The following is a 51,985-nucleotide window of genomic DNA, read 5'->3' on the forward strand; positions in this document are numbered from 1 at the left end:
TTTCTTAAAAGCCTTATTTGATAGATATCATCTCTTATCATTTTTATTCCAATTAAGTTTGTTATCATTAAAACAACATGTGTTGCCTTTGACTTTCTCTACTCATTTCAGTTAAAAATAATTCCAATTTCCAAGAAATATTGTAAACAAACATGAATAATGCACCATTTGCTATGTCATTAGTTAGTTTTGAATTGATAAAGTTTGATGATGTCCTATAAACAAAAGTCTCTTAGTTAAGGGCAGTACAGCGGGGGTGAGTATTAGTTTTGTTCACACCATCTACAGCCTACAGGACACATATCTCAGACCTAAGTTTCACTGGGGTCATAAGAAAAATATGAGCCTAAATCTCACATTTGCAACCATGGGATGACACTGTCATTCCTGTCAACTACCTTAAATAAATTAATATCATATCATATGAATCTAATCCAATGGCAATGGCAAGGCCAATTACAAAATGCATTGTAATGATATCAGACCATCTGGCTTTTAAGTTTATCATAAGAAAATCTTGGACTCAAATGCAATAAATAGGAAGTCCAGTACAATTAGACTATACACACACTGATAAGCATCTTTTTCTTTCAACTAATGGCATTTGTTTGATATATATCATCTGGAGCAAATTACAATGATCCTATCTATGCATATACATTTTCTAGTAACTTTTTAAGAACTTTAAGGTTTTTATTGTCATGTAAAATTAAAAACTTCGGTCGAAGTTTTGCCACAAGTTTAAAAAAATAACGGTTAGTTCATGAAAAAGAAGAAGTGAAATTTAGCAAAACGCGACGAGGTTTATTTGCCCGTAAGAGAGCTCTATTGTTCCGCTATTGTATCCGCTATTGTATCCACTATTGTATTCTATTCATAAAAGCTACTGCAAGAATCGCGGCAATCCCTGATATTGCTGATGTCTACCGCCAGCGTTTCGCATTTATTAACAATCAAAATTATCCCATACTCTTACATTTATAGTCTTATTCTCACCTTTTATATAATATTCAGAAATTGCAATTCGGAAAACTATTAACTTTTTAAGTGAAAATATATATTCCATCGAAAATATATCAGACTTAATTGTATACATAGAAATCTATTATACCCAACCCATATGACTTGTTCACAAGTTGATGCTTTACAAATTATCCTCACTTGACCAAACACGCATAATACATGATCGAAACACCCAGCAGAGTTTTACATAAGATTACGTGGCTTGTCTTAACGATTCAAAAACTTTCTTACCCACTGACACTAGCTAATTTGCATGGCAGAAATCTATAGTGCGGACACTCTTCAGTCGCAAACCAACAGAATTCGTGCTATTTTGGCGTTCTTGCAAAAGAAATCTCGTGAATCGAGTGCCCTCTCAACAATATCCCTAGATGTTTGCCAATAATGACACACTCTAGAAACGCCAACATAAATCACCCAACAGCTTCATTTTAAGAATTATTTCAGTATCCAAATCAATAGGAACAGAAAGAGTATGGTCTACACATTCCAGGAAAATGTTTTATTTGTTTCTTCCGCCATTCTATATTTCCCTAAAATTATCACCTTTTTTCTTCAAAATCCTATGTAAATGATTCTCCACGCCACGCAGAAATTATGTGCGATAAATCATACAAATTTGCCACAATTTTACATCAGTTTAGACAGTATTGCAATATCTTGATGATTTTCAGGCATTTTGAACGGCAACTTGAGTATTTTCAGAAATCAAATATCGCGCCAAGGGGATGACACTCTTATTCACGCATTCATTTACAACGCAAACTTGTACCGAATACCGGTGGGTTTAGACCCATGAAATACCCCCACCCCTGGATTTATTAATCCCTGGTATGAATTATGTATTAGATTTGTCAAGGCAATAACCACGATCCGTTTTGTAATAATATAAAAGCACTTGCAATAGAATCCCGCTGAGTTCAATGAACTGCGCCCTGAAACCGATGGAGAAGTGGCCCATAAAGAAGCTATCCCATTGACCTCTACAATGTTCAACACAAAGTGAACGATGTTATAACTTGGAGGGCTAACAAACCAACACCGCCAAATTCGACTGACGTGTGTACAACGTGGGATGCTATGAGGAAATTGAATACTCGTTGTCTGATCATGCATGTGTGTTTATGGTTCGGATAGCGGTTACTTAGCAACTCTCATTCCGCCTTGGGTTTATTGAATACCCTCTATATAAAGTCATCAATATGTCGTTTCCAGTCCTTGGCTGAACTATTGAGTTCAGCTATTAATTTTTTTAAATAATTCTGTTACCCCATAGCATTAAAAAACTAGTATTTTGATAATTAAAATAGCTGGATGCGGTATGCAGCTGACTGGTGTGTTTACGGGTCGTTAAAACCACTAGAACCACAAACCCATGAAATATGGATATCCAACTAGTTTTGCCCGCAGGGTTACAAAGAACCGCTAACCATGAAATATGGATATCCAACTAGTTTACCGCAGGGTTACAAAGAACCGCTAACCGCTGAAATATTGATATCCAACTAGTTTGCCCTCGGAGCTTCAAAAACCACTCACCCGAAATATGGATATCCAACTAGTTTGCCCGAGGGCAGGGCTACAAAGCACCATTAACCGCGAAATATGGATATCCAACTAGTTCACCTCGCATGGCTACAAAGAACCACTTAGCGCGCAATATTTTTTTACCTCAAAAAAGAATTAATATCTACCAAAAAGCGTTTCAAAAGCGTAAAAGCGCCAAAGTTTAAAAATCTTTCCTGTGTGGCTTTTCACCCTTTTTTAAACTTGGTCCCATTTATGAAAGTTTTAAAGACCCATACTGAAGTCATCTATAGGCTACTTGTTGGTTTTCTTAGTTGTCAATGTTTATTTTGTAGAGCAAATGAATTAATGTTCGTATGCGTAATTGAATTTTTTTTCCGTATAGACGTTATAATGTATTTTGTAGCAAATACTCACTTTGTTAAATTCTTCATCGTCATGTGCGATTCTGCGCCTTATGTACAGATGTAGGGCCTATATGTAGCAGGTTGACACACAGTCAATTTGCATAAGTATATATAATACTCTACTACTCTTTATGATCACGCAATATAATAAAACATAAACCTTGAAATGTTTTTGATAATACATGGTAGCCTACGTCATATTGCACCGCTTTCGAACAGTCTTAAACCTATAAGAGTACATTGTTGCATGTAAAAATTAGGACTCATTCTTCATGTTAATACTACTTTACTAAATGGGACCAAGTTTAAAAAGGGTGAAAAGCCACACAGGAAAGATTTTTAAACTTTGGCGCTTTTTACGCTTTTGAAACGTTTTTTGGTAGATAAGATTAGTTAAGTATTTGAAAATAACAAAACAAGCATGACAAGGCGATTCTTGAACCACTAGTCTCACCTGTTTTCGCGACTGCCTGCTTTCACAATTACTTTTGGTAACTGAAGTAAAAGAAAGATAGGGACTGCTGTCCCAAATAGGTCGGCCAAAGATATGGGTGAACACTGCATTGTAAATATTCATTTTTTTTTCATTTTCAGCCTATTTTACAAGTTGATCTCAAATGACCTTTGACCTCAATGTGTGACCTTGAACATCACTGTTACATGAAAGTTTTCAGTGCAGCTATGGCTTAAGTTTGGTTGCCATTGGATTTGAACTGTTCACAGAAGACCGTATTTTTAATTTTCAGCCTATTTTACAAGTTGACCTCAAATGACCTTTGACCTCTGTGTGCAACCTTAAACAACACCATTACACTAGTTCCCATAGTGCAGTTAAGAGCCAAGTTTGGATGCAATTGGTTTTTAACTGTTCATATGAGACCAGAGTTTTCATTATCAGCCTATTTTACAAGTTGACCTCAGATGACCTTTACCCTCTTATCAGGTGACAAAAATGTGAATTCCACTTAAATAATGCTGGAATTGTCTATTTTATTGAGCCTATTATTTATTTATTCTTTCTTTATTGAGGGTTATACTGCTTCAGTGACAAGCACTGCTTTTCTTATATATTCCTGATATATTACTTCTGCTATATTGACTTACAATGAATGGATTCATCACTGTTAGGTTCACCCAAAATTGATTCTATCAAAGAGATGGAGAATACATCATGTATTAATTCACTTGGGCCTAATTGTGTAGGTATACGAGAGTGAAGGCAGGATGAGAGTTTAATAGTTGCTATGTAAGCCATGTCTCCTGTGAATCAAAGGCAATTTCCATTCTTATTATCGCAGAGGCGTATTCTGTCAGAATTGCAGAATTATCATTAAGTCCTGCTGATGAACCCAAGAGTGATGTACCCAGTCTTATTATTGCCAGTTTGCAAGTTTAACATGCTACTGGAAACTCATTTAAACTGGTTGTGGCTGAAAACCAATATCATATCATAAAATCAATTTGATTGTCATCTGATACATTTTACATAGTAAAAGTTACATACCGTATTTCATCGAATAAACGCCCCCGGGGGCGTTACATTTTCCCAAGGGGGGGGGGGGGCGTTTATTAGAGGTCATTTTAGCACGAAAATTCCCGTTAAAATCATTAGGTAAGTAAAAGTCACGCTAAAATGACGAACTATGACCTTTTGACACTGACTTTTGGTTCACTTCCGGGTTCGGATGCAGATTTTCGCCATTTATTGCTGCTATTATTGACCATGTGAGCAACTTGGTAAGCTTACTACACAAGATAGCATGGAAATATCGGAATTTTTGAAACATCTTGGTTGAAAAAAGTGGTGGGGGCGTTTAAGGGGGGGGCGTTTATTTGAGGGGGGGGGCGACTATTTGACAAAATACGGTAGTAATAAATATGCACAACAATTGGTTTATATGTAAAATAATCACAATGTACAATCACTGTATGAATTTATTTAATGATTTTGGGACCGTCCTTGTAATTGATAATTGAAAGTGATAATAACACCAGGCATTCCCACATGATAACCTGATGACAATCTAAAAACATCATAATACCTATTGTCACTGGGGAGAAAAACCTCATGTGTTTAGTTCACTGAGTCACTGTTTTTGTGGCCCCCGCAAATTGACAATATTGTAAAATTGAAAGATATGTCACTCTAATGCGGCCCATGTATACACATTCAATTTTTTTTTATCAATATAAAAGAGTGTATTCAAAATCTACCATTGTACATCGCACAATAGTAGATTTTGTATCCACTCCTATTTTTGAGGTCCGCAATATTGATCAATAACATTGATCGTGTATGGACCGCATTACCTATTTGCCAAATAGGTAACAGTGACAATGCACATGAGGATTTTCCCGCTCAGCGACATCACGCTCAGGTTTAACTTTTCTACTACTTGAAACACAAAGAATGATCTGTCAGTTTTAAGTTCAGTTGCTCTCCCCCGGTTCAAAACAACAGGACAAAAATGATGTTTATCTTCCATTTGGCCTATTTTAGACCATAATTACCCAATTACCCTCATTTTGGCCCAGTTTAGCATTAAAAGTGCAATTTCTCACATGTTTTGGGCACAAATTGGTCCTGGTAAAATCATTTTTGTAGTAGTGGGTCATTTGTCCCCCACCTGGTTATTTTATCCAGTACAACACTTTTATCTTTCAAATGCTCAATGCCCACTGAATATTCTATATCAAGAGTGAACAGGCTTTTAAAATTTCCCATATTTTAACATTTCCATAACAATAGATTAGTATTTCAAATGTTCTAAATGTTACAATATGGCTTTAAAACCAATGCATTCATGGAAAATTGTAGGCACAGTGATTACAAAAGCTTACACAAATGAAGGCTATCAAAATAGTACAAAAAATGATGGAAAACAACATTGTGCTCAACTTTAGCATATTAAATATGAATTGTGTAGAAAAAAAATTAGTAGAAAAGGACACATTTAGCAACACCTCACAAAACCTGCTGTGGACATTATTGGGCCTTGTTAAACTTGATGACAGTACGACAGTCATTAGCTGAGCTAAGAAATACAGTTATTTGAATAATGTTAGACCATGATTACATGCTGAAACCTTATGCTGAGCTCATGATATTTTCTACCAAAACTGGTAAGAAGGAAGACAAGTATTGCTGGTCTTACCAGCTTACAACACAATTAATGTGACCAGATCAAACAAAATGAGAACAAATCAGAAAATTTTGGCACTGTGAGAATGAGAATGAAAATTTTATCTCAGTAACTTCGCTCGAGATTCCGTGAGATCCCGTTTTGCGCACGCGTGGTCAGAACGTTTGTGCAACGTGTGTGTGTGAAGCACATTTCGTTGTTGATACAAGATAATTTCTTGCAAGGAATTACCTAAATTCATAATTATCTTCGTCTAAGTTTGAGGATTATCATTTTTATATATATTTGGAATAAAGATATATAAGTATCCGAGACTCACTCTCTATAAATGGAGAAAACTCGGTCTGAAGATTCCACGCCGAGCGCTGGAAACGGCGACCATAAGGATACACACAATTCGGCAGCCAAGACAAAGCCGAAAATGACAATGGCAGCTAAGGCAAAGCCGAACAGCGCTAAGGTGCCGAAGAAAATTCCAACCTCTAAGGCTGTAAGCCGCCCCAGTACGGACATAACTAATATAAAAAATGAACTTGGGAAGCTAGCCCAAGCGATGGAGACACAGCAAAAGCAGCAAACTGCTTTTCAGAACATGATTATGCAGATGTTGGCTCCTGTTGGGGACATGGACGATAACAGTTCAGTTACCAGTGATGGCATGCCTGGTGATATACTGATATAACCACTGAGGGCACGGTGGCTCAGTGGTTAAGGCCTTGGACTCATAATCTGAAAGCTTGCTCGACGTGCGTGGGTTCGATTCCCCGTCCCAAGTTGTGCCCTTGGGCAAGGCGCTTTGCCTCGCTTGCCTCACCCCACCCAGGTGCAATGGGAAGCTGTTAGGGGTAGTCACAGTCGTTGTACTGATTGTGGGAGCACGTGTGGCCGAGTGGATAAGGCGCCCGACCCATAATCCATAGGTTGTGAGTTCGAGCCCTGCTCGTGCCAGCGTGTTGTGTCCTTGGGCAAGGCACTTTATCCTCATTGCCTACTGGGGGATGTGGTTGGGTTGGATTGGATGTTTGTATAGTTGTTTGTTTCAATGTTGCAATATTGGCGCTGATTAAGCTGCTGCCTGCAAATTGCATTGTGTCTGTTTAGGTGTGTTTAAGGGTAGATGCGGTATTGTTGGTCGAAGCAGCCACAAAAATCGATTTTTATTGTCTAAATCAATATATTATTAAAAAATAACATTTTGCAAAAGTTCATTCTACACATCATATACTTTGAAAACGTGCTTAATTTATTGTTGTTAATGAGTTATGTACATTTTACAAAAGTGTTGTTGTTTTAGCCCTCTTCACAACATAACTCAAGAACCACAGGACCTACAAAAATATTTCTGTGACATTTGAATTCTTCTACACGCTTGCTATGAATTGAGCAATGCAATTTTTGCCAAAGCTCACTACCATTCGCAAGATGTTGTGAACTACCAAATCGCAACACTTTAAAATAGTGTATTACCTTAATGTACAATTCTAGTAATTTGACCTGCGGGTCACCATTAGAGTTTGAAATAAAACCTTCCTTTTTATGAACCCTGCGCCACTTGTATGCTGCAATCGTGGTTCCGGCATATCTAATGACGGCGGAATAAATGTAAAGTGCTTTGAGGCTGTTTACGGCATAAAGCGCTATATAAATATCTACATTTATTTATTTATTACTTCCCGAAAAGTCGGGGATGTATAGATTCATAGACATTAATGAACATGCTATCTCGGATAGTGAATATAATGATGAAGATGGAGCAAGTGGAAGCACTGTTGGGTTAGCCGAGAATCAAACAAGGGCGAGGTGAATGATATTGATAAGTCAAATACCACTGCCAGTGGCTCTCGCTCTCAGGTGGATACTGAGGGGATGGACATTGGGTTTGCCCAACGTTTTGCTATTCCTTTGGAGGAAGGTGAACCTATCAGACAAAAAAACGGCAAATGCTTTGAGTTGTCTGATGGTGTCAGACATGGATGAAGAGGCAAAAACTAAGGCGTATGATAGCTACCAAAAACCGAAGAACTGTCCTACTTTACGGGTGCCCAAGGTAAACCCCCTATTTGGGACCATCTCTCTCCGGCCACACGCTCCAAGGATGTTAAGATCCAAAATGCAATGAAGCCTATGGTTAAAGGGCTTATTGCCATGGCCAAGACGCCAAAACCGTCACCAGAACAACCATGCATACTTTGAAATGAATAATCTCAGGAAAGAACTCATCAAGCCCGAATTAAATAAGAGATACGTTCATTTGTGCAAACCAACTGTAAAGCCAACTGAGTGGCTTTTTGGGGATCAGCTGTCAAAAACAGTAAAAGATCTTGATGAAGAACAAAAAGCAGCTGGTGTGATGCATGGTTATGCTTATGGCGGTCGCACATTTACTAGTAATTATGCTGGTCGCCCATTTAGGAAGAAATTCTACAACCACAACAGCGCCCCCTACCATGTTGCTGGATGGCAATCTGGCAAGAGAGGTGGCAAATCAGCTGCAAGCACATTTGCCAACCCTTTTTTAGGGAAGAATGTCTATCAGCAGTTGCTGAAAGCAGCTCAAATGACTCAAGGCCAATATCAACAGAGACCAAAGTTCCAGAACCAAGCCAGGTTCCCACCGAATCAGGCGACACAGTCACAGCCCAAGAAACAGTAAAGACTGCAGACAAAGCAAAGCAGGTACGATTGCCTGAAATTAAACAACTTTCTGTAGGTCAATTGAGGCTAAACAAATGGAGAGAAATTACAAATGATAACCATTTTAGAAGCCATTTAGGGGTATAAATTAGAATTTGAGGGCTCGCCACCTTTTCAGTCCTGCATGCCCCGGCCATATAGATTAAAAACACAAGTTGAGGCCGTTGATGCAGAATTGATCAGATTGAGAGAGAAAAATGTCATCTAAAGACAACATTTGAATATGGCCAATTCATATCTAACATATTTACTAGGCCTAAGAAATCAGGTGGCTACCGTATGATCTTGCATTTATCGGATCTCAATAGTATCTAAAGTATAACCATTTTAAAATGGATACATTTGAAACAGCTGTGACCGTACAGCATATAGTCAACTTTTGTTATTATACCAGGAGGTGCACCAGTAGGTCAGCACCCTCTTATTTGTAGATTTATTAAAGGCATATATAACTTGCACCCACCGAAACCCAGATATTTAGAAATGTGGGACGCCTCTGTAGTTTTAAATTATTTGAGAAAAATATCACCAGCAGAAAAAATCTCACTTTAGGAGCTTACGCTGAAACTGTGTATGCTTTTAGCTCTAGTTTCAGCACAAAGACAGCAAACTATCCACCTTTTGAGGGTTGACAAAATGAAACAAAAATCAACCTCAATTATATTTTATGTACATGACATACTTAAGCAGTCTAAACCGGGAAACACCGGAATCAAGCTGGACTTAACAGCTTATGTAGTTGACTGCAGACTATGTGTGGTTAAGTATCTCAAGGAGTATCTAAAATGACAAATGTGTTTCGATAAGGGAGAGAAAAACTTTTGTTAAGTTTCAAAAACCACATAATAAAGTATCAAAGGACACAATTGGAAGGTGGTTAAAGCTGGTAATGGCTGCAGCAGGAGTGGATACAGATAGGTTTAAGCCACACTCAACTCGTGCAGCGGCAGTGTCGAAAGCGGATAAAGCAGATGTGCCCATCACTGAAATTATGGCCAAAGCGGGGTGGGCCAATGAACGCACTTTTCAGAAGTACTACAATAAGCCACTGATCAAGAGTCAGAAATATGATCAAGCAGTTTTGGGATCCCAATAATTTTCAAACCTTAATAGGATCCCAAATAGCAAACTTTAACTGATCTAGATATATTGTCAGCAGTCACAGCAAGCAGGAAAGGTGTCGAGTGTTTCTGTACTGTTTTCCAAAGCGTTTTAAGTCTAAGGTGTTCTGGTTCATAATATTGAGCCTTACTAAGTGATAGAGAAAAAAGGTTATCAAGTTGATAATGTTGCTATATAAAGTGTTCTGAACTATATATATATGACAGTTGGCTTCTCTGATTTCTTGGTATGTTTGTTGGTACCCCTTTTTGCTTTTCCTTCTTTTATGAGACCAGATAGCGTTAAAGTCTCACGGAATCTCGAACGAAGTTACGAGATAAAATAGAAAGATTAAACGAGAACTTACCTTGTTTGAAGTTTAATCTTGATTTTATGAAGTAAAGGTGAGTGAGAGATTACGTGCCCATCCTCTTGCTTCATATGGTAAGGTATTAGTTCTGTTATTCTTTCTAGTTTTTTACGGACTGGGTAAAAAAAACTCTATAGTGTCAGTTTTTTCAAGACTGACCACACGTGCGCAAATGGGATCTCACGTAATCTCTCACTCACCTTTACTTCATAAAATCAAGATTAAACTTCAAACAAGGTAAGTTCTTGTTTAATCTTTCTATTTCATTTGCTACAGACTGATCTAAGTCCATCAAAAAATGTTTAGTACAACAGCCAAATTACAGTGCCACACCACATACAATGAAATACATTTTTTGACAACTGACAGTCCATGGTGCCTTTGGGTTCAAATAAAGATCATGGGGATTCCAGCAAGAGTTTCCGTACAGTAAATCAAAGAAAATAAAGGGGTCCTTTAATATCTCTTATCTGTGGCATTATTGAACACAGGTCAGATTCACATTTTAGTCAATATCATGCAAATCTCTGTACTTTTTAGTGCTGATTTTAACCTGGCCTATCTTTTTACCTCAGATATGAAACACAATTGACTTTTTTTGATAAATCCCATAAGCCATTGCCGCGCCAGTAGACCCAGGATGTTGTCATTTCACATCATGCCAATGTGTGCATCGTTTAGCAAACATAGTTACTGTGCATTGTAAGTCAGTGTGATTTCAAATGACAACATCTCAGGTCCAGCTGCAAAAATTATGGGATTTACCGAAAAGGTCAATTGCCACAGAAGGTATTACTAGATTCTATATATTTAGTGGTGTTAGTTAGATCTGCCTATAATATAAAAAAAAACAGCATTATTGGCCTTATTTTGCATGATAAGGTCATATATGTCTGAAAATTTTGTTTTGAGACCTGAAGTCTGTAGTATAAAAACATAAAGCTTAAAATAAAGTAATGATCTGACCATCAAGGAGAGTCTGCTTCTGACTGTGAGTACCCAAACCAGAAGCAATTAATGTGAATTGATAAACAGACTTGGAATTGGTTTCGGTAATGTTACACATCTTCTTGCTACCTATATCCATACCTATTTCATACTCTAAGAGTACTTTTATCATTGGTTTCAGTCTTTCTTAAAGTAAATCCTTTACGTATATCTCCCAATAGTGCACCTCTTCCTTCTGGTACTACTGCCAGCGGAGGAGGTTGAAAACCAACAGCCATAGGAGGGGGAGGAGGAGGAGCTGGTGCACTAGGTGGGGGAGGGGGTGGTGTTGACTGTGCTGACTGTTTGGAGGAAGGCTCCATTGGAACAGGAGATGGATTACTTCTAGACCTTTGCCTCTCTTCCTTGGATCCTCTTCTGGACGATGACCTGGATGGTGAATCACAACACATAATGAATGAGATTGGTTGACTAAGTTAAATATATTGAAAAAACATACTGATTGCTCACTGATACATACACTTTCAGAATGCAAGTTCCCTATTTAGGATAATCAGTAGGTTATCAATAACATGTTTTATTATACAAAACAAAATGACTTTTTGGCCTTGGGAGTAACATGCATCAGATAGTGTTTAGTTACAAATGTTGCACAATCTACCACCTGACTTCAATTTTCAAGTGGCACATGATATGAGTAAAAGATGAATTATAGTTCTATTACTGACAAACTCTCCTCATCTGGACTATTTGATGAAGAAGAACAAAAAATGCTATGCATTGGATGTGGTTTTCTATATTATGTGTGGAACTGTACTGGATGATTACTTGTATAAATAACAACAGTATTTGCAAATGTTACTCGAAGCAGAGGAGAAATCCATACCATTCCACAGGGCACTACCATTTATAATTGGCCAATAATTGTGACTGCAAATTTTTATCAAACCCTGTTTGTGATAAGTTTGAAGGTTTTAGTGGTTAATTGCCTCGCTCCTACAAAATTTGCATAATCTGTCAATCTGATAAGGTTTTAAGAAATTGAGGAACACTTAATTTGAAAAGTTCTATTAGGATCAATTATTTTAAATTATGTCACACAACCAATAAAAGCTGCAGCTGACTTTGAACCATTTGCAAACAGTATACATCTCAGGGAAAAATCCCAACTCTGCTCTAAGCAATTTATGAAATTGACAATTGGTATCACTTACTTTGCAGCAGATTTTCCAGCAGACAATTTTCTTGATGACTGGGATCTATATCAAAACAAAACAAGTATGATTTAATAACTAACATAAACTATTACCAAGTATAAAGCAACTTGTCTTTGTTTGCAGGCATCAGATATTTCCATGAATTATAATACCCGTAAGCAATGCTACAGACCACTGTATCTATCTTTAAGAATATGGAAATTAATTGGATATGCTATTTTAATATTTCTGCTCAAGTATCATGTGTTGAATTGCTGCAGGAACCCTGGGCTTAACTGTGTCCCACACACTACACTGATATCACAGTACAGAGTAAACCATGGTATCATGAATGTACTTCTTCATGCATTGGTTAAAGGCTTAATGTATGATTTCCTTCAAATTTTAAATTTGTCATTATATACTCAAAATGCTGAAATAATACTAGTAATAATGATCGGGAATGGTTTCTGTCCATTTTGAGCTGAAATAACGAGGTAACGTGAAAGAAACACTGCTTGTTATTTTGGCCGTTTAACACGCAGTTCTATGGGCGGACATAAAGTCATAATTTCTTGAATTATGACTTTATGTCGAACTTTGCTCTGTTTACCTACAAACACAACAAATTTGGCTGATTCCATTTAGGTGCAAGTTGTGACATGTGTAAACATTACAAATATGCCAAAAAAATCAGGTTTGAAAAAAATTAACCAAATTCATATTATAAGATCGTACATTATGACTTTAAAAAGGTTATGACAAAACATGACACCATGCATACTTAATAACAAATTATTTATATTACATTAATATAATGTGGATGTACAAATAAGTTACAGTATCACTCTGAAGTCATACCTGCCATATAAACTATAAAACAATTTAGTATTTTGACAAACAAGCACTCTTCATTGTAAATAAATAATAAATATATAATACATGTTGGATTTATATAGTGACTTTTCCTGATCTCAGAGGACTCAAAGTGCTGTAATTTTGCTGTTATGGTGAATCATCACAACAAGATCACATCAACCTATCTGCACTTAGATTGTAATATCCACCAATTAACTGTGCAGCTCACCAAATTTCATTGGGTGAGGGAAGTTTTTGATACTAAATAACTAATCACCAATTTTTGAAAGCAGGAGGAAACCAGAGATCCTGGAGAAAGCCTGCAAGAGCGAGCATGGATCGGCATAATCAAAGTGCACATACAGTCCTTGGGCATGGCCGGGGCTTGAGTGAAGGAACAACCGCTGCACCAATTTGCTCTCCCATATCATGTCAGTAAGTGTGAGTTGTGGATGCAGGTGAAGATTGACCTTTCTATCAAACGCTGAATTCATAAATTTTATTCAATCAGGACACAGGTGTAATGGGGAGACAAGACTAGGGTGTAATGGGAGCCGTTGGGGATGATTACATGCTGAATTCATTCATTTTTATGATAATTTAGTCAAGGCTCAGGTGTAATGGAAAAATTTGGCGCTGAATTCATTCATTTTTATTCAATCAGGACACAGGTGTAATGGGAAAACAAGACTCAGATGTAATGGGGAACTGTTGGGGATGATTACATGCTAATTTCATTCATTTTTATATGCCAAATTCATTCATTTTTATTCAATCAGGACACAGGTGTAATGGGGAGACAAGACTCAAGTGCAATGGGGAGCCATTAGGGGTGATTACCTGCTGAATTCATTCATTTTTATGATAATTTAGTCAAGATTCAGGTGTAATGGCGATCTGTTTGAAATAATTACATTCATTCATTTTTATTCAATCAGGACACAGGTGTAATGGGGAGACAAGACTAGGGTGTAACGGGAACTGTTATGGAATAATTACATGCTGATTTCATTCATTTTTATGATAATTTAGTCAAGACTCATGTGTAATGGAATAATTAACCACTGAATTCATTAATTTGTATTCAATCAAGGAGTCAGGTGTAATGGGGAGACAAGAGTCAGGTGTTCCTGTTAGGGAATAATTACAATGCAAGTGCTGCACTGCACCCTTGTTGAACAAATTATTCTGATGTATCTCAGTGGCAGTCCAATAAATTGTTGGTAACTTACTTACAATGAAGTTCAGCATTATTTTAACATCACATTGACAGCAGTTCAATATCTTGATAGTATTGATGGATAGTAGTAAAATTGATACTTTTAGGAATGTGCCACATTAAAGTGACAAATACAACTTTTTAATATAATATTTCCTCTAATTTTTTCTCGATTTATAAATCATTAGTTTACTCTTTCCAAAACTCTAAAAAACCACATGACTCAAGACAGCTAAAGCAAATTAGCGGGACAATGTGTGTCCAGAATGCATAAATCACGAAATATTATGATTACGGGGATGCCAAATATTGTGGTTACGCATTCAACAGTACAGTCACATGGCTTTTATGATTATCATTAACTTGTAACTATTTGCGATTGAAATCAATGAATCTAAACCTAAACATGTTTCATGAAAATTTTAAAAACAAATACATGCTTTTTTGTCCCGATGTTCCCAATTCATCAAATTCTGAAATAAACAATCCTATATCTGTTCAGCAATTAAATGTATGAGTTAAGAATGCATTCACATTAACGTTGTGGTGATTGTTTTATAATGACACATATCTTATTTTATTTACAAGATAGCTCATTTTTGAACGAAAAATACTTCTCTTACGTCTGTCTCGTCTCAAATTGAAAGTAACACCATGATGGATTTTGCAGTGGCAGATTCAAATCTTGTATGCTAACCTAATTCCGCAGGGCGTATGCACACACAGAAGCGTGATTTAGCCAATGCAAAATCCAACATGGCCTTACTCTCAACTTGAGACAAGCCACACTATAGAAGTGTTAATTGCCAATGATTACTCATACTGTTACTTACTTGAGAGATTTTCCTTTCTTGATTGTCTTCAACATTAATTTCATGCTGCTAGTTAAAGTGATCTGAGAAAAGCAATCAAATATAATTATCAAATATAATGATTAATCATGTGATAATAAGTACATCTCCCATCTCCCTCTGCTATTCTTTACCCACTGTTGGCTTATCTAAATAGCGCCATCGTGTGTTCATTTTGGTTTGTTCTATAAAATGCTTAATGAATATTGATGAGCTCTTTTCTGAATTATTTCAGATAACCTCTACAGCAGTGGCTGATTGTTATTACACTTCTTGCTCATTATTATTCGTATTCAGAATCGGTTATTGTTTTCAATGAACAATGATCGAAGATATATTTCATTCTTGTGTTGGACTTTATGACAGGAAGTCCTGTTTTGTACTGACTATTATTACTACGATGTGGTGTGAAAAGACTAATATATATATACGATATTAAATTATTGTTAAGGATCATATCCAGTGTGTGTGACAATAACCTTGTGTAATATGTGTTCATTAAATCACAGTGACATTCACCAGGAGCAGGAGAATGTCTTCGAAGTGTTTATCATTAAGTAGACATTAATTTAACGCCATCTTAATTTAAGAGTTCGTCTCAAAGCTCTAGCCCTGAATCTAGACTCACCTCTCCAGGAGGATTCTTCATCATCTCTGGAAGCTTGACATCATGGAAGAAATCATGATCAGCAACTTCTTGAAGGGTTGGGTAACTTCCATTGGCATCAAATATAAATTCTAAAACCTGCAACAGAAGAACAATTAATATGGATCGATTACTATCAAAACAGAGAAGTTGAAAATAATTTCACTACATGTACTCTCCACCTGTTTTCAAAATGTTGCAATATTATTCAATTAGCAAACAGGAGTACATATGGTTTCTATAATCAGAGACTGAATTTGATTAGTTTGCATCTGACAATCAACTCCCCGCAGCCTGTGATTGGTTAATAGCGCGTAAAAGCCTGTTTACACAAGGAGACTTGAGTCGCTTACGAATAAACATCTGGGTTTTCAAGATTTATGTGACAATCAACAGTTGAGTTTAGACGAGGAGACTACCAAAAAGTGATTACCAGTTCAGCACAACGTGGGTGAAGGGACAGTCCCCAAAAAGTCAAGTTTTTCAACGTTTCACAACCAAACAACCTGTTAGTTCCTGAGGTCTGGGTTAAATAGACCTTTGAGAACACTAGTGGATAAGTATTTAGCCAGCATATTTGTGTTTTATGAGAAAATATCTGAACAAAATATATCAGGTGGGTCAATTGTTACTGGTCAAATCTGTCTAGGCCTACAGTTTCTTTGTAGCTGCACATACTGTTTATTAAACTATCTCAATTTCATCATCTGCAAATGGTGCTGTATCCCTATACCTGGTCTCATGTACCCATACCTAGTGTATGGGTACATGGTATAACCAGGCATTCAAACAGGCACGGAGAGAGCTGTCAAAGAGTGTATATTTCAAAACATGATAACTGCACCAGTTATAAAAATTCACACAAACCCATCATTTTCAAAATACACTGAAACCCTGTAATCCATTTTTGAAAAATATGATCCCTAATGTTTACTTACTTTTGTTCAGCAAAATCCCATTTCCAGTAAGTCAAATTCTGTAATTGTACATGTCTCCATGTTTACATTTTGTGGACTAAAAAAAAATAAATACCTGTTTCCAAATATTCCACCCAAAGTGTTAAGTGCCAGACACATGTGTTGGGGCAAATAATATTAGAAGTCATGAAGTATACTCTTTTGACCACATACAGCTGTACATAATAGATTGTTATTCTTTAATCCACCATAATGTGGTGGATTTTAAGCATGAGTGGCAACCCTTTCTCATGCCAAGGTTAAATTGATGACATGTCTTGACCTAATTGGCCAATTTACCAAACATGTCATAACAAGATAGACTTTAACCAAGCCTGAATGTGCTCCTATCTGTAACCATGCTGTATACACATGCCTGTAACAGCTTCTATAAGCAGAGATGAGGTTACATGCTATGTGTAAAGGGCTACATGCTGGAGATAGCACATTCTAATGGTGGGAATTTTGATCACAAGAATTTATGTGGTGGAATAAACACATTTAAACACAGTTTTTGGCAACAAATTTCAACCAAATTGATATTTTAAGTGGACTATAATGCAGTAGGACTTTAAATTTCAAGTTTGGCCACAGAAGACATTGGTGAGTAAGTCCTTTGTTGTGAAAAAAAAACAGCTGTACATTGAAAGTATGCTTTCCTAGTTTGTATGTGGATTGTAAGTATGTACCATTTCTCGTGATACTGTATCCCATGCTTGACCCTATTACTTCAGATACAAAACTGAGTGAATTTGTCTCATGGTAATGCTTGGGCCTACTATATTGTGTTTCACAATGTTATTTATTATTAATACTGACCAGATTGTCCCTTTGCCCTAGTCACTGCACCCCAGTTTTGAGGCATTCCATTGGTTGTGAAACTGATATGCCCACTTGGGACCCTTCCGAGTTACTTCAGAATAGAACTGCAGATGGACCAAGTTGTACAACGCCCAAGATCGCAGCTGTTGGAGGAAACTTGTGCTTGCCTACTTCAGAGTTGACCGGTGATTATAAAAATGATGAAAGGGTAGATGTTGGTGGTCTCAACTCTTCATAAATAGACATAACTTTCTTTACAAACAAAAATGAGAGAAGCAAACATACCTGTACAATTTCAAGATTCTTTAATTTAGTTAAATGCGTTCTGTCTGGAAAAGCTTCATTGAGTTCATACCCTGATGTCATTTCATATATAATATGACCTAAATAAAGAAAAGAAAAACAACATTTTACAAAACAAGTCCACAATGAAAGCTACAAATCATATTCTTAGAGGAATTTTGACAGATAAAAGAAAGGTAAAGATTGCAATCACAGTCAATGTCTCTGATGTGGCTTTCATATAGCAGTCCTTCTCACATATTCATAAGAGCTAATAATTGTTTTATTGTACTAGCTACGTATACACACATTATTCACTGCACTGTGAACCCTGCATCTCCATAAAGACATTAAGATGGGGCTTTGGAAGCAATGACAGGTGCAGAGTGACCATACCTATGAATTTAGAACCCCAGGGAACCGAACCTGCTGAACAAGCAGACATTACAACATACAGTGCCCTGGTGGTGATCAGGAAAAGGCAATGTGAAATTGTAAAGAATATACTGTTGCATGATTGGAGATTGTGATGATACAAATGATGTTGAAACATGATGTCAAGTTTTATTTATTTATTATAAAATCATGAATTTGGAGGTAACAATTAGGAAAAGTGCATGGCACATCATGGTTGTCCCCAAGACTTTAGGACAAGCAGACAAGAGGACAAGTGCTTATTTTGAACAGTGATAAGTATATCCATTACCTACCGAATGCCAAGACATCAATAGCGTTTGGATTATCTTTGAGTTTGCGTCTTATTGTTGGATACAGTTTGGATGTGTAGCCAAGGAACACATTCTCAATACCACTCAACCTGATAAATAACAAGTACAAAACCATGTTATTTTAACAGCAAATATCAAAATATACTATACCACAATATTGAAACTCAAAATTGATAACTCCTATAGTTTCAAACACTTAATGGGCAAATCAGATAAACTTAGCTATGAGCAAGAGTAAGAATTACGTGTGGATGATACAAAGTTATGCGTACTATTTTCCCCATGCGATATGTGCTGTCACTTGCGCTGTGGATATGTGTACACACTTTACTTTTGTGTGAACAACTTGAAATATTTCAACAGAATGTATTTTAGATGTTTCAAATTAGCATCTTAGCATATTAGCATGTTTCAAAATGTATGTGGATATAAACGCAGTTTACACTAAATTTGCTTCTATAAACAGGATTTTCATCCATGTCTGCAAGAGCATAGATTGGCTATCTCAATCTATTTTATTTTTCACTATTTTGAATTGAACAAGTTAATTGGGTGGTTACACCAATCATAGTAACTACAGTGACTGATCACTGGTAATTCCAACTTAGGACAATAATTTTATACAACCTTTTTACCACATTTACTCAGCTTATAAAAGTGAATAAAGTGTCAATTTGTTGAGTGATTCAATTTCAAACACAAGAAACAAGCAACACTAAACATGTCTTCCCATTTTCTACTAGCTACCATGTTTTGTGATAAGAGCTTCATCCAATCGAATGACATAATGTCATGTATCACTTACTTGCAGCAGTTCCTGTCCACTATTACATTTCCTGAATGTACATGACCGTGATTGGGGAAACCACTGGCCTGGAGATGTAGTAATCCCTGAAATTATACAAAGAAAATGACATAAAATACCATAATAACATAAACTTGTAAGGTAAGACAAATCGAATATACAATTATACATTATACTAATATTTAAAACAAGCGCATACAAATATACTATAATATTTTGCAGTAATCATTTGATGAGACTAACAACGCGTACAGTGCAAAGTTCATTCATAAATTTCCACTAGGCAACAGCAGATCGACTCAGCAGCCAATCAGAGACAAGTGCGTTTCAACGCAGTAAATATGTGATGTACACTTAAAATATGCTCTCGTCAAAGATTTACTGCAAAATATTATATATGGGTTCAAATGTGTCACTTGCCCATTTGCAATTGGGAGATGTAAATGTAGCAGGCAATGTGTAACATTGTTGTTACTTGGCTGGATGTATGCTTGTAAACAAAACTTGAATTGTCATCCATTATGGCAATTCCAAGCAAACAGGGACATGACCTAAAACATAAAATCAGAATTTTAAAAACTACAACTGATACAGTAGCAAAAATGTCTACAATGAATTTTCTTTGAAAAGCCTGATTTTGGCCAATTTTGTTACTTTTTTGTTTTTTTGTTATTTAATTGCTCAAGGAATATTAAAATGTGCATATTCTATGATGTTTTCATGTTATTTTATTTTGTTAACATATATATATATATTACTTGATTTGTTTCCATCTTTTGGGCAGACAAACTGTAGCATGAGTTACCGTAGCATGAGTTACCATGTTTTTCACAAGCAAATGTAAACTATGAAGGGCAAATCTTTTTAAGGTATAACATTCAAGATAAACCTTAACATAGTAGTTACTTCATAATCAATTAGGTTTTATTGTGCTTTTTGTTTTAGGACACCATCGAAATCAAAATGAGTGATTTTTTAGCATGCCCTCTGCTCGTAGCACAAGTTACTACTTTTCTCAGCTGTCCCTTATGTACAAAAGTTGATATTTTCATTTAGCAATACTATGAGGATCTAGCTTTGAATGTTTGGTAATAAAATTTAAAAAAAATAAAGATTCAACTCAAATGAGTTCAAAAGCTTTTAAAAGTTTGTAAAAGCATACCCAAAAGTGTAGCACAAGTTACCATTGCCCATTAGCAAAAATATATTACAAATTCAACTGGACAAGTTGAAATGCTGGTGGGGCAATAAAGGTAAAGGTAATATGTTGAACTGGATGAAATCATTAGTTGTTAGTTACAGTTATGGTTTCAAATGCTCATTAAATGTGAGTTCATAGATAAAATCTGATATAGCCATTGCTTACACCAAGAAGGAACAAGGAAGTTTAAACTATAAAATACAAAGTTTATGAACTTGTTAGTAATGGGTTTCATATAGATGAGGTGACATAAGTAAGTTATCTACTGATACTTTTTAGTATGAGGGAATAGCATTATGACCACTCCAATGTTCAATAGTCTACAGCCTGTTGTCCGATCTGAGCAAGTTGTAAAAGCACAGGTCCTTAAAAAATGTGCGATATTGAGGCCGGGCATAGAATAACTGCTAACCAAAATGTTTGGTACAATGTCACATATCACCTCATCTATAGCTTTGTAGGTTGCATATCTTTGAGAGAAAGATACCTTAAAATGTTGGAAAGTTTGCAGATTAGAGAACTCTTTCTTGACTATTTGATAAAATTCATCAGCAGGTTTTAAAGTAAAGAAATAAAAAGTACTATTTTTGTCTGTAAAATAATTCTTGAGCTCAATGACAGCAATACTAGTTGTGATTACATAATAATGAAAGTGATCCGACGCGGTTACAAGGCAAAGTAACCTTGATTCAATCACACAAATACATGCCCTTTTTACACTAACATAAAACTTCCATCATTTAATGTAATCTTTCCTCAAACTTTTGGTCCATCTACAGGGTGTCCCAATAAAAAGAGGCCCCTCATTGCGCCCACTTTTTCTCCTATTTCTGAAAAGTTGATCAAATATAGTTTGGTATGTAAAGAAACTTTGAGTCGTTAGCTTTGATAAACCAAAACAATTATATCAATCGGCTCACAAGTTTTGAAGATATGCTCTTTTAAAGAAATGTACCTTTTTCACTCTGTCCACGGAGAAGGTTTGGCTACTTCAAAGATTGAAAAGGAGTGCACATACCATGCATGAATATCAAACATTCCTCAATGATAACTTGAGGCTTTACCGGTGGGTTTATGGGCAATGGATTTTGTTAATAGTGTCATTAATTTGTGGGTAAAATGGATGCGAATGGGACTTCTTTTTGCTTTACTTGCAATTACTTATTTTTTCTTGGTTATTTATGCCTTTTTGTTTTATTATGTTTCTTACATTCTTACTTTGTTGTTTCTTGTTTCTTGTTTTCTTTTTTTATTTACAATATAAGTCATTTCTCTTTTTAGGATAAAAGGTAGCCCTAAAAGGCTGTTTGGTTTGTCTTTGGTTCTTCTGAAGTGAGTTTACTGTGCTGCTCTGCCCTCTAACTGGTTGCCTCCTTGGCGAATACAGGTTTCAGTCCTGGTCCTCGTTGCATCAATTGCGCTATGCACCATCCTTGTGCGCCGGATACTTATGTAATGCAGTCAGTAATACATTTACGAAGATCTTGGATTTTGCCACAAAGGAAAAAGATCAAGTGGAGTGAGGTCTGGTGATCGTGCAGTCTACTCCACAGCATGAGCCATCCCAACCACTCAGTTTGCTATCCGTGGACAGAGTGAAAAACGGGTACTTTTATTCAAAAGGGCATATCTTTAAAAGTTGTGAGCCGATTGAAATAATTGTTTTGGTTTATTAAAGCTAACGATTAAAGGTTTCTTTACATACCAAAATATATTTAATCAACTTTTCAGAAATATGAGAAAAAGAGGCCGCAATGAGAGGCCTCTTTTTTTTGGGACACCCTGTATATAACATATTCTACCTACATTACCACCCCTCTCCTAATAAGCACCTGAACAGAATATTTCAAAAGGCAAGCGTATAAGCACCCTCTTTTCAATGCACCTGTACAACTAAATTTGTCACAAATGTCTATATTAAACTACCATTCAAACCTTTCAGCTTAGGGCTATGATGATTTTGACTTATAGTAAAGATACACTGTATTTATTTGTGCAAATATCTAATTTGGACTTTCATTTAATCTTTTTGATAAACACCTCCCGGAAGAGACTGCTGTAAGTACACAAGGCACTAATCGCGTTGAATATGGTAATCAAAAAGAACTATGAGTTAGATGCAGCACCAGGCTAATGTGAGTTATTGCCCATTATGTTCATTGTCAACTAATAATACTTCTAACTGTTTGGGGATCACAGGGCTGGTAAAAGTGCAGACTCCTCATAGTTCCAAGAAATGTTTCATCTTTGTGGTCAGGTTACTTACTGTCCACATTAACTAAAAACATTCAAGGCATGGGGCTTCATTGAAACTTTATTCTGAGTCTATGATGTTGTTGTTATTTAGAAAGATAACACTTACTTTATTTTGTTTGGCTTATAATTGGTCAAAATTATTGAGTTTTTGTTCCTGCATGCATCAATAATGTTCCAACTTACCGCCCACATAAATTCACCCAAGTGCATGCCAGACTTGCAATATGCAATTAGACTGTTTTAGACTAAGACTGTTTTTAAGACACTTAATACATTGCTGAATCGCTCTGTCTCATCTTTACCCTCATGTGACTCTATGGAACTGCTAAGCAATCGCTTCAATAACTTCTTCAAAGAGAAGGTTGTCACTATCAGACAGAATATCAGATCTTCTGTCTCCACAAATGATGGCACTAAGGAAACTAACCATAGCACAAATGGTGCCAATGTCAAGCCTCCTATTCTGATTCAATTCTCACTTCTCAGTGAGGATGAGGTTGCCAAACTTGTTGGGAAATCGCCCAATAAAACATGTGGGTTAGACCCAATGCCTACTTGGCTTGTCAAAGAGAATATTGACATCATGTTGCCTGTGTTGGTTTCCATTGTGAATACATCTTTGTCTAGTGGATCTTTTCCTTCTTCTTTGAAAGAAGCTATTGTCACCCCTGTCCTTAAGAAACAAGGCATGGATTGTAACAATCTTAAGAACTTTAGGCCTGTCTCAAATACAGCCTTTCTATCTAAACTTATAGAAAAATCTGCTTTGTGTAGTGTTAATAATCATGTTTGTAACAATAACCTTGCCCAAATGTATCAGTCCGCCTACAGGCCGGGCCACAGCACGGAGACAGCCTTGCTGAGAGTCAAGAGCGACATCATGAGTTATATTGACAACCAACAGGCTGTCTTCCTGGTGTTGCTCGACCTGTCGGCGGCTTTTGACACCATTGATCATGATGTTCTGTTAAACAGGTTGACTAGTGTTTTTGGTATTTGTGGTAATGTTTGTGACTGGTTTAAGTCATACCTGAGTAATCGCACAAACAGAGTGAAGGTTGCCGTGTACTATCTGATTTGCAAACTTTGAACTTCGCCTGCCACAAGGCTCTGTAATCGCCCACAGTCATTCTCGTTCTACACTCATCCCATTGCCAACATCATCAGCGTTCATAAGGATGTAAAATACCACTTCTATGCCGACGACATACAACTGTACATTCCATTCAGTCCACATAATAAATCTGAACTGGACAATGCACTGAGCACTCTCACTAATTGCATCATGGATATCAAACTTTGGATGGACCGCAACATGCTTCAATTAAATGAAACAAAAACTGAGTTCTTTGTCATATCCAGCCCACGATTCGAGCACTCTATATCAGAGGTGAGGCTGAATATTGGACCTGATGTTATTGTTCCATCTACTACCATAAAGAACCTTGGTGTTGTGTTTGACAAAACGTTATCAATGTCAAACCAGGTCTCTTCGATATGCAGTTCAATAAGCTTCCACCTTCGCAACTTAAGCAGATCCGAATGTTTCTAGACCAAGCTGCCTGTCAAGATGCAGTTCGAGCCATTATAACATCTAGGTTTGATTATGCCAGCTCCCTGCTTTATGGTATTACATCGAAAGACTCAAACAGACTCCAACGTCTACAGAACCGTGCTGCCAAGCTCATCTTCAAGGCAAAAAGTATGATCATGCCACACCTCTCCTTCGCGAACTCCACTGGTTACCAATACCTAGTCGCATCCATTTCAAACTGTTAACCATTGTCTACAAATGTTTCATGGACTCAACAACATCTCCATCATACATCACTGAACTAATTCAGCTTTACATTCCCAGTAGAAGTGGTTTACGCTCTGCGAGGACACCAGGCTTCTCATTGTTCCACATACACGCACTCTAACTGGCGATAAAGCCTTCTTTGTTGCAGGACCTTTTCTTTGGAACAAACTCCCTCGCCATATCCGCCACTCTCCAACGCTGGCAAGCTTCCGGTCTAATCTAAAGACTCATTTATTTGATATTTGATTTGTTGTTTGTTCTTGTATGTTTTTTTCTTCTTTATTTTCTCTTGTAAAGCGCTGTGATACATGGTTTTCTTTGTAAGAGCGCTATATAAATGCTTGCATAGTATAGTATAGTATAGTAAGTGCTGTCCCCAATTACGTGTACGCCATTATATCAATTCAAAATGTGTTGAGTCTCATTTTTCAAAATTTTAAGGCAAACAATCTATAGCAGTAACCTTCCAGCAATATACAATTATGCAACATCTACAAGTAAGTATTTTACATAATATAGGAACATCCCTTCACACATGATTGCTTTAATGATTATGACAGCTGATGTTTCCAATAGTGCATGTGATATATGTAACATACCTTTACTGATCTTGGTATTACCAATACTAATGACAGCGTGTGACACTTTGACTCAAGAGTTCACTGTTAAAAATATAACTTTGAAGTGGTGTGTCTTCTATAGCCATAAATATCAATATTTAACTTTGGAAAAATACCTTTGTGTGTTTATCATTCCCATAATTCTTGAACTTAATGTAGTCAAAGGAAAATCTACACTATAACAAATGAAAAACACTCAGAACTTTAAAAACTACAAGTGCTACAGTAGCAAATTTGGTATCAAATTAAAGAGGTTAACATGATCACACTTGTTCTACATTTTGCTTACGTACCTCTAGTATTTGTCTGCCAAACACCTGTATTTGCTTATTGCCTATGGCTTTACTTGATGAGCTGACTTTACTCTCCCATTTACTGTTAGGTTTAACCTGTATAGACAAGATAATAATTTATAGGTTAGGGATTACCCACTCAGTGTAGATTTCTTCATCTTCACACATACAAAATGGGTTTTATTTCCTTTCACTAGATTAATCTCCTGTGTTTATTATCGTCATCTTGGCACATTTACTTTATTCCCTGCCCTCCATGTACTAAGCTTTACACTGATTCTTCATTTTCTATTGATGAAAGGCAAATTGAATATTAGATGGCTTAACCCTAACCCAACTAGGACTCACTAAAGCTCACTATTAAAACCACTCTGCGTGCATGCATTCCACGGGACTTGATGACACAATCAGACCAAGTCATATAGACCCAGGCAGTGTTCGTTTTAAGTGGTAATCCGGGCGCCCTGACGGCCAAAATTGCCGCCGGATTACCAGAAATTCACTGCCGGTTATCCGGCGGACGCCCACATATTTTTCACCATTACAGTGTCTGAAACGATGTCCTACGATTCCTCATCAAAATTAATTTAAAACGTAATTATATCTCAGTTTTCCCAATCAGTTTTCCATGATTTTAAAGCTAAAATCGCCAACTAATTGAAATAGTAATTGTTCGATAAAGTCAATTTAAAATCATTAAGCTTACGCACGGTCGTGTAGGGAACATGATAACATCCAGCCCGGTAGGCCTTCGTATTTCGCATAAATCACACCGCCGCATCCCCACATACCTAGTTTGGGCTGGATTATAATTAGTGTGCACTGTGCAGATTTCTTTTACTCCGCACTCAGTACTGTGTCTTTGTGATTGTGTTATTATTTTGTTGACCTTTGGCCTGTTAGAAGGAATCTGTAAATGATACACTACACTGAACATCGCTTCCACGCAATTATGCTTGTTTGGAACTGTGCCTTTGAGGTCGTGACAGTTTGACAGCAAAAACGTTGTTTCAACGTCGCCGCACGCGTGCGTTGAGAATTTTTTTTGAGAAATCCCGACTTTGGGGGATAATATACGGATGACCAAAAATTTTGGCGGATGACCAGATTTCATGGCATGGTCATCCGGCGGATGACCAGATTTTTTTCCTTAAAACGGACACTGGACCCAGGGAATCGTTGGCCGGGCCAACGTCACCTGTGTAGCTACACGCTGGGGATCTTCTGTGTGGCATGCGAGGGGTCCGAGGTTTGAATCCCGGGGGTGCCAAGTGACTTTCTTCTTCATCTTCTCTCCTTTTTCGTTCCTTCTTCCCTTCCGATAGCACAAAAACCACGGGTAGGGTTAGGGTTAAAGAATAAGGCCATCTGCATTTTTCAAGCATGACTCATGACAATAGTGTTTGTATACATGATTCGTACCTACGAGCTCCTCATTCTTGATATGATTGACCTCTATACACGAATCCGACTTGACACATTCCTACACCCCACTGGCGGCCATAGCTGGGGGCCTTCCATCCATTTTACGTGACGCCAGTATCACAGGCGTGCATCGTTTACCGCTCCTGTGACGCTGCACAAGTGCTACACGCTCCGATGCACCCGATATTGGGCGTCTTGGATCCCAATTCAAACGAACTAAGCTAGTTTGGGGCGGATGGCCCCAGCTATGGCCGACTTAATCCTGACCATCACTTGGCTCGTCGGATTCGTCTATAGATTGACTGACTGCTAGCATTGCTCTATACCTAATTCACCTGTTGTTCATGCCCTGAAACTTTGAAAAGTTTACCAGTACCCACAAGATGGCCACTGTGACATCACACTGACTGCCTCTATACTGGGATAGAATTCAAGTGTTAACCAAACTGAACACATTAAATGGCTTTATGAAATCAAACACACACATCTTGACTCAAAGAGTGCACACTACTAAATAATCACCCCATTGATATACACATAAAAGAATGAAATTTCACTAATAATAACAGAGATATTGTCAAATTTCTTACATTAAATATATAATCTTTAAGTGAGCCCCTACTGCTGTATGCTTGTAGCACCACCACCAAATCCTGTTCTTCCAGGAACTCAATATCTTGAACTGGCCATATATATGGATGCTGAAAACAAAAAATACAGGTACATTGTGGAATTTGATTATTGCTAATTCTCCTTATCAACTGTTTTCACAATTTGTGAATATAGTTCAACGAAGTGACGATGTTCGCATAGATTGCAAAGGATTTTGTGAATTCACAAAAAGGTCCCTTAATACTTTGGGCAGTTTTAAGCTGTTATTTGCCTGAAAATCCTAGAATATTTACTAATTTGACATCAGGGACTGAATCCATCAATATTGAGCTTAAGTTTTCTTTGCACAGTTGAAGTGGATATGGTCGATTTCTAGAAGATGCAAACCATGTTTGGCAACCACATCCATTTCCACAGCATACAGAAAACTCAACCTCGATAATGACTGAGCTGATTTTGTTCATAAGCAAACATTTCTTGCTTCGCCATAAATTACTTTTCAGGTATATATAACATTCTGCAACATTGCACACTCCCTAAAATATCACACATTTCTGTATGCAATGACTAAAAAGCAATTTACTGCTCTATACCTTGACAGCCTTGAATAGATCTCGTACAGTTTTCTGAGAAGATGCGTTGAAAGGTACAGGACATCTGGTACTCTTACTGCATATAGATAACAACAAATCTTTCTTCTGTCTGGGATACTGCACTAGAAACCAATGCTTCTCTAGGCGTAGTACCTATTGAGAAAATAGGGTAGAAAAGAAAATGCAATATTGTGACGTAAATCAAATTTCAATTTGTACACCTAAAGATAGTGTTTGCTGAAGTGTTTGCTTAGAGTCCAGTTAGCTCAATATAGTTGTAGCAAGCTATCACTCTGAGTTTTTTAGTGATGAAGTGTGTATTTCTTTGGTCCCAGTGTCACATCCTGGATGTTAACCTAACCCTAGCAGAGCATATGCAAACAAGTACAAGGGCAGTTTGTTGGCATGCTTGTGGCGCAAACAAGTGTTCGGAACCACTTGTCCAAAAATCACTGGGTCAACCATGATGAGATATGCACTTGTCCGACAGACCACCACTATATTTTACCTACAAAATCATGATTTATATTAATAAAACTTGATATAAATTTTTGACTTGGTAATTAGTATTATAAGACACATACCCATATCAGGGAGCTGCTCACTGTAGGAATATTTCCCTGATCTTGATCTAAGATAAAACTGGCAATTTAACAAGGCACCCTCTATAAGACAAAGAAAAGAAAGACAACTAATAATTACACAGAAATATCATGCATACAAAATAAGTATCAAGGCCCATGACAAATACATCACATTGAGTCATGCTGCTACTTGTAAGTCTCACCATGATGAATTTGTACAAGGGTTATATACTTGAAAGTTACACATTACCATGATTACTGGCACTTTCGTATTACCTTACTGATGCAAAAAATACAAGTAAAGACAAAGTTTTACAAATATCTCATTTGCTCTTTCCCATTAAATGGCTTGGCAAAGTATTGTTTACACAAGTTTTATGCTTTTAGCAGTTACACATATTAAAAAACCTGCAAAATATTTTACCCATAAAGCTTCAATATGTTGCTTTTTCAAATTGCGAATAAAACAAACCACAAAATGGTTTAGAATTTAGTTAAAGTCATGTAAACTTATAACCCTGTCTTTGTTATTCATGCAAGAACTGACTATTCCTTGACTACAGTTCATGTATGTCAGTGATAATGTAATTACAAAAACTCAAGGAAAAAATGGTTACAGCCACGAACAAGGGATCAAACTGGAACATGGTTTCAGTGAACACCCTATACATTCAAGTTAATGATTTGGTTTTGGTTGGATACACACTTTTTTATCACTTTTGATGTTTATCATTCATGTATAAGTGTGACTGTGTGTTGATGAACCTACCTCTGACAGCATCCCTCTCCATCTGTCTTTCCATGTGCAGCTTATCAGGCAAGGCAAGATCTTCTAATAATGGCGTATAATCATAACGAGAATATTTTCTGTAAAAACGGATCACATACAAAGAAATTGTTAAAAAAATGCTGTAAGGTCTTTTCCTTCGGACCTAAAAACGATGGAAACAGCAGTATTAAAGAAATTGAAGCCCCATTCAAATACATGTAGCTAATTCATATACTGTCAGTATATAAATTACAGATTCATGTAAATGTCTTACACACATTAAAGTTAGGACATCTATGACAGCGACATAGGTACCAAAATCTGAATTTTGATGATTTTTATGATCGTCCTGATGAGCAAATCAATGAATGGGCCTTTAAGTCATTTGTGTATTTTTACGAATACTACATAATTTATAAGTATTGTTTGAAAGGCTTTTATGATGGGTATTAATTCATAATACAAATTGAGGGAATCAATGGGTAGCCAGGTATAAAACCATCAAGATTACATCAGGATTTTCACCACCAACTTCTTCAGGACAAAACTATTGGAAATTTTGGGTGCCCTTTTCCTACTTGAAGATCAGTGGCCCCTTGTCCACTAAAAGGACTCCTAACCACTCTCTTCAGATTCACCAACCTTTCAGTGAACAACAGCCAATCTGCTTGAACAGCTCTCAGAGCCATTGAATCTTCATCCTATTGAATGTACACATTTTCCAAAAGTCTTTAAACAAGAACTCTTATAATGCATGAAACCAGAAATGTTTTTTCTGAGCAATTTCCATACTCACCTATACAAATAAAGTGCAACAATGCCAATAAAAACTATGAGAACTACTGAGCCAACCCCAATCAACATGGGTATCTGAAATAAAAGAAACATTTGAAATTATTGGTTTTGTACATCAATTAGAGAAAGACAAATAATGCAAATGATATCCAATTGCCTCCATATTCCCCACTCTACTTTTAAATTTTAAATACAAAAGATTTTAAGAAGTACTTAACTTCTCTTACTTGTTTTTAATTTTCAGAATCCCTATAAGAAAACTATTTTTGTGGGACATTAGCGCACATCAGACACATCAACTTGCATTCTGAATACAAAGGAATGTCCTGACGATATGATATTGATTTTTGAAATTTGCGATACAATACAAATTTTATGGCAAATTATTAAACAAAATTTTTTTTAAATATTTAGCAATCTTCGAAGTAAACTTTATAAATCTAATGATATGTACTTAAAGTGTATGTAGCTGGGAGGAAAAGATTTACATTTTTTCCAAAAAAGACCTAAAAATTGTAGGTCTTTAAAAAAAAAAAATGTATATATATCTTCAATATGAATGGTCAATATTTTCAAATGATGAAGGCCTTTCCTTCCAGCTACATACAATTTACGTACATATCATTAGATTTACAACTTTAATTTAGGTCAAGTAAAATTATTTTTAAAGTTATTTTTCTTCTTTGCTCTGTTACTTTGTTTCTAAAATTATTGTAATAAAAAGACATGTTAAGAAGTTCTTTGTTATCATAACACATTGCAAACACTATCTTCAAGCTTGGGGTAGGGTAGGGGTTTGGGGAACTTAATAACAAAAATATTAGGGGCCTCCCCCTTTGTATTCATTGACAAACACTTTGCAATTGCAATTTTACACAGAAATGAATGGTAAAAAAATAACATAATTATATAACAAATAATAAGGACCTCCCTCACAAATTTTTGAAAAACTCCGAACTACTAGTATACATGTTATGTTTTTTACTTGGTCTTACTTCCGAGCACTAATGGCATGCATGCACTAATTTGTGAAAATAAACTTTAAAAAAATGACATATCGCTCTTTCTACAAAATCCACTGTAAAAATCGAAAAAATAAAAGTTGTTCAAAAAGACCTGCTTTTTGTGTTTTTTAAGAGTAAATGTATCACTACTTTCAGATGTAAAAGATTGCCAACACCACTTGCATATTTTTCTTTCAGGAAGTCATTATGTTTTTTAACACTAAAACTCAATGTAATGTGAGCTATGTTACCGGCTACAAAATGGGCTGGTTTTACTTAATCCAAGGTCATAAAAAGCAAACGAAAGATCACTTGAGTGAAATGTAAAACAAATTTCACCATTTCATAGAAGTTTTAAAGATGCGTAAATGAGTGCGTAACGTAGCTTACAGTAACGTAGTTCACAGGTTTTTAATGTTTTTGATGTGATTTGCGAATGTTAGAACGTTATGTCGGTTAATTCTAATATAAATGGGGTTCGATCACTGGTACCTATCACATATTATTAGGAAGTACATGTTATACAAGTGCATACTATAGAATCCTGGTAACGTAGCTCACCAGTCTTAACATGGTTGGTCCAAATTTCAATGTTTACAACATTTCTACGCCAAAAATGCTACAGTATCACAATTTTTACTGTGATTTTTAAAAACCTATGAGTGTTTCCTTTAAAAAACCGCAAACTACATTGATACCTCTGTTTTACTTCTTTCCAATAACATGTGTTAAAAAGGGGTAACGAACGTAGCTCACAGCGTTTTGGTGGAAAGTGCAATTTATTTTAGAATTACACAAACACGTTTTAATCACTAAAAAATAATGTTGATAAACAATATGATGACGCGTTATCTAATTAAAAAACAACAAATATGGAAAGAAATCGCATTTATTCAAAGAAAATATTAAAGGGTCAGGTTTAACACTTGAGCAGTGGAAACATATTTTTAGCGATTTTTGAGCCTTTGCAAGAGTTAATCAGGCTGAAGAAAGCATTTAAAGTATGGAAAACTATATGTCCGTGTAGATCTCGTTGAGTTCTACCAGAAAAACAACATATTTGATGCCCTAAATGCTCGACAAAGTTTTTGTGGACCAAAGAACGGGAAAAAGGCTATTGGCACCCGATTTTGTAGAATGAGCGATATACGGTTTTTTTGGTGACAACTGCAGTATTACAAGTCATCCCAGACACCTTTTAATAACACATATAGAAATTCTCACTGTCTATCCATACTTACCCATACATGGGTTTTCAAGTAAAATGCTGTGTCTCCCATGTTGATGGTGCTGATACTGGTATTACTGAATCATCTGTTTTACTAGTGTTAGCTTTTCCTCACTGAAAGAAGAAATTGAATATATGAATACACAAGCCACCTAAGTCCATACTTTGGCCAAATTGAGTTAAGCATGGGAAATTGTTGCTATACATAGGCCTGTCATATGTATGAAAGAACAACTCAAATTCATTCTCTGTGTCTATTAAACATGTGAAAAATAGCATGTATGAAAGAATCACCCAATTCCATGATTTGAGTCTTGTAACACATTGATTGAAATCCATTATGTATAAAAGTCCACTTGTAACACATTCATTGCTAGAGAGTGACTTTTGAACAAAAAATGGGTTTAATAAAGGAAAGTGTGTGGTTTATATTACATGGCAGAATGCTTATCAACATTATACATACCTGTGTGCTTTATTTTGTATTATCTTACTAGTGGTAATCTCAAAATTTAAAATGAACCCCACAAAGTCCCTGAAATGCTAATCGTCATACCTAATACAGGTTAATCCACTCATTTGCACGTAAAACTTACCATATTGACCAGGTAAATCTAACTGAAGGAATTAAAATGATACACAGGTTTTTCTCTCAAAATCACTTCCTATGGACTTAGGTGGCTTTTGTATTCATGTATTCAATTACAGCAAGAACTTGTTAATTTAGTAATTTCAAGCTGCAAAGTTTTTTTATTTCAACAAGTGGCAAATATTATGGTCCAAAAATGGTCTCATAAGTATGTTTACTTTCTTCACAGGTGGCGCTAGATGAGAAGTAGGCGCATAACCTTTTCATGATAAGATCCTCCACTTTCTTGAGTTTTTTCACTGTGGCGCATCATCCGTAAGTGATGGACGCCCACTTCTTGGCTCATCTGTGAGGGACATGTGGCCAGTTTGGAAATTCCTTTTTCAAAAAGCAATAGTGCCATATGATGGGCAATCATCACCATTTTTGGACCATAATGTACATAAGGACCAGTGATTACATTGACAAAATGTTATCGGTATAGCAGTGTATGCGCGTGTATCTATTAGCATAATTTAATCGCGGAGTAACAAGCGCAGTTGAATGTTCCACGATGTACACAGATTTATTAATTTTTCTATAGTAAGTATGTATTAGATAGTTAGTACAGGGAATTTAAAGCTATGGTACATGTACCCATATACAGGTTAATGTCAGCAAGTGAATTTTGTATTGGGGACTGATTATTCGGTCTACATGTACCCTAGCCCGAAACATCATGGCCCTAGTTGTTCCTGAGATTCTCAGCAGTGAGAAGGACAGTGGAAATCGTAGTGACGGCAGACTTGTAGTACTCGAGTACAATACTCGTACTCGAGTACGAGTACTTTTTTGGTACTCGTACTCATGCATCAATACTCGTACTCATACTCGTACTCATGACCAAGTACTCGTACTCGTACGGAAGTTTTCGTACTCATGGTTTGGAATTTTGCTGTACTCGTACTCGTACTCATGCCAATCTACTCGTACTCATGAAAAAATACTTGTACTCGTAGAAAATACTCATGATAGTTTTCTTGTAAGTTGTTACTATCAAACTATCACATAAGATCTGACTGTTTTGTCTTGCCCATTCAGGCCCTACTCGGGCCCTACTGCAGGTACATGTATTGCACTTGTAAGTCACACAGTGTCATCACCCCGATATCTTCATGGAAGAAATCGCCATGGTAGGTTAAATCCACCGCCAAAATTGGCCATTTTGTATCGACCTGTTTACTAGTTTTGAGTTGCATAATAGGCCGAAGGACATCTGACTAAGGCTACTGACAATAGCCCCGATTAGCTCGGTGACTGACCTCGCTGTGTGTCAGTCGAGCATAGTACACCATTATAGGTCATATTCTTTTAGACTACTTCCACGATTGGCCTATACACTGCGCTATATAATTCGGCACATATAAATCAGAAATATTGTCAGTTTTTGACTCAAGACGCAAGCTACTGTCTCAAGACGCAAGCCAACGACTATCATATCTGTTCAAAATATATATTCATGTAAAAGGAACCACATCTGGTTTCTTTATACGAAATCATTTACGGGAGATATTCATCATTTTCTACACCGGTATACAAAGATTTTCTTCTCATATCAAACTCATGCATAGCAAATTCATGTGTATCGATCCCGGGTATTTATTTTAGTATCTCTGCTGACAAAGTAATTATTAGCCAGGCGATGTCGGTGTGAGTCATGATGTGCACAAAGTTATATTTACAGGTCTACACATAGGCCTACGTGTACAATGTGTATGTATAATGTTGAGCACAGAATATTTTCATGGATTCTGAGAGTAAGACATTTTTTGTTTGTATTTTCTAAATCTATTGTCTCAAATTGTTGGGTCATCAGTCATCAGCAAAATAAATAAATGAGATTATTACTATGTTAACTGTCTTATTGAGATAATACTGATTATATGATAAATAATAATACTATTATTTAATGTTGTTGATTGTTATTTGTTACCCCATTGTTACCAAGCAATTGTACTAGTATTAGTAAATGTCTAATATGTCATTATCAAAATTTTATTATTATCAAAATTTTGGATATGTTGTTTTTGTTTTAAAAAACGTAAAATTATTTCTTTCTTTAATCCCCCTTGAGCATATAAGTAAAATAAAATACATAAATGGTTCTCCTACCCACCCACCTCCTTTTTGGACAATTCTTGACAATTTTTTTTGTTTATGTTTTTTTCTATTTTTGCTTAATAACTCCGTTGCACAAATAATTTTCATTGTAAAAAGTGTTCTGAAGTATACTGGTTGTCACTTTCAAACCCATTTTGCACTACTGCCTACTTGACTCCCCAGACTATAACAGAAATGGGAATTAATAAATTCAAGGCCCCCTCCTCTTTTACAAGATCAGTAATATATCTGGTATTGGAAATTCAACATAAATAGTAAATCCCTCTCTCATCCTTTCTGAAAAAAGGCCTGGACAAGAAACATTTATATATACGCCTACCGTATTTCGTCAAATAAACGCCCCCGGGTGCGTTACATTTTCCCAAGGGGGGGGGGCGTTTATTCAAGGTCAATTTTAGAACGATAATTCCTGTTAAAATCATTAGGTAAACTAAAAACACACACTAAAATGACGAACTATGAACTAGAAACACTGACTTCTGGCTGATTTTCGCCAATTATTGACGCTCTTATGGACCATGTGCGCAACTTGGTAAGCTTACTACACAAGATAGCATGGAAATATCGGCATTTTTAAAACATCTTGGTTGAAAAAAGTGGTGGGGGGCGTTTATTTGAGGGGGGGGCGACTATTTGACGAAATACGGTATTTTTACTTGGTCTTATAATTTATGTTACACTACTTTTTAAAAATCTCCCTGATGTCTTAAATTGCAACTTGTCATTTTAGATGTACATGTACTTATACTTACTTAACGCGGCTGTGTACTATAGACATTGTTTCTTTCGCGAAATTGAGTTTTTTTGATATGTTTATACTTTGTTATGTTTTTTATAAATACAAGGAATGAAAATCCAGATTTGTAAACTCCAACTGCAATATTTTAAGGATTTTATTTCACTATTCCACTCGTGTTTGAAATTGAAAAAGAAAGAAAATCTTTGTTGTACCAGCCAGGGTACACGCTGCAAGAACAACGCATCGCGTCGCAGATCGCGCAATTTGTTAACGCACAAATACGCTTACGATGACACGTGACGCTTATCTGCATGCTTGGGCGCATCAATATGGAAACACCACGGAAGCACTGGTTTCACAAAACCTAGTGGTCAAATGGCTCCGTTTTAGCTGATAAAATGTGGGTTTTTTCAAGTTCTTTCCCCAATTTAAATATCAAGTTATGAATGGATTTTGCTCAAACTTCTCAAGGGGCCGTGTATTTACCCGATGTTCATGTAATGTAAGGTAGAAAAACGAGAAATGCCGCATTCTCCTGTGAGCTCCGATCCAAGTGCAAAATGTGACCACTTTAAACTTCAACGGCCATTATTTCAATGTTCATTTTCTCGGTAAAATGACGATTTAGGTACACGATAACTCAGTAAATACAGCATCTATAGGTAAGCAAATATGATCATCGTATGAAGCATGATCGACTCAAGAAACGGTTTTCCCATTTTTTTATATTTTGGTCTATTTCCGATTTTAGACATCATTTTGTGCAAATAGGCGTTTGTGAATTTTAAAAAGTTCATTTTGATGCCTTATATGGTCAATATCTCCAAAAATAAGGCCAATATCAAAAAACTAAAAAAAACGTTTTTGGAATGGAGCCTCAAGATGGAGATAAAAACAAAATAAAATATTTTGGAAAGAGTGTTTTTTTGTTATGATGTACCGAACAAATATTGCCAAAAACTCACTTTTTTTGGATTTTCTTCAAAACTGTTGTTTTTACACCAAATCTATATTTATATTAAGATTCATTGCCTTTATAAAAATGTATACTTTTATATGTCTTGCGCGAATAATTACAAAGTTATTGTACTTTTACTACATGCATGTCTGAGAGTACACAGCTGCCTTAAGGGGGTACTACACCCCTGGCCAATTTCGTGCCTATTTTTGCATTTTCTCAAAAATTATAGCGCATTGGTGTCAAGTAAGATATGTATATTATAGGGGCAAGGACTACAACTACTGCACTGAAAATTCAGCAACTCACGGCAAGTAGTTATTGATTTATTGATCAAATATTGATTTTCCCTCATTTTTGACTGTAACTCCAGAACTGTTGTCTGCGTTGAAATAAAATTTCCAGTGCAGTAGTTGTAGTCCTTGCCCCTGTAATATACATATCTTATTTGTCACCAATGCGCTATCATTTTTGAGAAAAATGCAACAATAGGCACAAAATTTGGCAGGGGTGTAGTACCCCCTTAAGGGCAGTGTAATAATTAAATGTTCTGGGGGTGGAGAAATTGTGGAAAGCAAGGATTTTTAAGCAAATCCAAGGGAGGACAAGCAATGCCAATTTGTTACTTAAGGGGGTACTACACCCCTGGCCAATTTTGTGCCTATTTTTGCATTTTCCTCAAAAATTATAGCGCATTGGTTACAAGTAAGATATATGTATATTATAGGGGCAAGGACTACAACTACTGCACTGAAAATTCAGCAATTGACGGCAGGTAGTTATTGATTTATTGATCAAATATTGGTTTTCCCTTATTTTTGACTGTAACTCCACAACTGTTGTCTGTGTTGAAATAAAATTTCCAGTGCAGTAGTTGTGGTCCTTGCCCCTATAACATACATATCTTACTTGTCACCGATGCGCTATAATTTTTGAGAAAAATGCAAAACTATGACGAACTATGAACTAGAAACACTGACTTCTGGCTCACTTCCGGGTTTCTGATCCAGATTTTCGCCAATTATTGACGCTATTATGGACCATGTGCGCAACTTGGTAAGCCAAAACTGAAAACATTTTTGTCATAGCACTTTCCGTAACAAAGTTACATCTTGTCAAAGATTGACTTTCATCAAAAAGATTCTGCTAGCAAAATTCCCCAAAACAGCATTTAGGGGTGTTTCTAGATCTTAGTCTCATGGCGATAGCAGCTTTTTTAATGGAACTGCTATCAAAATCCTCTAAAATTCCATGTGCGAGTGGCTCATCATCATAAAAAATCATATATTTGGGTCAAGTGAAGTATAGAAAACATATTTATGTAGGTTTCCTTCACCGACCTGTTCTCGAAAAAAATTCAAATATGCATTGTGTTTGGGCCACGGTCTAGGCGAATTTCGCTGACTAGCAAATGTGTTAACTAAGGTTTGCCTGGGATACCTACTCATTGTGTTCCGCTTGTAAATTGTACTCGTGCTCCTACTCATACCTAAGTATTCATACTCATGCATCAATACTCGTGACTCGTACTTGTACTCATGCCTAAGTACTCGTACTCATGCGTTATAATTTTGCTGTACTCGTACTCATGGCCAAGTACTCGTACTCATGGCCAAGGTACTCGTACTCAGAAAAAGTACTCACACTATAAGTAGGTATGCCAGGTGAATTCAAATTTGCCATCAAACTGCATCATTTTATATATCAAATTAAAGCCCTTGAGTAAAGAAAGCCAACACTGAAAACCTTTTTGTCATAGCACTTTCCGTAGCAAAGTTACATCTAGTCAAAGATTGACTTTCATCAAAAAGATTCAGCTTACGCAAAATTCCCTAAAAAAGCATCTCGGGGGTGTTTCTAGATCTTAGTCTCATGACGATGGGGACGATAGCAGCTTTTTTAAATGGAACTGCTATCAAAATCTTTTAAATTCAATGTAAATTTGTATTGCCGGTTTAGGCCATTTTGGCTGACTAGCAAATGTGTTAATGTTAACTAACAAATGTTGTGCCTATTTTTGCCTTTTTCTCAAAAATTATAGCACATTGGTGACAAGTAAGATATGTATATTATAGGGGCAAGGACTACAACTACTGTACTGAAAATTCAGCAACTCAAAGCAAGTAGTTATTGATTTATTGATCAAATATTGGTGTTCCCTCATTTTTGACTGTAACTCCACAACTGTTGTCTGTGCTGAAATAAAAATTTCCAGTGCAGTAGTTGCAGTCCTTGCCCCTATAATATACTTGTCCCCAATGCGCTATAATTTTTCAGACAAATGCAAAAATAGGTACAAAATTGGGCAGGGGTGTATAGTTCACCACGTAAACTTATGGCTCAAAATTCGGACCGCTCGCCAATAAGTTTACTGCTTTCTGTGTTTTGAAATTTGTTGACATTTTAACGATCCCTGATTCCCGGTCGCTTATTTTCGCTGTGTCACGTCACATGCATGACGCTGGTGGGTACCAACCAAACTTCAGAAGAAAAAAAAACCTTGATCGCCGATAACGATGTGATATGGGACTTACATAGGATTACACAGAGAGATATTTTGCCAAAATTTGACCATTTCCATTTAGCTTGGCCCTACTTTGTCTGCGCTATATGAAAAAGGACAGTCTTAAGTAAGTAAATGTACAATGATTTTGATGTTTTGATGTTTTGGGAGACTGTGAGGGTTCAGAACCAAAAGATGATGGAGCCTATTCTTGACTCTGTAATATTCCTTCACCACATTATCGTACGGTAAGAGGCTTATACGATGGACAGATAGTATCAGTTTGTGAATGAGGACATCGTATAAGTTCCTTGTACTATTGGGGGTGTAGTACCCCCTTAACTGACGTTTCCCTCTCATACCTACTAGTACTATAACTTCTGAGTGACGGAGGTGCGAGCTCGGGCTACATGCATGCACGTACCCGGGCTATGGTATAAATAAAATCACACTTACGCTGTAGCTCTGCAAATCACGGAAACGAAACGATCAATCTGAAACCAAAAATAATATAGTAGAAATTCTTTTAATTCAACTGCGGAAGTTCAGAACCTATTTTACCTTTTGCCTACCTTGTCAATCACGGTACTTTCACAACCTGGGCTGGCCACAAGCTTCTAGATCACACAGACAGTCACATGACATTGTTTGTTGATATGCAAGGACACCCTCATTGGTACATGTCATACATTGTGTACATGGATCGTGTAGGAGTCGGCATCTGATTCTGACGGCATATACGCATATAAAATCCTATACAACTCAAACTTGAAAATGCAGTGGAAATTCATGTATATGCTGATTATGAAAATAAATTCTTTACCAAAATTGCTATAGTGCTTTCAGTCAGTCTAAGACCTCCGAAATCTATGATACTTCACCAAGTTTTCTAGCAGCTTGAAGTGAACGTGAAAATGAACTCAATCAAAATTTTGCGAACTGCATAAAAACTAGCTTTATATGGCTATGATCCCAGTCCCGTTGTATAGCTTTGTATTGCCACTTTGGAGGGAAAAGTGTTCTATGAAGACAAAAATACATAAATTCAGACCAAATTTCGGGGTTTCAAAAATCCAAATCTCGATATTTTAGATGATTTGTGACCATGAAGATAGAAGTGTTTTGATCATGTACATCACAAGAAGATGGCAGGCTAGGCGTACGTGTACATGGTGATGGGTCATTTTATATTTTAGTAAGCTTGTGTATGCTCTTGAGTTAAAAAAAACAAAAACTTAAAAACTTTTGAAAAACTCTTTGCGGAACCATAAAACCATCCGGGAAACCATTCGCAATAGGCCTACTAAAAATCTGTCGGGAATAGTTTACACCTGAGACGGAAAATATTCGTCTCAGGTTTACACAAATGAAAAATTCAACAATAAAAAATTGGCGTCTACTTCCTTTTTAGTCCAATCCGAGTCCCAATGTACGACAGACAATAAATTATTATGCCACTATTATTAAACCCATGAAAATATTGCAATTACTAGATGAAATATGACCAATTATTTTGTGCTCACCCCACTTCGAAGATTTGCTGCATATAGTCCGTACATGATATAGAGAAAAACATGACATGACAAGAACATGAATGCTGCGCAAACGTGCACATTCTTTTGTGTACTCGCTTGTGTTGATTCGCCAAGGGCTTGGAGAGTTATGCATATTTTGTGCTTGTGAACATCTTTTTCAAGTCGATATTTCCCCTTATTTTTTTAACCTATTAAAATCTAACATCGTGATTTATATACCTGAAAACATTATTATTTATATATGATAAATCAAATATTTTATTGCGGCACGATTCGTGTAGTTTGTAAGCCAAATAAAAGCTACCAGCGTGAGTTTTTCTTGGTTCAATGCGATTATTTTCATATTTTCTGCAAAACACGAATTGCAATGCCAGATAATCTTACATATTTTGAAAATATTTGAGTTGATTATACGATTTGTAGCTTAATTTGATTTGGAATGCTTTGAAATTATGAAAAACAAGCGATGCTTTTTGCAACATCAAACACAAATTCCAAGTTTTTCGTGGCATCCATCTTGGAAATATCGAGCTTGGCGGGCAGTAAGTCAGATGATTACAATCGCGTCCGCAATACGAGCATATAGGCAGCCACGCGCAGCATAAATTTCATTGATCAATCTCTGTAGTTCACTTCACAGCATCAATTCGCAACTCTTCACCAAAGCTACCGGTAATACTACTATGGCCGACACAGAAGCACCCCCTGCGGCACCCGCAGCAAAAGCAAAGAAGACCGCAAAACCAAAGAAGAAATCATCACCAGCAACTCATCCACCATGCAGTGAAATGATCGTTGCGGCCATTACCAATCTGAAAGATCGCAATGGAAGTTCACTCCAAGCTATCAAGAAGTACATCGGTGCCAACTACAAGTGCGACGTGGACAAGCTGTCTTCTCATATTCGCAAAGCTTTGAAGTCTGGTGTAAGCAACGGCAAACTGGTCCAAACAAAAGGCAAAGGAGCCAGTGGATCCTTCAAGGTGAGCACTGCAGCCAAGCCAGCAAAGAAGGCCGCCAAGAAGAAGCCCGCAGCCAAAAAGCCAGCGAAGAAGGCAGCAAAACCAAAGAAGGCAGCAAAGAAACCCGCAGCCAAGAAGGCAAAGAAGACAAAGAAGTCAGCAGAGAAGAAAGCGAAGAAGGCCAAGAAACCAGCAGCTAAGAAACCGGCAGCAAAGAAACCAGCCAAGAAGGCAAAGAAACCCGCAGCCAAGAAGGCCAAGAAAGCAGCCAAGAAGTAAATACTTCGCTTCCTATAAACCCAACGGCTCTTTTAAGGGCCACCCTATCTTCCAAAAAGAGAAATGACTTTCTGTTATGCTTTGCTTGTGTTATCTGTACTGACAAGAATGAATAAGTTCCTGTAATACGATATAAACATTTTTAGGGAAATTACAATATTTAAAGCTTTAACATGTAAAATACTAGTTAGGATGGATAAAATAATGTGAACGCTAAATTTAATAGTAGGTAATAAAACCAGTCTAAAATTTGTGGCAGGGGTGGGATCTAGTGCAAGTTGGGATGGATAATTAGATAAACTGAACAGAAAGAGTTTTCAACATGTTCAAAAGAACCGCAAACATTTGTAGTCCTGAAGCCAGGTTCTATTCACTTGGTGGCAGGGGTGGGATCTAGTTCCAGTTCAGAGGGATCGAGATCCTAGCATCCTCTTAAAACATTTTTCAGTAGATATATACGAAAAAAGCTTATTCCCAAAATTTCAATTGATTTTGCGTTTGTGAGTTACGCATGAATTTTACCACTGCTCCATAGACAATGTGTTGTAATTTCGTTCTGGTGGTATACCAGAACGAAATTCAAATTTCACGATATCTTTAGCTAAACGAATTAATCTGCAAGAAATATTTTGCACATAAACATGATGTAGCCAGAGGTTTCCACTAGTGGTATAATAAATCTCAACTTTTTTTGAGAAAAGTGGGGGATTGAGGCCGTGGATCACGAAATGACCTTTAAAAAAGAGTTTTACAATGAACCGCAAACACGTCTATATTTTTAAAGCCAGGTTTCAAAGAAATTGGTGACAGGGGTGGGATCTAGTTCCAGTTGGGGTTCTGAAAAAATTGGTGGCAGGGGTGGGATCTAGTTCCACAGTTGGGTTTTTACAAAGAACCGCAAACATTTGTAGTTTGAAGCATTGAAGCCAGGTTCTAAAATTGGTGACAGGGGTGGGATCTATATATAGTTCCATTTTGGGAGGGATTAATCTTCTTAAATACAGTTTTTAATACAAGGGACCGCAAAATTTGTAGTTTTAAAGCCCGGTTCTAAAATTGGTGGCAAAGCCGGGGTCACTTCAACTCATTGGAGGTGGCGCGTATAATGTAGGGTAGGCCTAAGTGACGCACCATTAGACTTCAAGGGGGTGGAGGAAGTTGGGGTCGGGCAAAGTTTTTTTTTAATTTTCATGCATTTAGGCTATATAGTTTGGTGGGGAATGGTTTTTTTTAGTGTTGGTGGGGAAAGGTTTTTTTTTAGTGTTGTTGGTGGGGAAAGTTTCTATTAAATGTAGGGCTGTTAAGACCCCTTTTTCACAGGCATGAGAATTTTCAGTTTAAAAACTGAATTCAGTTTTTTTATAGTTAAAATTCTGCAACTTTATTTAAAGGGCATTTCGTGATCCACAGCCTCATCCCCCACTTTTCTCAAAAAAAAGTTGAGATTTTTATATCACTGAAACCTCTGGCTACATAATGTTTATGTACAAAATATTTCTTGCAGATTAATTCGTTTTGCAAAGATATCGTGAAATTTGAATTTCGTTCTGGTGCACCAGAACGAAATTACAACGCATTGTCTATGGAGCAGTGTAATACACATATCATGCATAACTCGCAAACGCAAAATCGGGATCAACTGAAATTTTGGGAATAGGCTTTTTTCGTGGATATATACTGAAAAATGTCATAAAAAGAAGATGCTTGGATCACGAAACACTCCTTTAATTTCAGCCTGATTTTGGTACTTTTTGCCCTATTTCACGCGCATTTTATTTTGTTTCCATTTTTTTTTAGGAAAGTGCAGTCTCATCCCTGTTTTCAGCACATGCTCTGTCACCCAGAGACCCCTTAATTTTCAGTTCCATCCACCCCAAGAAGATCCTCATTTTTCAATAAGAGAGGGATTACTACTATAGCATTTACGCCAGGGGAAACCGGAGGATTTTAAGGGGGACGACGCAATTTTTTTTTGATTGAACTTGAGGGGGCGGGGGCATGGAATTCTGACCTTAATATTGGAGGGGGACTTGAAATTATACAAGGAATGGAGGATTCAAGGGGGAACTTGAAATTTTTCATACGATATGAGGGGGGATGCGAAATTTGTGTGCGAAAATATATGAAAATCCTCCGACCCCCCGGGGGAAATAGTGATCCCTCCCAAGAACAGCAACTTTCATTTTATCACTGATTTTGTAAGTTGTAAGTGTCAGCCCTACACCTATATCCATTTTACATTAAAGTGAGCCCCCCGGTGGCAATGCAGTGGTGAAATCTAAAAGCTATCTAAAGTTCTAAACCCAGTTGAGAGGGATAATTCTTTTAAAATAAAGTGACAGAACAAAAGCGTTTTACAAGGGACCGCCTTTTCAGTCCCGCCCCTAGCTTGTTTACCTCTTCTCCATTTGAAACAGAACATTTCCTCTCGACTGGTGAGGAATTCACTTTCCCCCTTAAGACCCCTCAAAAAATTCGGATTCCTCCCTTAAAAATTGATTTTAACTTGAGCAGCTCAGGTTTAATATGCATAGGAAAACAACATGCAATAGCTATAGTCATTTTGTACATAGACCGTGGTGGAACCACACATTCCAGGATCTGCAAAAAGATCTTGACAGAATTCACAGGTGGATCGTTGAGAATAATCCCCCCCCCCCTAAGTGTGCTATTGTTCAGTTTGTTTTAATTTTCGGGTGTCTAAGGCTTGCAGTCTTTTTATACAAGTTAGGTTAGTCCGACGAGTAGGACCTTTTATTTCTAAGTTACCAGAGTGTACCAGACTATACACATTTCACACTATGATCACTATCTCACATGGCGCAAGAAAGACGAATCGCGAAAGTCCAGTGACCGCGCCCCCCCAAAATAAAATAATTTTTTCGGGAGGAGCAATTAGTGGACTTTTGTGGTTAATCTTTCTTGAGCGATCAGAGTTAGAGTATGGTTGGTAAACTAAGAAAAAAACAGGTCCTACTCGTCGGACTAAGTTAGGTGGTATGGTATTCCAATTAAGGTTGTTGATGAGTATAAACTGCTTGGTGTTGTTTTCAACTCTTCCTTCACCGTTCTCTTCACATGTTGATAATATAATTTTATGTAAAAATGTTTCTCGCCTATCGGAGTAACTGGTCTTGTCATCAGAACTTCTTGATGTATAGGAAGAGGTGTCCTTCTGATCTTTCATTATGAGTATAGACTAGATTAATTTGGTTTACTTAAAACATGCGACTTATTTGATTTGTTGAGGTTGATCTTCTGCTTTAAAATTGATTAATGGAATTGGTCCTTCTTCTTTTTGCCAATTTTTCAAGCCTTCTTAGGTTAAGGAGTTTAATCTCCACTGTAGTTCTGATACCAATGCCTTTTTTTTTAACTCTGTTTTTGTTTCCTTTATACCACGTTTGTGGAATGAACTTCCCACTGATGTCCTTCTGCGCCCTCCCTTTAATACCTTGTTTTGCCAAACAAATATATAATTTAATTTAGAGACGCGATGTAGGCCTATGCGTTATATTATTAAAACGGACGTGAGAGAAAGTGCCGATTTTAAATAGACAGTGTGTTGGTGAACCAGCGCAGCGTGGCAGAAGTATGCGTTATATTGAACGGACGTGAGAGAAAGCGCCTGTTCTAAGTGGACGGTGTGTTGATGAACCAGCGTGGCGGAAGTATGCGTTATATTATACGGACGTGAGAGAAAGCGCCTGTTTGAAATGGACGGTGTGTTGATGAACCAGCGTGGCAGAAGTATACGTTATATCGTACGGACGTGAGAGAAAGCGCATATTCTAAATGGACGGTGTGTTGACGAACTGATCTATATGCAAGGAGTGTATTTTTACAAAGCTGGGTCTATTCGGGGGCCTATTCTGGAAAACACATTTTTATACGTAATGTTTCAACAGTGGGGTTTCAACACAAATTATTTTTTATAGGCCTACTGGCAAATAATTATAGCTACTTAGCTGGACAATATACTTCCTGATGCGGATAGTCGAATAAATACTATCTCATCGCATCTAATTATTTATGACATTCGTCCCCATTGCACTATATTAGGCCGTATAAAATTAATGGTTTTTTTTCAATGTAAAATTAGGGGGCTGGCATTTTCTTCGGAAGGGGGGGGTCACAAATATGTTGGTGACCGGAGGCAATTTTTATGCCCCCCCCCTATCGCGGGCAAAAATTTTTTACGACCCCCCCCCCTATCGCGGGTCGAAACATTTTATGACCCCCCCCCCTTCCAACTACACAGACTCAAGAAAAATTATTCATTGCCGGAACTAAGGCGTGGAGCGCGTCAAAACTTAAAAGTGAAGAAAGTGTGTGGAGCGCGGTAAAATTTTTATTGTAAGTGTAAAGAAGGCGCGCGGAGCGTGTAAAAATTGTGCATAGATTGTACGCACATTTCGACTGCGTAGTTAAAGAATGCGCGCGCAGCGCGCGAAAATTTTAAGTTACCAGCCCTAAATAATTCTATAACCCTCCCTATTTTGGGTGTTAAAAAATTATAACCCCCTATTTTTGGTCTGAAAATTCTATGACCCCCCCAGTATATTTGTGCCCCCCCTTCCGAAGAAAAATGCCAGCCCCTTAGCATTGTCAGTAGTTTTCGGTCTTCTCCAACAGTGCTCAAGGAAACGATGAGGCTTTTTTTTTTTTTTCAAATGTGAGATTCTGAGGTATAGACTCCTCTAGAGTACCACAAAAAGACTTGGAAGTGATGCTTGTTCTCTAATAAACTGATTTATATGTATGAAGATTTCATAAATCATTCCAAAGTCTAAAAATATTGAAAAATCTATAAAAAAAAAAAAAAAAATCTGACAAATCCCAGACATTGAGGAGGGAGGGGACGAGAACCAAAATATTAATTTTACACGGCCTTAAATGGATTGCTTCAAAAAAGTTAAGGGACGCACCATTAGATTCTCAGGGGGGGCATGGGAGTTTGGGTCAGGCAGAATTTTTTTTTTTCGGCGCCGAAGGCGGCGGAATTTTTTTTTTTCGCCTCCAAGAGCACCAATTTTTTTTTTTTTTGCCGCCTTCGGCGGCGAAGTTATTTTTTTTTCAATTTTAATGTACATTTGTATACAAAGTTGGGTGGGGGAAAATTTTTTTTTTTACTCATCAGTGAGGCAAAATTTTTTTTTTTCTTCTCACCAGCTTCTGCAGGTGGAGGAGTTCACATACCTGGGAGGAAAGATCACCCAAAAAGGATCCTGCTCAGAAGATATAAAACTTCGGATAGGCAAAGCCCTAGGAGCTGTGCAGAGACTACAGAGTATCTGGAGTGCTAAGGACATCCAAACCAACACCAAGATTGAGCTTTACAAGGTCCTTGTTTTGTCAATATTGCTATACGGAGCAGAAACCTGGACATTGAAAAAAGAGGATGAGAATCGACTGCTCACTTTTGAGATGATGTGCCTTAGGAAGATAATGGGAGCAACACGGAGAGACAGGATCCGAAACACCATCATCCGCAAAACCCTGGGTGTTGAATTTTCCATCTTGGACAGAATAACCCGGAAGAGACTGCATTATTTTGGCCACGTCCAGAGAATGCCCCCCTCTCGCCTTCCAAAGATGGCCTTTGAATGTCACATCCAGGGAGTCAGACCTAGAGGAAGACCACCAAAGAGGTGGAGAGACTGCCTGCTAGCTGACTGCAAAAGAACTAACCTAAACTCCATAGTAAATGCCAGCCGTACAGCAGATGACAGAACAGTTTGGCGGGACATTGTGATGCGGATGCCACCACTCAACCCCCAGTTGAAGTGAACGGCATAGGTCAAGGTAGGTCAAGTGGGCAAAGTTGTTTATTTTCTCACTAGTGGGCAAAGTTTTTTTTTCAAAAACTCCCATGCCCCCCCTGGAAATCTAATGGTGCGCCCCATGGTAGCCTACCCAACGTTCTACGGCTTTTTATAAAAAAATATCGCGGGAAAAGACCAAAATACAAAAGAAATGTGGTTTCAAATTGAACTTTAGAATTTGAAAAGTATATTAAATCACGTAAACTTGAGTCTAAGGCTGTGTTAACAGTTTTCTTTGATGACTTTGACCACAATGTTTTATTTTTTCAAATATCTTTAAAATGCAAGATTAGAATCTAAGCTAATTGAACAGACATGAGACAGTAGTGTAGATAAATACGTTTTGTAATATTCGCACAGCGGGCACAAACTTTTAATTATTCATCATCAATTTAAGGTTAATATTAGAAATATTCGCAATCATCGGGCTGAATAACAGTAGCTTTCAACTATATACCGGGAAGCAGATAAATAATGGCACACATTGAATACCGGTATTTGAGAAGAAGCCGAAATTAAATTATATTAAAACATGCACAACAACATTTTGTATTATTCATTCATTCATTCAAATTTTATTTTATCAATCGTCAAGTATAAACATGTTATTTTTGAAATAATTTTTGATGATTCAGCGGTACTTTAATAATTACTAGAAGTATACGTTATATTATACGGACGTGAGAGAAACTCTATTCAAAATAAACGGTGTGTTGATGAATCAGCAGTTGCTTAATTACTAGAAGTATACGTTATATTACACGGACGTGAGAGAAACTCTCTATTATAAAATAAACGGTGTGTTGATGATCCAATCCAGTGTGGATATAAAATTCAATAATTTGTGTCATTCGGTCTTTTGAACTCTTTTTTTTATATCAATCCTTTCAAAATCATTAATAAAAAATCAGTTCCGTAATTTTTTGCATGGCCTTTACTTTAAATTATTAATTTTACTACTGTAGGTCCCTACACTACACCAAAAACGTTTCAATATTACAGAAAATGTTTTTAAAATGCACTTTAGTGCAGAAAAGAAAAAAGCACAGGCTCCAGGTTGGCCATCCCAAAATACCAAAATTAGGGCATTCATGGTTTTTTTAAAAAGCTTTAAAAAGCCCATTCAGTAATCCCAGCGTTTAACACAATTAAAATTATTTTTTGCCTATTAAAATGACATTAAAGCAAGTCATTCAAATTGTCACTAGGTATTTTTGAAATTAAAAATTTGGCAAAAAACGAAGAAAACAGCAGTAGGCCTATTGGCAAAGTTTGAAACCCATTCAAATAGGCCTAGGCCTAGATGTAGTTTCGTATAAAATATCTACTAGTTCTATATCTATGACAGCATAAACAAAGGTGCCAAAACCTGAATTTTAATAATTTTTCGTTTGTTCGATAAATAAATAAATAAATAAATAAATAAATAAATAAATAAATAAATAAATAAATAAATAAATAAATAAATAAATAAATAAATAAATAAATAAATAAATAAATAATCTGATTATTTTAGTACGAATCTATTTGAATTCTTCTTTTATAGCAATAAATTTAAATTTAATTAAAATGCATGCAAATTATTAATATCCTGTTTTTTATTTCCGATACAATCGATCAAATCTGAAAGCGGGAAATTTTAAAACACAAACCAAAACGCAATAAAAGAAAAATTATGATTGGTTGATATGGTGACCTCAACCACGTCCGCAATACGTATATTACTCGAGGTCAACGACTTCGAAATTTCCATTCGTTCACTGATTGTCATTGAGGAAGCACATAGAACAGTTGAAGGTATTTTAGTTTAAAATGGCTCGTACAAAGCAAACAGCACGTAAATCTACTGGAGGAAAGGCTCCACGCAAACAGCTAGCTACCAAGGCGGCCCGTAAATCGGCACCATCTACTGGAGGAGTCAAGAAGCCACATCGTTACAGGCCCGGTACTGTCGCTCTCCGTGAGATCCGTCGTTACCAGAAGAGTACCGAGCTCCTCATCCGTAAGCTCCCCTTCCAGCGTCTGGTCCGTGAAATCGCTCAGGACTTCAAGACTGAACTTCGATTCCAAAGTGCTGCGATCGGCGCCCTTCAGGAGGCTAGTGAAGCTTACTTGGTTGGTCTGTTTGAAGACACCAACCTGTGCGCTATCCACGCCAAGCGTGTAACCATCATGCCAAAGGATATCCAACTTGCACGTCGTATCCGTGGTGAACGTGCTTAGATCTACCAAGATCTTTTCCAACGGCCCTTTTTAGGGCCACCCAATTTTCCAAAGAGAGATTGTGACCGAAGTCAAATTTTTACTATGCTTTATTATGGTGTCTGTAAATGTACTTGTACTTTTGTAGTGTACTATAAATTATAAACTGTCATGATAGTAGGGATATAAAAGCGTGCCTTCGCTTGATTGATAGTTTTTTAAAATAAAAAAAGGCATCTCCGACATGCAAAAGTGCTGTACCCATAATACTTGTGTAAGGTTTCCCCCCCATCCATGTCAAGGAAGTATGGGACAGTTTTTTCAAATTGCCTTATTTGGCTCAAATTTATGAAATTAACTGTTTTTACCCCTGTCATGCCAGTCTTACATGTCTTAAGTTTGGCCAAGTTCTATTCAAGTTCAAAAGTAGATAAATCGCATGAAGAATTACTAGTCTTGCTTCCTCAGATTTTGGTGTAAACATCAATTATTATTTATGAGTATTTCATTATCCTAGCATCCTCTTTTTAGGACATTTTCAATAGATCTCCACGAAAAAAGCTTAGTCAAGAGTAAGTCAAAAATGATAACCAAGAACAATTTTAGAAACAAAAGGGAGCAAATAAGAAAGATATTTTAAAATCTCCAAAATTCAGTTACTGGGGGGACGATACTATCTATTATATAGTATATATACCCGGTACATGTTAATAATTTTACTTGGCCTTAAGGGCTGGGGTATGAACGTTTGGACAGTATTTATTTTGGGACATCAGAGCACATCCGACATATCGAATTGCATTCTGAATACGAAGAATGTCATTCTGATATCAAATAATTTTCATTTTTGAAATTCGCAATTTAATACACATTTTATGGCAAATCATTAAAATTGATATTTTGATATTTAACAGTACTTGAAGTAAACTTTATAAACCTGATGATTTATACTTAAAGTGTATGTAGGTGGGATGAAAAGCCGACGATCAATTGAAAATTTTGACCTTTCAGTATTGAAGATATGGATTTTTTCCCAAAACACCAAAAAAAATAGGTCTTTTGGGAAAAAATCCATATCTTCAATATGAAAGGTCAAAATTTTCAATTGACCGTCGGCTTTTCCTCCCTGCTACATACACTTTAAGAATATATCATTAGATTTATATAATTTACTTCGAGGACTGTTATATATCAAAATTTGAAAAATATCAAATTTTTATAATTTGTCATAAAATTTTATTATATTGTTATTTTCAAAAAATGAAAATTATTTGATATCAGAAAGACATGCTTCGTATTCAGAATGCAATTCGATAGGTCTGAGGTGCTCTCATGTCCTACAAAAAATACTGTCGAAACGCAATAAACGCTCATTTTAGATCCCTTAATTGATGCACGCAGAAGTCGTGGTACTGCGACTTCACCTGAATTGATGTTTTTGGAAATTTGTCATTTGAGCTGTAACAACTAACAACT

The 51,985-nt window shown here is 36.7% G+C and overlaps 3 protein-coding genes across 3 annotated transcripts; 2 read left to right on the top strand and 1 right to left on the bottom strand.

Annotated features, from left to right (window-relative positions):
• Positions 1–7,299: 7,299 nt before the first annotated feature.
• LOC140148956 (slowpoke-binding protein-like) lies at positions 7,300–40,269 on the bottom strand. Its single transcript, XM_072171066.1, has 15 exons — positions 40,163–40,269; positions 32,771–32,871; positions 30,527–30,600; positions 29,731–29,828; positions 28,957–29,042; positions 28,378–28,524; positions 27,763–27,873; positions 25,748–25,843; positions 19,577–19,662; positions 18,754–18,860; positions 18,047–18,144; positions 15,966–16,082; positions 15,320–15,381; positions 12,428–12,472; positions 7,300–11,642 (listed from the first exon to the last, which is right to left on the bottom strand). The coding sequence occupies exons 2-15, from the start codon at positions 32,807–32,809 to the stop codon at positions 11,360–11,362; spliced, it is 1,449 nt and encodes a 482-aa protein (XP_072027167.1). The 5' UTR covers positions 32,810–32,871; positions 40,163–40,269; the 3' UTR covers positions 7,300–11,359.
• Positions 40,270–41,869: 1,600 nt separating this feature from the next.
• On the top strand, positions 41,870–42,718 carry LOC140147749 (histone H1-like). Its single transcript, XM_072169508.1, has one exon. The coding sequence runs from the start codon at positions 41,925–41,927 to the stop codon at positions 42,480–42,482; it is 558 nt and encodes a 185-aa protein (XP_072025609.1). The 5' UTR covers positions 41,870–41,924; the 3' UTR covers positions 42,483–42,718.
• Positions 42,719–50,076: 7,358 nt separating this feature from the next.
• LOC140147750 (histone H3.3A) lies at positions 50,077–50,626 on the top strand. The gene has a single exon (XM_072169509.1). It carries the CDS (start codon positions 50,120–50,122, stop codon positions 50,528–50,530), a length of 411 nt encoding a protein of 136 aa, XP_072025610.1. The 5' UTR covers positions 50,077–50,119; the 3' UTR covers positions 50,531–50,626.
• The last annotated feature ends 1,359 nt before the right edge of the window (positions 50,627–51,985 follow it).

This window comes from Amphiura filiformis, chromosome 3 (genome assembly GCF_039555335.1).
Source record: "Amphiura filiformis chromosome 3, Afil_fr2py, whole genome shotgun sequence".
Lineage (NCBI taxonomy): Eukaryota > Metazoa > Echinodermata > Ophiuroidea > Amphilepidida > Amphiuridae > Amphiura > Amphiura filiformis.

Excerpts from the sequence above, each read along its gene's own strand:
- LOC140148956 (XM_072171066.1), bottom strand. The coding sequence starts at position 32,809 with ATGGGAGACACAGCATTTTACTTGAAAACCCATGTATGG. Across the intron at positions 29,829-30,526 it reads GTTGCACTTTATTTGTATAG|AAAATATTCTCGTTATGATT; the intron begins GTGAGTATGGAA and ends CCGTTTTTACAG. Across the intron at positions 18,861-19,576 it reads GTGGACAGGAACTGCTGCAA|GTTGAGTGGTATTGAGAATG; the intron begins GTAAGTGATACA and ends GTTATTTATCAG.
- LOC140147749 (XM_072169508.1), top strand. The coding sequence starts at position 41,925 with ATGGCCGACACAGAAGCACCCCCTGCGGCACCCGCAGCAAAAGCAAAG.
- LOC140147750 (XM_072169509.1), top strand. The coding sequence starts at position 50,120 with ATGGCTCGTACAAAGCAAACAGCACGTAAATCTACTGGAGGAAAGGCT.